The sequence below is a fragment of the Macrotis lagotis genome, chromosome 1 (assembly GCF_037893015.1).
Source record: "Macrotis lagotis isolate mMagLag1 chromosome 1, bilby.v1.9.chrom.fasta, whole genome shotgun sequence".
NCBI lineage: Eukaryota > Metazoa > Chordata > Mammalia > Peramelemorphia > Peramelidae > Macrotis > Macrotis lagotis.
The window spans coordinates 23,808,958-23,881,046 of record NC_133658.1 but is presented as its reverse complement, the minus strand read 5'-3'; the positions used below and the strand labels follow the sequence as shown (position 1 = coordinate 23,881,046).

General features: G+C 37.9%; 1 protein-coding gene and 1 pseudogene across 2 annotated transcripts; one reads left to right on the top strand and one right to left on the bottom strand.

Annotated features, from left to right (window-relative positions):
* The first annotated feature begins 22,033 nt into the window (after positions 1-22,033).
* On the top strand, positions 22,034-62,624 carry LOC141512859 (zinc-alpha-2-glycoprotein-like). 2 transcript variants are annotated; one of them, XM_074222190.1, is made up of 6 exons: positions 22,034-22,152; positions 55,000-55,260; positions 55,940-56,212; positions 57,253-57,531; positions 57,660-57,776; positions 62,229-62,624. In XM_074222190.1, exons 1-6 carry the CDS (start codon positions 22,134-22,136, stop codon positions 62,288-62,290), a joined length of 1,011 nt encoding a protein of 336 aa, XP_074078291.1. In that variant the 5' UTR covers positions 22,034-22,133; the 3' UTR covers positions 62,291-62,624. The 2 variants fall into 2 exon arrangements, with proteins under 2 accessions (XP_074078291.1, XP_074078284.1); XM_074222183.1 differs by lacking the exon at positions 22,034-22,152 and adding an exon at positions 52,667-52,846.
* On the bottom strand, positions 28,314-28,877 carry LOC141493048 (stromal cell-derived factor 2 pseudogene; annotated as a pseudogene).
* Positions 62,625-72,089: the final 9,465 nt, after the last annotated feature.

The following is a 72,089-nucleotide window of genomic DNA, read 5'->3' as shown; positions in this document are numbered from 1 at the left end:
CCTCTGAACTGCTGAAAGAAGCTGTTTCCATCAGGGTTGATCATCTCACAATGCTGTTGATGTGAACAATATTCTCTTGGTTCTGCTTGAACAGGGTGTTTTCAAAGCAGGTCTAAGTTTAATTTTCAGGCCTAAATCTTTTTCTGTATTAAAAGAGGCAGAAAGATGAGCCTAGAGTCAGGAAGACCTGATTTCAAATCCCTCCTTAGACACTTTCTAGCTTTTCAATCCTCAGCAAATTGCTTACACTCCATGGGTCTCAATTTCCTCATCTGCAAAATTGAGAAAATAACAATACTTACATTCCAAAGTTGCTGTGAGAATTAAATGACCTACTATTTGTTAAAGTACTTAACACAGCAGGTATTTAATTATTTATAATTAATGTATATCATATATTTATAATTTAATGTCTGTTACTATCTTTACATCCCCAAAAAATAATTTTAATAGAGATAAATGTCAAAGTGTAAGACCCTGAGTTTTGAAACCTGTGAATTTTTGCCTGAATGCCTGTAAGATCCTGAGTGTTGAAACCTATGAACTTTAGCCTGAATGCCTGTAAGACCCTGAATGTCGAAACCTATGAACTTTTGCCTAAATTCTGCTCCTAAGTCTCTGCCTGGTCAGCTCTCTGAGTTCTGCCTGGTCAGCTCCTGGAATTTCTGCCTGGTCAGCTCTTGGACCATGCAACAGGGGGGCTTCCCCGAGGACCTGCATCCAATAAGAACACGCTGCACCATCTCAAGACAATCAGCAGGCAGATGCTTGAAACTCCCTTACTGAACCATATATAAGGACTCTCTTCACTTTACTCGGGGTTCCAGGATTCTAGCCCTATCCTAGGATGGAACCCTAGCTCAAGCTAGTTTAATAAAGCCTTGCTATTGCATCTCCATCGTGTCAAGTGCCTCTGTTCTGTAATTGGGGACTTTTCTCAGACCCTAACAAAGGTTTACAGTTGTTTCGGGCAATGTGTAGTTGGAGAATCACTTAAATAACAATCTGATGATTTCCATGGGGTGTCAGCTCCTTATGAGTCAACATTATGACAAGACTAGGGGGCTTATTGGACATGAAGTTAGAAAGAACTTAGTTCAAATCCAGTTTCAGACACTTACTAGAGATGATATTTGTAATTGCAAATATTATCTCATTAATATAATAATTCTGAGAGATTTGTGCTTTTTTAACCTTCATTTTAAACTGACATAGATGGAAGGTATTTGACTTCCTCAAGATCACATAGAAAATTTCTGAAACTGGATTTGAACTCAAGTCTTTCTGACTTCCCACCCAGAGTTAAATAAATATTTATTAAATATCTACCATAGTCAAACAGTACTTGTCTAATTTCCCCTCTCCCTAACAACATTGAAGAGCAAGGGCCAGAATGAAAGTGGTGAAAGATATAGTGAACTCTGCCATGGGCAAAAAAATATCAGGCTCATTTCTGTCACCATATCTTTGAGCTGAGGTTGTATTATCATTTGTTTGGGATTCTTAAGTAGTAGAATTCTCCTTTTCTATTTCTACTAAAACTCTGTCAATCTCTTCCATCCCTAAGAAATCGATGTTTCTGGAATTCTTTTTAGAAAGTGTAGTATTGTAAACATCAGCTCCCAAGTGGAAGCTTAGTCTGTCCTTTGGTCATCTCTCCTTTTCACCCCTTTTCTTCTCTCCATATATTTACCTGTCTTCTTCCATGTGATAAAGACTTTTGCATAGTTCAGCCCCACCATAAAAGACTCCTAGGATGCTTACAATCACGCCCAAGGGCTCCTCTTAAGGGGCATTACAGGAACTGCAGGAGAAGATCCTACAAATTAATAGGGATAATTTTGTAGGAAGAATGGGAATTGTCTGGGCAGGTTGTCTGCCCTTGGGTCATTTCCTAGTAGGGAAGGACATGGGCAGGCAATTGCTCAGTTTCACAGCTTGACTCCCTAGAATTTGTCCCACCTAGCTTGGCTGAAAGATTCACTAGGGAACATAGCTAGCTTCTCTACTTTAGAAGTGTACTTGCTCCTGAGTCTCCAGGCTGACTTGGAGTATAAGATCTCATTAGCACTGGGCAGGGTACCCCTGAAGTTGTCCTTCCCCCATGTAGCCTGTTCAGTGGTCTTCTTCCAGAATAACATAATGAATCTATGGTGAAAGCCTGTGGTGGAAGAGGAGAAGTGATTACAGATTGCCATTGAGGGAATCAGTGAAATGCAAACACCTCAGGTAGCAAAAAAGAAAGAAGGGTAGAAGGAAGGCATCATATCTAAAATTCATTAAGATCCTTTGTTCTTCTTGGCCTTACCCTCCTCAATTCCATGTCTCCTCACTGACTTGCTTTCTCTTCTCCTTGCCTTGGATTCATCAGTCTTTCAAGACAAGAGCAACATCATGGTATTATGGGTTTCTTTGTCTTCCCCTCTGGCTGCCTCAGTAACAAGGACAATTCTCTGAACACTCTAATTTTTGTTCTTAGTTACTGGAGACATCACTAAGACTATCTTCTATGTCTTCTTTATATATCTTTTACATGCTACTTAGTCATCAGAATAGGAACTGCTGAAGGTCAGGTACTATTTCACCATCTTTTAAATTCCCAATACTCAACACAGTGGTTGGTCCTATCAATAAAACAGATGAAGATTTGAGTCCAGGATTGGAGACAGACTACATATCTAATTTGCATGGGCAAGGGCCAATATAATTTTTTTATTAGATATATATTTTTTATTTAATTTTTTTTGCTTTTTTATTTACACATTACTAAAATAGTCTTGTTTGAGTAAACATAATTGCCCTTCCCCCACAAAAATATAAAGCCTCATCAGAAATAAAGTAAAAGAAAGAGAAAAAAAAATGTGCTTCAGTCTGTGTTGATACCATTAGCTCTGTCTCAGGTGGATCACTTTCTTTATCATAAGCCCATCAGAGAAGTTTTGTCCACATTGCTGTTGCTGATTATAATCCCCCCACTCCATTCCTCCCCACTACCATCTATTATATTTTCTCTCTCCTTTCACTCTGTTCCTTTTCAAAAATTTTCTGTGGGGCAACTGAGTGACACAGCCCCAAACCCACATCCCACCCCAGAGATCCAGCAACCACCTGGACCCTATGGTCCCAGACAGGCCACCCAATTGCAGCACCTTGCAAAAAAGTAAAAAAGAAAATGTGTTATATCTGACTATCCTCTCCTATGATCTACCCTTTCCTCTATTACCCACACCCCAGCTTCCCCCTTCTCTCCCTTTTCTGCTAGATATCTATATCTCATTGAGTGTGTATGCTATTTCTTCTCTGAGCCATTTCTGATGAGAATGAAGGTTCCCTCATTCCCCTCCACCTTCCCCCCTTCTATACATTGCAAAAACTACAAGAAATATCTCTTATATGAAATATCTTAGTCTATTCTACTTCTTTCTTTTACTCCCAGCACATTTCCCTTTCACCTATTGACTCCATTTTTACAATATATTATATCTTCAAATTCAGTTTTCTCCTGTGTTTCATCTATAAAAGCACCTTCTATTAAATGAGAAGGTTCATACGAATTATCAGTATCATTTTTCCATGCAGGAATACACACAGTTCATCATCATTGAGTCCCTCATATTTTCCCCTTCTCCTCCACTCTCTATGCTTCACCTGAATCCTGTACTTGAGGGTCAAAATTTCTGTTCAGCTCTGGTCATTTCAACAGGAACATTTGAAATTCCCCTGTTTCATTGAAAGTCCATCTTTTCCCCTGGAAGAGGATGTTCAGTTTTGCAGGTTAGTTGAATCTTTATTACATTCTAAGGTCTTTTGCCTTCCAGAATATTATATTTCAAGCCTTACAAGCACTTAATGTAGATGCTGCTAAGTCCTGTGTGATCCTGACTGCAGCTCCACGATATTTGAATTTTGTCCTTCTGGATGTTTGTAATATCTTCTCTTTGATGTGGGAGTTCCAGAACTTGTCTATAATATTTCTGGGGGTTGTTTTTTTTTTATCTCTTTCCAGGGGAGATCAGTGTATTCTCTCAATTTCTATTTTTCCCTCTGCTTCTAGGATATCAGGGCAATTTTCCTATAGGAATTCTTTAAAAATGAGGTCAAGGTTCTTTTCCTGATCATGACTTTCAGGTATTCCAATAATCTGTTTTCCAGGTCAGGTGTTTTTTCATTGAGATGTTTCACATTTTCTTCTAATTTTTCATTCTTTTGGTGTTGAAGTATTGTATCTTGATTTCTCACAAAGTCATCAACTTCCTTTAGCTCTATTCTACATCTGAAGGATTTGTTTTCCTCAGAGAGCTTTCTTATCTCCTTTCCCATCTGGCCAATTCTGCTTTTTAAAGCAGAATTCTTCTCCTCAATAACTTTTTGAACTATTTTATCCATTTGACCTAAGCTGGTTTTTAACATGTTATTTTCTTCAGCATTTCATTGAATTTCCTTTATTAAGCTGCTGATTTCATTTTCATGTTTTTCCTGAATCTCATTTCTTTTCCCAGTTTTTCTTCTATCTCCCTGACTTGACTTTCAAAATCTTTTTTTTTGAGCTCTGTCATAGTCTGAGCCCAACTTCCATATTTCTTGGAGTCTTTAGAGGCAGAAGCTTGAACTTTCTCATCTTCAGATTGAGTATTTTGGTCTTCCATAGGACCAAAATAACTGTCTATGGTCAAGTTCCTTTTTTTTGTTTACTCATTTCCTCAGAATGTGCCTGATTTGGGGGTGCTTCCTGAGATTTTGAGTAATTTTGGGATACCCTCACAAGGACCTCAGTGTATAAGGCTCTGACTGCTCTCCTGGTCTATGTGAATGACCACAAGCTCACCCCTCTGCCACAGGGTTGTGGGGAGGGGGACTGCTCTATAGGGGGCCTGGACTGCAACCAGGGTCTGAATGTGGCCAAAGCCCCAAAGTCCTGTTCCAGGGACAGAGGACAGACCTCAGACATCTCCCTGCACTCCCTTACCTTCAGTGAGCTGAGCACTCAGGGAGCAGCTGCCTGGAGGTTCCTGCTGGCTGACTCCATGCGTCTGCTTCCATTTTCTGGATTTGGGCCGCGCTGAGTGCCAGCCACTCTGGCAGAGGTTTCCTTGCTGAGTTTCCAAGTTGTGCTTGGTACTCCCTGGGGTGAAGGTCAGGAAACTGTTTCTGCTGCCAGGAATCCCAGGCACTCTGGGTCTGTTCCTGGGAAGTTGAAGTTTCTTCGTTCTGGTGGTTGCCCCTCTCCAACCCTGTGGAACACATTTTTCCACTATTTTCTAGGTTACCTTGGGCTGGAGAATTGCCTCACTGGATCTTTCCGTGGGCTCTGTCTCTCAAAAATTTAGTTAGAGTCATCATTTTAAAGTTTTTGAAATATTTTCAAGAGAGCACCTAAGAGAGTCTCTTCTTCCTGTTGCCATCTTGGCTCTGCCCCAAGGACCAATATAATTTAAGAAAGGCTCAGAATTGTGTTTCTCATCCCATATCCCTTGATGACTTCTTTGGGAGTGGTCTTAGGGATCCCCATCTGCAATCCAGTGATACCTGGTGAGTTATTACCTATTCCCCATTTTTAATGATTAAACATAATAAATTAAAAAATTAGACTATAGAATATATGGTCCAGTGAAAAGAATGCTGAGCTCAACTTAATGACCCTGGATAATTGAAATACTCTGCCACTTGTGTGACCTCAGGCAAGGCTTTTTATTTCTTTGGACCTCAGTTTCCTCCATAATAATATGAAGGAGTGGTACTGGATGACCTTTAAGGTCCTTTATAAGCTCTAAATATATGAACTACATAGAACTCAGAAACATTCTAGTTCAATGCTTTCATGTTACAGATGGAAAAACTAAGGCTTAGGGAAATTAAGTGAACTATATAGATTTATATAACCAATCCAGGATGAAAACCCTTGGTCTTTCCATTATAGATACTTTTCATAGACCAAAGACAACAAATTATTTTGAAATATATGTAATTCTGCATCAAAGATTAAAAAATAGTTCTGAATTTAAAGATTTTTAACATTATGAATCAAAAAATACCCACAATAAAGAATTGTGTGATAGACATACAAATGGGAAAGAAGATGACTTGGTCACATGACAGGAATGAGAGACTCACATGATTGAAGATGACCAAAGTGTTCCATTCTTTTCAGTGTTGTTAGGAGAAAAGAAACAAAGCTCCTAGTATGTTGAGGGTCCTTCAGTGTACAATTTATATAAGCAAGTACATAAATAAGAGCACTTTGTGATAAGCAATAATGGGTGAGGTGTGATCTTTATCAGTGGAGGAGACAGCTACATGAATGGTATAATCTCTTTGAGCATTTGAGTATTTTCTTTTCATTCAACAGATGTTAATAGTGCTATTACAGTCATGGGGAGGTTCATTATATTGACATTTGTCAGGGGACATTTGGGAACCACTGTCTTAGAGAATCTAAATACAATATGATAGAGCAGTGGGGTAAATTGTTCATCAACTGAACAGAGTAATAAATATATTTCTTTCCATTTCTATGGTATCTACCATTTTATTGTTAGAGGGAAATTTATTCAGGTCACCTGCTACCTGAATCCAGAGACTGAATTTCCACAAAATGGTAAAAGAGAAGTGGCTACTACCTTCTAGTAAGGAATGGAGAGTAAAGAAAATTCACAATTTTCCTTCGTTTGAATTCTGAAGGACATCCTAACTACACATCATAATATTCCTTAATGTAGATTTTTTTTAACATTTGTTCAAAAGGGGTTTTCTGCAACATATTTCAAAGTATAGACCTTAGAGTTTGGGAATGTCCAGTGTTCTTGATGATTATCTATTTCAATAACCTTCTCTCCATCTAAGTCAAATTGTACTCTGCTATTCAGGTGGATATCATCAGTTAATTCACAGTCTACAAAGTATTGCAGTATGTGACTCTGTGGACAACAGGGAGAAATATGAAAAATTCTTAGAGCAAATGGTGCAGAGGTAAGTTGAGGGAGTCACTTTCTATTGTTAGTGTCAGAACACATAGAGTTCTATTTTGTAAACTTTGTGAATCATCTTTGTATCAGGTGGATTATTTTGGTCTCCTGAGGCAGCAAATTCTCTCAGCCTAGGGAGAATTCTGGCCAAGCTAAGAAGGGAATCTTTTAAAAGAAAGAGAAGATTAGGAATGAAGTATAATTCAATTTTTTACATGCACTTCTATTTACTTTTTCTTATGGTCTTCTTTCTGAATCCATATATAGCCCTTTCTCTTGTATATAGACCCTAGAACAATTACATTCCTATGGTTTACAATGAGTAGCAGTGAGAAAAATAAAGTTCAAGTTGGAAGCCAGTATCAGGAAGTGGTGGTAGCAGCAGAAGAACAGTTACAGGGAGTCAGGAATCAAATAGGATTGATCTCTAAAATTATGGAACAAGCAAGGTTCAATAAGAAGTTCAGTATTTTAAGCTCAGGTTCAATACTTAAGAAAATATGGTAAAATTGTTAAAATGTTGTGGGTGATGGGGAAGATTTTCAGAAACATTTCCAGTAGTGGATTTGGTATGCTGGGAAAAGTGATGTGATTTGGTGAGTCCTAAGGCCCAGGAATAAATCCTTCACAGACATTTCAAATAAAGGATCAGTGGTCTGAGCCTCTTGACAGTCATTCTAATTAGATCAGGTTCTTGGGAATTGGTCCTTCAGATATGCATAAAAGGAGCTGAGTTGGGATGAGGAGAAATATGGTGGTGGGGTTGGTTAATAGGCAAACACTCTCAGGTTTGGTGTTATTAACTGTCAATAATTGGATCAAGGTGAATAAGAAAATGAAATTTTCTTGTAAATAAGTTCTCTCGAACCTGTATGAGGACGTGTCCTACTCATGAACTTACCTTCTCCCCCCGCCACATGCCATAGGTGATTTGGCTGCATTCCAAGATTACAGGAGCCAGCCACTCCTTGGAATACAGATAATACTGGGGAGAACTGACTATTCTCACAGTATTGCCTCTAATTAAAGTTAAACCTTGCAGCCCCCTATAGCATTCCTCTGAAGTCATAAAACTTGTAGACGTCCCTATATTTCTGTCAAAGAACTCGGGAATCCCACCCAACTGGATTGGCAACAAGCCTTATTTGTTCTCCACTAATAAATATCCTGAGGCTACGAGCATTTGCAGGAAGCTCACCCATGGAGAACATCTTCTGCCTGGGGCTGTCTTTCTCTCTCTCTTTCTTTCTTTCCCAGTCAGGACTCAAGGCTGAAAAGAACTCTGGGTTCCTCCAGCCAAGGATTGCTGAGTTGGTGCTCCCCCAAATTGGTGATGTTTTCTTTATCTTTTTCTTCTACTTTGATCATAGTACTAATAATCCTTTGTCTTTTATGTATTTTTGCTGCATTGGATGTTATTGTAATCAATTATTCCTTGTGTTGTGTAATTAAAATACTTTCATTTTTACTGGTGTCAGTGAGAGTGTCATTTACAGGAACAAATCCGAACTTCATTAAAATCACAATACACAAGGTTTGGGCATCCCCCTCATGGCTCTTTTTTAAAATAAAATATCTCTTGAATAAAGTTAATTCACAGGACATCAGAGGTCCAGCTGGCCTTGACTTCAACATGCTTGTTCATTTTGTAATAAGAAAGTCACTGAATATCATCAATAATGACAACACCAATGAAGTTCAAGAGAGTAGAGCGTCCCTTCTGTGATGAATTGAAATTAATTCTTATGATAAAATGACAAAGAAGAAAAAAGAGGCCAGATTTGGAGGAAGAGTCAAAAGTCCAAAGTGTTTTCTTACCCATCTACCTGCCATTATGGCTTTCTAGCATTATCAGATTAATGTGGATCAGGAATGTCTGAGGGACATTCTAGGAGGATATCATACATCCAACTGAACTTCCATTGACTGCTTATTAAAAGGGCAATTAGGGGGTACAATAGAGCACTGACTTTGGAGTCAGGAGGACTGAAGTTTGAATCTGGCTTCAGACACTTGACACTAACTAGCTGTGTGACATTGGGCAAGTCACTTAGTCCTGATTGCCTCACATTCAGGGTCATCTCCAGTCTTTCTGATTCATGTCTGGCCACTGGACCCAGATGACTGGAGGAGAATGTGAGACTGGTGAACTTAGCACAGTCCCATCACTCACATCCAATTCACGTGCTTGTCATGGCATCATCTCCCTGATGTTGCCGTCTTCTTCAAGAATGAAGGACAAACATCATCAAGAATTAAGAACAATGGAAATTGATTGAATGTCCATCAATTGGGGAATGGCTCAATAAAGTGTGGTATATGTATGTGATGGAACATTATTGTTCTGTTAGAAACCAGGAGGGATGGGAATTCAGGAAAGCCTGGAAGGATTTGCATGAACTGATGCTGAGTGAGATGAGCAGAACCAGAAGAACATTTTCGGGACAATGATCAACCTTAATGGACTTGCTCATTCCATCAGTGCAACAACCAGGGGCAATTTTGGGGTATCTGCAATGGAGAATACCATCTGTATCCAGGGAAAGAATTATGGAGTTTGAAAAAGACCAAAGATTATTACCTTTAATTAAAAAAAATCTGTTATCTTGTTATGCAATTTTGCTATCTCTTATGCTTTAATTTTCTTCCTTAAGGATATGATTTCTCTCTCATCATGTTCAACTGAGATCAAGGTATACCATGGAAACAATGTAAAGACTAACAGACTGCCTTCTGTGGGAGATAGCAGAGGGAAGAGAGATTAGGGGGAAAATTATAAAACTCAAAACAAATAAATAAATAAATAAATAAATAAATAAATAAATAAATAAATGAACAAACAAGCAATCAAAGAAAGAAAGAAAGAATTAGGAACAAACCAGGGCTCAATAAGACTTTGTGCTTAATTGGTTCATTCAGTATTATCTTTTATACTTGTAGAAAGCTTTTTTGCTGTCAGATTAACTCATCACATCTTATTTCTCAGAGTTCATAAAGGAAAAATGAGGAGTAGAGAGAACTATACTAGAGGATTAGGATTGTTAGCAGAGAGGAAGGAAAAGTAACTGAACTGTAAGAAGGAGAAAGGCTGAAAGTGTCTGTGTTGTGCCAAGAAGGGACAACAGTGTTGTCATTCTTGCTGGAGCACTAAAAGCAGCTTGTGAATAAAAGAAGAAAAGTGATTTCATTGTTTCTGGGATTTTAGGGACTGATCCCTTACAGGGGTGCAGAGAATGAAACAGTGTGAACCCACAGTAGTAAAGAATCAGGGAGGACCCTAAAAGTAAGAAAATAAATAAATTGTAGATTGTTATAAGATGTTTTTTTCCTCTATTTTTGTGCTTTGCTGAATTTTTTAAAACTTTGTGGAAAGGAAAATCACAAGAGTGTGTGCTAGTGGTGAGATATTAATACATCTAGTTTTTTCTAAGGATTTTGCAAGGCAATTGGGTAAGGGGCTTGACCAAGGCCACACAGCTAGGTAATTATTAAATGTCTGAGGTCAGATTTGAACTCAGGTCCTCCTGACTCCAGGGCAGGTGCTTTATCCACTGCACCACCTAGCCACCCTGATGCTAATACATCTAGCTGGTTAGTCATATAAGTGCTAAATGCTTTTGAGATGTGAGAATGTGCTAGGTAGATGCTTATTCTTCCAGTTGGGAAGGGACTACCACAACCATGTGTTTGATGCCAAACACTTTAAGGGGAGGAAAGATATTACTCAGATGTTTAAGGATGGGACCCAAGACTGGAAGCTAACAATGGAAAGACTCACATTAATTAACAAGAAAAGATTTGATAGAACATTGAATATGGTAGCACTATATATCTAGAACATACTCCTAGGTGAAAATCTAGAAAGTGAGGATAGCAGAGAACACGGTGGAAGACATTTGTCAAGGATTAATGCTTGGCAAAATTAGAAGTAGCATCATGATAGTAATTTATTAGCAAAAGGATCAACTGGTTAAAGAGCAAACTATTAAGCTGACTGTAATTCAAGAGAGAGAGGTGGACATAGTATAAAGTGAATATTGGCTTGTGTCAATTACTCAGAGAAAAGCAAAGTAGTTGTGAAATTTTTGACTTGTTTGCCTTCAGCATTCAGAAGGTGAGAAACTGATGAATTAAATTGGTTTTCTGGTTCTTATTTTGACCAATGAAAAAGGAATGATTATTGATATAGATGATGGAAATCTTGTAAGAAAATGATTATTTTATCTTACAGATGCAAATAGAGAGGGAGACATCAAGTATAGTTAGAGAGGAAAAGAGGTTTCTCCAGCTAATAAGATGAATAACATTTAATGAACTGGAGTTGAGGTTTAAGAATTGAGCCAGCTTACTAATTAATGAAAAAGAGGGTGAATTGTATTAATTAACAAGAAAAAATTATATATATATATATATATATATATATAATTACATATAAAAATTATAATGCTCCTTTGGAGTTCTGGATGATAAAAATTACATATAACATATAAAAGGAGTCAAATATCAGAAAGAAAAATAGGATGGGAACCAGTTGATCACATGTATCTATCTAGCTAGCTAGCTATCTAGCTATCTAGCTATCTGTCTGTCTATCTATCTATATATAAAGAGAGATAAACACATACACATATATAAACATATATATTTATTAATAATTTATATACATGCTCTATAGTACTAATATTTTGAACAAATTATAAATTTTTAAAAGATGAAAAATAATATTTTACTTGATTGATTAATAGTAAACATTATTACCATTGTAATTAAGATAATTCGAGGTACTTTATTACTTTGTAAAATCTTATTTAATATTTTTGTGATACAGGAATTCAAAGGTAGTTCTAGTTTTCAGTTCATTGTTGAGAAATCTGAGTTTCATGGAAATAACCTCTCAGTCAATAAGGAATAAATACTTCTGTCTTAGGATATTGGTAACATTTCATATTCCCAGCATTTAGCTATATTCTTTTCAAATTAAATTTTTTGTTACATTTTATGTTCCAAACTCCCTCTCTCTCATCCCCCACCCCCAGAGAAGATAAAGATTTGAAAAGATAAAATATGTGTATGTATATATGTGCATGTGTACATGTATATGACACATATATAGTTGATCTTAATGAGTTTGACCTTAATAATCAATTAAACTAATGTGTGTTAACCATCAGAATTTGTCCTAATAAGGAAGAAACAGAATTAGGAAGATATGTTTTAGCTTCCAGAGTTTGTTCTTAAGATACAACGAAGACAACTAGGAATATATGCATTTGTTAGGTTCTGTAAGCTTGAGAGCTTTACATGCTTAGGACTGGGTTAGGAACTAGGCCCAAAGTGAAATTTTGGAGAAGTACATTTAATAGATTCGTCCATCTGATTAAATTTTTCCATCAAGGGAGTGGCCCTCAACTCAGGATGTGCTTCATTCACATCACATCATTAGAGGCAGAGAGTTGGAGAGAGGCACTATCAGGAATTCCATTAGATCAGGTGGAATGCCTCCTTCTAACTTGGGATCTTTGAGCATTATCAATTATACTAAAGAACTCCATAAAGCATGAACATCTTCCTCCTCCAGAATATCAGCATCATCCTATAATTATGGATAAATGGGAGATTCACATTTGTTATAAGGAAACAAAATTCATATTTGTTTTTAAATGACATTGTCTTTACATCTATCTTCTATTATCTATCGATCTATCTATCATCTACCTACACACACACACACACACACACACACACACACACACACACACACACACAAACACACACACACACACGTGAGGGCCATCTTCAGTCATCCTGATTCATATCTGGCCACTGGACCCAGATGACTTCTGGAGGAGAAAGTGAAGCTGGTGACTTAGCAAAGCACCCTCTCACTTAAATCTAACTCATTTGCATGTCGTGACAACACCTCCCTGATGTCATGATCATCTTCAAGAACAAAGTACAAGCAACACTAACAACCATAACAGCAATAGCATGTATATGAATACATGTGTGTGCAAATTTAAAATCATGTCATGTATATTTCTATTTATTAGTCCTTTCTCTAGAGGTGAATGATATCTTCCTTCATAGGTCCTTTAGTTGATTTGAGTATTTCAAATATTCAGAATAACATAATTACTCAAAATTATACTTCAGTAGTTTTCTTTTCATTGTATGCAATATTCTATTTGTTCTTTTTGTTTTAATCTTCATCATTTCATGCAAATATTTTCATGTTTTTGCTAAAATTAATCAACTCAACATTTCTTATAGTGCAATAGTTTTCCATCACAGTCATATGCCACAGCATGCTTAGCCATTCCTCAATTGATGGTCATCCCTCAATTTCCAGTTCTTTGCTAACACAAATAGAGCTACTATAAACATTTTAAATTTATATATATATATATATATATATATATATATATAATATATAATATAATAATTTAAAATAGATTTTTTCCCTTTCCCCCCTGATAATCTTAGGAAAGAAACCTAATGATGATAGTGATGGGTCAAAGAGTATACACATCTATAATTCTTTGGACCTATAATTCACATAAGTTATTTGGAGTTATAACATAATTCCAAAATGGCTGGATCAGTTCACACTTCCAAAAACACTATATTAGTGTCCCAAGCTATTTTTCTCATTGTTTATCTTGGTTTTGTCTTCATACTTTAAAAAACATTTCCTCACACTGACTACGTGGCTCATGAAAGATTGACTCCTTCCCTGACTTCTTTTCTGAATATACTACAAGAGGACATGGACTGACTAACTCCAACAATAATTTGCATTGAATAAATGCAATTATTATAGATAACCCTTCCCTCTTGGCCTCTACTCCTAGAGGAGCATGGCACACAAGTAGGATAGTGTAGTACATAGAGCAGAGTAAGTTATAAGACTAGAAAGCTAAGAAAGGGACAGTTTGAGAAGAGTTTCAAAGACCAGTGCCAATATTTACTTCTGAATATAATGGGGAACTACTGAATAGAGAAGCAATGTGATCAAATTTGCACTTTAAAAAAATCATTTTGACATCTGAGTGAAAGATGGATTGGTATAGAAAGAGACTTGAAGCAAAGTGACCAAAAAAGAAGATTATAATAATGTCCAAAGATTCACATGATTAAATTGGCAGCTTCAAGTGGTGAAAAGGGGCTCTATATGAAATATTTCCTAAAGGTAAAAATACAAGATTTAGCAATGGATTGGGGGGGGAGTGTGACAAATTAAGAATGGCACTCACTTCAGACCCAGCATGACTTAAACATCTGGAAAGTTAGGAGTGAATTAACAAGCTCAATAAACATTATGTTTTCTCTTGTCTTAGATGAGTTGTTCCTCCTCCTTTGGATTTCTGGTTTCATTTCAACTCCCAATTTGGGATCTAAATCCCCCCTCCCCAGAAATCCCCAGAGAAGTGGTTTTCTTTTCTTTCCTGACTATGACTGACAGTTGACAGACCACAACTCAGTCTTGCAACTAGTTTTTCTGGCCAAAGAGGTGGTCAGGTTCCAGAGACTATTGGATTATAAATGAAAGACAGGACCACAAATGTCTGGACATAGTCTTCTCTCCATTTTGCTGGTTTTCAGGTATTTTATGCTTAGGAAATTTCCATGTTCCCTCTTCTTGTAGCTCAGAAAACTTTTCCATTATAATATAACGTTCTCCAGACTTCAGACATTTGCTATCTCATCTCAGTCTCTAATGCTTTGAGCTATCAACATTTCAAACTGTGTTTACCAAGGGGGAAAAGATTTGTCTAAAGACCTCAATAGTCACTAACAGAAAACACCCTGGGTAGTTTATATAGAACAGCTCACTTTCACTGGTTCACACTGTCCAGGATGAATGATCATACTGGGATCCAATGTCTAAAAGACAAAGGACAGCATGAGGTGTAATTCTAGGGGAGACAAATTCAGGAACCCATTGAAAGACATTAAAATGGACAATTTTATTCAAAGAGTTAATCTCATTAATAGGGGAGTATAAGCTAAAAATGCTTGAAATTTCATTCTAAGAGAATTCCACAGCCAGTATGGCTGTTTGTCATGACCAAGAGTAGGAGAACATGGACTGAATAGGGGGTTCAAGATGCCCCAAAGCAGAAGCTTGGTGGTCTAAAGATCTTCATATATTTACCATTGTAAGCTTTGTCCCATTTCCTGTTTATGATCCCTCTGGGTCAGGCCAACCTTGACTTTTTCCTATTGACAATATCTCCTTTACTCTTCTCTACAATCCCTTCTTTACTATAAATATTGCCTGAGGTTTCCTTAGCATCTGATTTCTCATCTCCCCAGTTCATACTTCATAGCTGCCAAAGTAATAGCTCTAAAATTCAGCTCTAATTATTTCATTCTACTATTCAAGAGGTTTATGAATTCTGTACTGATTCTAAGATAACATACTACTCCGACATTCAAATCCCTCCCAACTGACTTCTCTATTCTTTTATAGACTTATAACAGATTTAACTTCTAACAAGTTTAAAAAAAATGAGATCAAAATCAGAAACACTGGAAGACAGTAGGAGTTGAAATTCACAATCAATTCTATCCAGAAATAGGAGCCAATGATAGAAACTCAGGACTGAAAAGCCTCTCAGTCAGAGTCAAATAATAGGGAGCAAACAGTAGGCCCTTGATCACCCAAGGACTCCAAAGAACTTTCCTCAAGCTACTGGTGATAGCAGTAACACAATGTGCTATCATTTTTTAGCCTATAAAAGATAGGTGAAGAATAGTAGAGAAGGTGCTGGTGGCATCTGCATTTGAATCCTAGATCTGATATTTTCTAGTTACATTATCACTGGCAAGTTACTTAACTTTTCTCTTAGTTTCTTCATCTGTTAAATGGAGATAATGTAAAGGAAGGAGTTTCCTTCCCCTCTCAACTGTTAAAGTGACAGAAGACCCACAATACAGTCCCAAGGTATTAAGTTTTTAAACTGACCAAAGACATCTACTTACATCCTAGTACATTTATCTTGTGCCAACACTTCTTTGATTGGGTTGAGAAGGAAATCTGGTTAATCAAACAGGTTAACCACACCTCTGAGAGCATTTTTAAATATCTAAGCCCTTGATGAGTTTTAGATCTCAAGAGAGGGGGACGCTAAAATCCAGGAGTGGAAACTTACTTTGCCAATAGTAATAAATTCTAGCCACTGGACTCAGATGGCTCTGGAGGAGAATGTGAGGCTGGTGACATAACACAACCCTCCTCACTCAAATCCAATTCATGTGCTTGTCATGGTATATGACTTAATATCATGGTCTTCTTTGAGAATGAAGCACAAACATCATCATATTGCTAACTCTAAGTCTAGCACTCTAGAAATATATCATCTGGACTTGTTTTTTCAATTAGGTGAAAGGGAGAGAGGAGAGATACATTTGCATTCATGGTTATATTTTGCTTTATCTTCTACAACATTAAACTTCATTTCCCATGGAATGAGGAGCATGATATATAAATCCAAAAACTTAACTTTTACTAATTTATAAAGTCAATTAACCATAAACATATGACAGTTGATTACATATATAACTCTAACAATGCTTCAGTTTATATTTCTTCTGGAATATATGCCTCTGGAGCAAGTCACTTAATCTCTCTCTAGGTCTCAGTTCTTTAACTATATGTAAAGTTTGGTAACTAACAGAGACAAACAAAACCCAACAGTGACATGAGGAAAAGTAATAGAAAACATTTGTGAAAAAACATAGTCTTTCAAAATATTATGGAGACTGTTTTTGAGTACCAGAAAGAGACCTCCCCCTCAGATAAATGCAATGTAAGCACTATGCAATGACTATGGGGAGAATGGCTTCAAAGTATCATATTCTATCAGTTCTTTTGCTAATTTTTAGGGTTTTAAAAATTATAAATTAAAATTTTAAATTACAAATCAAATAACTACTTGGGAATTGTGAGGGAGGGATTACTTAAAGGCTGTTGAATTCATATATTTGAATTTCTTGGTTTTTATCTCATAAGGTAGAGCTGAGTCATTGAGCTCCAAGAAGAATGAATTTGAGGACATAAGAAGCCAGTAGGAGAAGAAATCAAGAGAAAGAGAGAGAGAGAGAAAGAGAGAGAGAGAGAGAGAGAGAGAGAGAGAGAGAGAACCCCAGAAAAGTAAACTGAGTTCTGAAAAAGTGATAAGAATCCTGTGAGTGAATTTTAGAAACTGGCAGGAGCCAAGTCAACTGAAAATCTTTTTAGTTCCATTTTAGGGAATTTGATGATTACAAGAGAGGCATTGCTTTGTGATTAGCTGAAGTAAGGTTGGATCAGCTGAGAGAGTTCAACTGGTTGGTTTTATGAAGCCATCTACAGCCTGAGAGAAGGGAAAATTCTTAGGGGTGCCTGGCTACTCTTTTTTACCTTCTCTGGTTTGAGAAGCAAAAACATATGAGAAAACACAGACTTTTCATCTGTTTTGTTCTAAAAAGAGGACTGACTTTTCTGAGAGCCCATTAGATAAAGAAAATTTCTATTGCCATTTGTAGATCTGAAAAATTTAGCTCTCTGGTTTATAGGAGTTGCCTATCATGGAAACAGAGCAAAACATCTTTTTTTTTTTTAACTTCTTCTTAAGGAATGGCTGTGAGCCAAAAGAACCTGACACTGCTTCATGAGCTCCAGAATAGAACTCTCTAGAGTAAAGTTTATTCAGCAGCAAAGAAGTGAAGACCAGAAGGGTCCATACTTGCAGAGAAATAGCTTCATGTACAATAAATTATTCCTGAGGGGACCAAAGACTTCAAAGTCTACTTTTCAGACATATGAGTTTACCCAAGGTATATGGGTTTCTTTATTCATCTATAAATGCAGTCCCCTGATTCCCATAGCCACCAGATACATTAGTAGAAAAATGTAATCAAGGTTTATGGGTCAACTGTGATGTGTCAAATATTGCTGTTACTTATCATATAAGTAAAATTTAAGATTATTATGTTAGAAATAAAGCTTAAAGGAAAAACAATGACTTCAGGGTGAATGAAGTAACTTAAAATTTCAATAACATTCCTGCAGGAAGGGTGTGTCATCAAAGACAGACACACACACACAGAAGCAAAGTCCAAAGAACTATTGTCTCTGCCCCTGAAACTTCAGTCCCTCTCCCAGGCCTTCATTGATTTGGGGTTACAAAGGTTCAAGGTCTATCTGAAGGGCCTAATTCCCTCCCCCTATGGATCCACATTCCTTAGCAAACTTCCCCACAATTTGATGAACAGACCCTTAGGCTATTCTGCCTTTATTTGAATGTATAATAAAGACATGTGGATCTGACACCTAGATTCATGTTAGTTTATTCATTAATTCATCCAGCATTCTAATTTTATAGTTTCTTGCTTTCCTGTGTAATTTAACTTCTCCTTAAGAGTAGAAGCATATTTTAAAGCATCAGTCATCAAAACTGTTTGGTATTGGCTAAGAAATAGAGTGGTGGACCAGTGGAATAAACTAGGTGTAAAAGCAGGAGATGATTATAGCAATCTGCTGTTTGATAAACCCAAAGAGTCCAGCCATTGGGATAAAAACTCCCTCTTTGATAAAAATTGCTGGAATAATTGGAAGTTAGTATGGAAGAAACTTAGATTAGACCAACACCTCACACCCTTTACTAAGATAAGATCCAAATGGTTACAGGACATAGACATAAAAAAACAATACTATAAGCAAATGAGAAGATCAAGGACTAGTCTACCTGTCAGATCTATGGAAAGGGGAGCAGTTTATGACTAAGGAAGAGTTGGAGAATATCACCTAAAACCAATTAGACGATTTTGATTACATTAAATTAAAAAGCTTTTGCATAGATAAAACCAATGTAACCAACATCAAAAGAAATGTAGTAAATTGGGAAACAATCTTTACAACTAATGATTCTGACAAAGGACTCATTCTAAAATATACAGAGAACTGAATCTTATTTTGAAAACAAAAAGCCATTCCCCAATCGACATATGGTGAAAGGATATGCAAAGACAATTTACAGATGAGGAGATCAAAGCAATCCATCCATATAAAAAATGCTCTAAATCATTAATTATTAGAGAAATGCAAATTAAAGCTTCTCTGAGGTACTACCTCACACCTCTCAGATTGGCCAATATGACCAGGAAAGATAGTGATCATTGTTGGAAGGGTTGTGGGAAATCTGGGACACTACTACACTGTTGGTGGAGCTGTGATCTCATCCAACCCTTCTGGAGAGCTATTTGGAACTATGCCCAAAGGGCAACAAAAATGTGCATACCCTTTGACCCAGCAATACCACTACTGGGTCTATACCCTGAAGAGATGATGAAAAAGGGTAAAAACATTACTTGTACAAAAATATTTATAGCAGCCCTGTTTATGGTGGCAAAGAGTTGGAAATCAAGTAAATGTCCTTCAATTGGGGAATGGCTTAGCAAACTGGGGTATATGTATGTCATAGAACACTATTGTTCTATTAGAAACCAGGAGGGATGGGATTTCAGGGAAGTCTGGAGGGATTTGCATGAACTGATGCTGAGTGAGATGAGCAGAACCAGAAAAACACTGTACACCCTAACAGCAACATGTGAGTGATGTTCAACCTTGAAGGACTTGCTCATTCCATCAGTGCAACAATTGGGAACAATTTTGGGCTGTCTGCAAAGGAGAGTGCCATCTGTATCCAGATAAGGAGCTATGGAGTTTGAACAAAGTTCAAGGACTATTCCCTTTAATTTAGAAAAAATCAGATATCTTATTGTCTGATCTTGTTAGCTCTTAGACTTCTCTTCTTTAAGGATATGATTTCTCTTTTATCACACCCAGTTTGGATCAATGTACAACAAGGAAACAAAGTAAAGACTGACAAGAGTGCTTTCCATGGGGGTGGGCTGGGGGGAGGGAAGCAAGATTGGGGGGAAAATTGTAAAACTCAAATAGTATCTTTAATAAAAATAAATTTTAAAAAAGAAGAAATCAAAAATAAATTAGAAGCAGATTACTTATCCTATGGCTTTTCCCATCCTTCCTGTTATATATCAATTTATTTTATAGTTTTCTCCATCCTCCGTTGTTTATTGGTATGACATAAACTCCTTTACCCAGTTTCTCATACCTAATGTAGAAATGAAAAACAGTCTCTTATTACATTACTCACATTTTCTTCTGAATAAATATTGACTATTATAAAAGAAAGCATCAAACAACTGCCTTCTACAAGAAATACTAAACAAACTCTTAAGAATGTGTTTCAGGTGAAAGAAAAAATACTTCAAATAATAGGAAAGAAAGAGTGACAAGGAACACATCCAAGCTCACACAAGAGTTAACAGCTATCACTGTGGAAGAAGAAAGAGCATAGAATAAGATATTCTAAAAGTCAAAAGACGTAAGTTTAGCACCAAGAACAACCACCAGCATTATTCTAGAAGGGGGAATGGACCTTAACATAATAGAGGATTCCAAGAATTACTGATGAATGACTGGAGTTGAATAAAACTTGAACTAGAATTAAGGTACTAAAGAGAAACAAAAAGGTAAATAGAAGTGAACCACTGGAAAATGGTGAAGTTTACCATTGTAATAAGGAGAAGTGGAAATTATAAAAACACCATGGAAAAACCATAACATCATTGGGAGTCAGAGAGGGTGTCAAATAAATTGGAAGAATTACGACACATTATTGTTATGCTTTTATTATCTTAGAAGAAGAAAGGAAAATCAGGGTAGGAAAAGTATACAATCTTCATATTGCTTTTGTCTCCCAATCTGATATTCTTTCCCAATATGTTTGCCACTGAGACTCCTAAAGGACTGAAAGAACTCTCATTGACCAACAAGGGGAGCTACCAGAGAGTAGTGGGAAAGTCAACAGACCTACAGACAGAAGAGATCTGCCTCAGCGCCATAACTAACTACCTGATCTTGTACAAGAATCTTTACCTTTCTCTGCCTCATAATCTTCCTCTTAAAAATAGAATACTAGATAGCACCATGGAGAGAATGCTGATCTTGGGGGTCAAAACAAATTTCTTTCAAATTCTCCTTCAGATGCTTTGTTAACCATGTGACAAGTTATTTATCTGTTGGGAGCCAGGGTCTCTAAGCTGTTTGACACAGTCGCGGCAAGAAGACTCAGGGCAGTCACATTGCCTGATGGAACAACATTTCCTTCTTCAATATATATAGGGATTCCATGTATACCCATATTTATAGGTCTATTATTGATTGCAAAACTTACTCATCCTAATAGTGGAATGACTATAAAGGAAGGATTTCAAAGAAATTCCTTGAATAAAACAGATTGTGAACTCTGTCCAAATTTAACAGGACTGCCTCTCCCTGAGACATACAAAAGGCTTCAGCATTATGAAATCTTTGGAAAACACAGCACTGGGAGTTCCAGGGAGATGTCAGAATATATATAGGGAAACCAGATACAAGATAGGTCAGATAGAATTCCAGGGAAATTAACAGTTTTGCCCCCCTTATCATACACAGGAATATATGATAAAGATGGTGAGAGAATAGTTAGTATAGGTAACCAATATGTGAACTCTAACAGCCTTAGTTTATTGGCAAAGAATAAAAAGTCATAGAAACCGTAGTGTCTACCAACAAGGGCTGAAAGGAAAATTAGTTATTGAAGGAGTTAACGGACAGGTGGACAAACATAGCTACCCTCACTATAGGTTGTCAAGGGAGCATATCGAAAACATTACATATGCGGTACAAAAACATAGAAGCATTCCATTAAACAAAATATATCAAAGATTATTCTACGGAAAGTTCTGTTTAATCAATAACTTTACTATGCAGCAACAAACTAGGCAACAGGCAGGTTGAGGTCATCACGGTCTGAGCAGGAACAAGAAAATTAATTACATGATTGATAATCACACTCGTAACCACTACATGATCAAACTTGTAACCATATGAACTATGTGATTAATGATGAAAATTGTATACTTTTGTAACCAAGGAAATGATTTTAGTTTGCTTGTTTCATATGATTCTGAGACTATAAAAATAAACCTAAGCAGCTGACAGTCAGTCAACCTGCTCCTGCCTTTACCCACTTGTTGACTCAACTCATTTCGCCGACTCTATCCCTCCTGTCAAGTTCCAAGGACCCCGCGGAGGCTGGACCCCCACAGACTAGCAGCATGAACAGGGACTTGACAGGTAATATACCCTCCCTTTTTTATTTTCCTAGCGGGATAGATAGGTTTCTGCTCGGGGAATCTGCAGGCCCCCTGATGAGAGTTCTATCAGGCAAGAAAGGGCAGTAATCTTAAGAACATCATGGGTAATAATAAAAGTCGGCAGAGAGTTCTTTTTATTGAAATTCTGACTCATTTATTACATAAAAGAGGAATCAAGGTTTTTAAGGTCCAAGTCACTCGATTCATCTCATTTGTGCATAATTGCTGTCCTTGGTTTCCTGAAAGTGGGTCTATAGATCTTGAAATTTGGCAAAAAGTAGGAGAAGACATCAGAAAATATTATATAGAACAAGGACCAGAGAAAGTTCCTACAGATGTATTCAGTTTATGGAGCCTGGTCAAGGACATTCTTGATCCTGACCATGAAATTACGAAAATAAATACTAAGTTATCATCTGCAGTTTGTGCTGCAACTGAGGAAACTCCTTTATTAATAAAATCTAGAAAGAACTCAAGGGCATCTCTTAAAGATGAGCCTGAGGAAGATCCTCCTCCTGATGAATTAACTCCTGAGGAAGAGGAGGATCTGGAAGAAGAATCAACTAGATATAATAATGATTGGGGTGCATTTACTGTAGAAAAGAAAAAAAGAAGGACAGAAAAACAAGAAAATAGTGACTCCACCTCCATTATCAGGTGTGGGATTTTATGGGGCTATTAAAGAAGCTCTAAAAAATGGAGATACCACCTTTGGGTGTTATCCTGTCATTTTTGATGAAGGAGAATTTGAGGATGATGAGCCCCCCCCCCCCCATGGGAACCACTGCCATATAAATTATTAAAAGAAATAAAACAAGCCTGTGCCTCTTATGGCCCATCCTCCCCTTATACTTTAACATTATAATGTAAAGGCTTTGGGAGGACGATGGATGGCCCCACATGATTGGAAGCAGACAGCGAAAGCTTGTCTAGAAGGGGGTCAGTATCTTTTGTGGAAAGCTGAATATGAGGATTTAGCTAAAGTTGAAGCAAAGACACCTCCTTTTAAAAGGCTTGGTACCACAGCTGATATGTTATTAGGAGAGAATCTGTGGGCTACAGCCCGAGATCAGATGACTCTGCCAAAAGAGGTGTTGCATGTTGTTAGCTCCATAGCATCAGGAGCTTGGAAAAAACTTCCCAATAAACCAGGACAAACTTCAGCATTGTCTGATATTAGATAGAAATCAGATGAAAGATATGAGGACTATTTGAATCAGCTTATGGATACTGCTAAACGATTGATAAACAATGAGGAGACAGCTGAGTTAATCATAAAACAATTGGCTTTTGACAATGCTAATACCGCCTGTCAAAATATGATGAGGCATCTTAAGAAAACAGGAAGCCTCTCAGATTATGTTAAGGCTTGTGAGGATTTTAACCCTTCCTTCCTGCAAGTTATGACACTAGCTGCAGCCTTGCAAGGACAAACTTATTCATCTTTTGTTAAACAAGCCATACAGAACCAAAGGCAATCAGGTGAAAGAGGAGAAACCTGTTTTTCCTGTGGGCAATTAGGTCATTATAGTAGAAACTGCCCAAAGAACCAACAGCAGCGTGTGCCCAGGAGAAATAACCAGACTTGGCGAGGGAACACTACTGACCCACAGGGTAACATGCAAAAAACATTCTGCCCAAGATGTATGAAAGGTTATCATTGGTTTAAGGATTGTATCATAAGGATGGGCGCTTGCTTGCTACAGGTCAGGGAAACTTCAGGAGGGACCAGCCCTTGGCCCCTCAACAAATAAAGGGCCCTCGAGGATCAGTATTCACGACCTTCTCAGAGCCACCCCAGGAAGTGCAGGATTGGATCTATCAGCAGCAACCTCAGTCATACTAACCACTGATTCTTTCCCTATGAAAATTAGAACAGGAGTGTATGGTCCTCTCCCTGATAATACAGTAGGATTAATTTTAGGGAGATCATCAACATCCTTACAGGGGATATCAGTAATCCCAGGAGTGATAGATTCTGATTATACAGGAGAGATTCAAATCATGCTTACTCCACCAATAGGAAAAACTGTTCAAATGCATTCAGGGCAGAGAATTGCACAACTCCTTCTAATACCTTTACTTAAGGTTGGGAGCCCAGCCACAAAACATAATAGAGGAAATTGTGCCTTTGGTTCATCTGATTTTGCTTTTTGGATTCAAGCAGTAGCAAAACACAGACCATTAAAAACTCTGAGGATTAATGGAAAATATATACAAGGCATTTTAGACACTAGTGCAGATGTTTCTTGTATAGCTGGAAAAAATTGGCCTTCTTTATGGCCAGTACAACCTACCCCCAATAAATTGATTGGAATTGGACAAGCCACGGGGGTAGGGCAAAGTTCACAAATGCTTAATTGGTTTTCTGATAATGACTCAGGGAAGTTTCTGCCTTATGTTATTCTAACTTCATTACCCACCTCTCTATGCTTGATTGGTGATGGTCTGTTAACACTATGGAAATGTTCACCCATCTCTGTAGGATAATGTTTCTATTGTTAATCAAATTCTATCAGCACTGAGTAGTTGAAATGCACCATAGGTCTTTGGCCCGTAAATAGCTTTCAGGGTATCATAAAAGCAATTTGGTTTGTTACTTCTGATGAAATTAAATGCTGCCTTCTTAGAAAAGGAGGAACTATCCTGCTGGTAAACCTTCATTTCACATATAGCAGCTTCTGTAACTCCCCATCATTTCCATCAAACCAGTCTTCATGTTTGCAAGTGTTCTGGTCCAGATGAGCAAATGCAGTGCTGTACACCAGATCTCTGAAAGCTGCTCACTCCTTTTCTGCTCCACTGTTGCCAACTGTGTTGACTCAGTTTTCCCTCCAAACTAGCAAAAATTTGTTCTGGTCAGAGACATTCTAATTTCTTGACATTAATTCTTAAGGTATTCATTTTGCCTTGGGGCCCCTGGTTTGTTTGAATATGAATATTTAGCTTAGAGAGGATGAGTCTGTGATTAGTCCAGCACTCTGCATCACACATTACTTTTGTCACTCTCACATCCTGTCTGTCTCTTCTTATAATCACATAGTCTAATAGATACCAATGTTTGCTACAAGGGTACATCCAGAAAGCTTTATTGTGTTTAGGTAAATGATAGTGTTTGTGATGAGAAAGTCATGAAATGCACAAGTCTTTAGTAGAAGGTGACCATCGCTGTTGCTGTTTCCAATTCCATTCCTCCCAAGGACTCCCTGCCACAGCTGATAATCTGAGCCTACACTAGCATTCAAGTCACCCAGAATTATAAGTTTATCATCTTTTGTTACATTAATGATAAGGGTCTCCAGGTCTTCATAAAATTTTTATCAGTGTTCATCATGGTTGGAGCATAGACACTGCTGATGGTGGCATGGTGTTTTCTTGGAAATGGCAATCTCATTGTCATGAACTGGTTGTTCACTCATTTTGGTAGACATTCAAGAATATTGAAAAGATTAGTTTTGATTGCAATTGCAAAATCTACCCTGGCTTCATGGCATTCCCTTTCACTGGGACCACTCCAGGAAAAAGTCTATCCAGAACCAAATTCAGTAAGCTGTTCTTCATTTTTCCAACCTTGTTTCACTCAGGACTGCTTTTGGATACCATACCTGCAGAGTTCTTTCACAACAAGAGTTATTTATCTTTTAGGTCTATTGGATCTTGTGTTATCTATGAGGGTACACATGTTCTTTGCACTGATGGTAAATGGAATCTTCTTTGGAGATGTTTTTGTATATTTTTTTTGTGTTCAACTGCACTGTGCAATTCCCTGCCTGCTGTGGTAATCATGTCAGGGTTGGGTAAGCAGACAATTTTTAGACCACATTTTCTAGCTCCTTCCCCACATCAGGAGGGTTAGCAGTACAATCCTTAAAAGGGTTGCTCAGTCACCCTAGAAGTTGCCAAATCCCACTGCTGCTTTCAATGGAGAAATAACTATATGGTCTGGGCCACCTGTGTGTAGGGTTGTTACTACAGATCCCAGTGTACTTGTACCTGCTACTTCATCACTTGCCTATTGCCTCAGGACTCTGAGGAATGGTTAAGAGTGGTATCTTCTTTTTAAATGAGATAGAGCTGTATGAAATCAAACACCTCACTCTCTCTTCATGGTCTGGTATAGCAAGCCAGAGTCCAAACAACTGGTGATGACTTTAGATACAGTGGATGACCTTTGTGTCTTCCATGTCTAACCAAGCTTTAAGTTCTCTATAGCATCTGCTTCAGCTGGCTTCATGGCCCTTAGAATGTAGCATTCTCCTTAGCCCATTCCACCAGTAAAAGTCTTCACATGCTTGGGGTATATACCCACCCCCCCACTACTCACCAATGAGGTTACCCTCATTTACTCTTGGTTACTTTCAACCTGCCTGCTGAAATGGTTTACCAGGGTGTGGTCACTGTGCATGCTATGGCTTCCTGGACTCACAAGAGAGAGTTAGGTGGACATCAAAGGTGGAAAGCACCTGAAGAGGGCTCAACATCCTCACACCAAGGTACTAGTCTTCCTCAAGTACATCCTATACCCATTTCTTGGTGGATAAGTCAGAAGTAACTTTTCAGATCCTGCCTTCTGATAGTCAAATTGCATAAACCCCTTTCCAAGACTCCGTTTTTGGCAGTTTGGTTCTCTAGCTGGACACATATTCCTATATAATTAGCAAACTTAAAAATATTAATAAATGTGTATGATAACTGAATTCTGTTTGGTTCTTTCCTGAGATTAAACTCTGAAGGTTAATATTTGTCCTTTATTAAGACAAACTCTGAAGATTAACATTTATTTGATTTAATTATTATTTTTAGGCAAAACTCATAAAGATCATATGTATATGTGCATACACACACACACACACACACACACACACACACACACACACACACTGAACTTTAATTCATTCTTAGTTGCTTTATTTTACTTCAAATCCTATGTGTGTCTTTTTAAAATATTAAGATTTCAGTATTTTCCATGGTCTCTTTAGAGCACCATCAACATCTGTTCTTCCTCACTGGAATCATTCGTATTTGGGTCATGAGAATTTCATTGTTCAAAGCAATCTGTCCCTTCTAAGTCAATTTCCTTAATGGAATTATTTACCAAAGGACTGAATTCTTTGGAATCCATACTTTCAAGATCTAAGATGTATGCCATGCTATACCAGAGGTTTTCCTTTTTAGCTATCCAAGTAATGGTTAACATTTATATTATGTTTAAGGTCTGAAAAGCATTTGGCATTCATTCTCATTTCATCATAACAACAACTCTGAGATGGGAGTACTATAGACATAAAAGTACCATTTTTGGTGTTGTTCAGTTGTTTTCAGTATGTTTTCTGTGTGTCCTTCAATTCTATGACCATCTATTGCCATTTTATCTTCTACTGGAAAGGAATGACCTTATTGTTTTGTCTTTCAATTGGGTCCAAATTTTCATGATCCCATTTAGAATACTGGAGTGATTTACCATTTCCTTCTCCAAATCACTTTAGATATGAGAAACTAAGGCAAATAGAAATAAGTGACTTCACCCTAACAGCAACATGGGAGTGATGTTCAACCTTGAAGGAGTTGCTCATTCCATCAGTGCAACAACTGGGAACAATTTTGGGCTGTCTGCAAAGGAGAGTGCCATCTGTATCCAGATAAGGAGCTGTGGAGTTTGAACAAAGTGCAAGGACTATTCCCTTTAATTTAGAAAAAAAACAGATATCTTATTGTCTGATCTTGTTACCTCTTAGAATTCTCTTCTCTTTTGAGAATCAAATTCTTTTTATTACTCCTGAGTAAAAGCATTATGTTGGAAACTGTACTCCACTTATTAACGGATTATTATGCCAAAGCATCCAAATGAGGGGAATTTCCATCTTCAAGAGATATTATTTCTTCCACCTCCATTTCTTCTAAATGGATGAAAAGATCAGTCCCACCACTGGTAGTAACTCCCACATTTAAAAGGTGAAACCAAGTCCAGAATAAGGATAGATTACATATTGGCAGGAAGGGAGCTGCTGCTCTTAAGAACCTGAAAATTTCCCACGCTGGATCCTCACCCGGGGGATGATAAGGCTGCTGCTGCTCCAGTGTGGAAAGCAGTGGGTGCAACTCAGACACTGTGTGGTGAGGTGGAGAGGACCTGAAGGGATCTCACAGCTCAACATGATGGGCTTCGGTGCGAAGCAGCTCACTGGGTTTCACGGCTCTCCGATAGTTGTTTTGGCACCTCTGTTTGGCCACTGCTCTCCTGTGACAGAGAGCAGCACCGAACCTCATGGGCTCTGACCCAGTGTGAGCCACTGCAGAGGACTGTCCAGTCATCCAGATAGTCCCCTTCGCCCTCTTCCCCAAGTGCACTCGCTCCCTGCTTGCCAGAGACGGGTGAAGAGAAGTGGTGACCGTGAAGGCTGCGCCCAGTATTGACCTGAGTCAGCCGCATGGCCTGGCCACACTTCACAGGGGTTCCTCTCTCACAGACTGTAGAGGTTTTTCCTCGGATCCTCCAGTAACTGTTGCTGTCATCCACATCTAATATCCCTGTAAGTGACCGCTGCCCACGGACCCGTAGTGCCCGTCCTCCGAGTGCAGCCGGACGTTGTGCCGCGTGTGGAGGAGCTTCACGACGGAGCCGCAGGTGACGAGGGGCGGGTCGGAGGCCCCGACTTAGGTCCAGCAGCGCCCGGGGCGGCAGGAGCAGGGGTGCCGCCGCCCCATCGTCCCGCCCGAAGCACCCTCTTCTCTTTAAGGATGTGATTTCTCTCTCATCACACCTAATTTGGATCAAGGTACAACATGGAAACAAAGTAAAGACTGACAGACTGCATTCTGGGGGGGGGGGGGGGGGGGAAGCAAGATGGGGGGGGAATTGTAAAACTCAAATAATATCTTTAATAAAAATAAATTAAAAAAAAAGAAATAAGTGACTTTCCTAGGATCGCATAGTATAAATGTCTCAGGCCAGATCTGAACACAGAAAAGAGTGTCTTCCTGACTGACTCCAGGATCCATCACTCTATTCACTGCACCACCTGGCTGCCTCAATTTTACCACCTATTCACAAAACAAACATATATATGTATATTTGTATATATATTCACATATATATGAATATACACATGTATAGGCACTGAGGATACGAAATAAAAAGTCAAAAAACAGTCCTTGCCTTAAAGAAAGTCAAAATCAAATTGGGAGATAATAAGCAAACAAATGATGTATAGACAAGCTACATACAGGAGGAAAAAGGAAATAATTAAGCCTGAGAAGGCATTATAATTAATTTGAGTTGGGAAGGCTTTGTGTAGACTATGATGTTTTCATTGAGATTTAAACCAGGGAAATCAGTGAGTGCACATGAGGAGGGAGATTATTCTAGACATGGAGGATAGTCAGAGAAACTGGCCACAGTCAACAGAATCTTGTTCATGGAAAAGCCAAGAAATCAAGGCAGTGGGGAATACAGTGTAAGAAGACTGCAAAGGTTGGAAGGAATAAGGTTATGGAGGGCTTTGAATGCCAAACAGAAAATTGAGGCTGTCATATGCTTTTCATCCTTTCCCTTCTTCCTAATTATTTTAGTATTAATTAAAAGAAAGGGGATGGTGCTTCCCAACTCTGGGAGCAGGTCTATACTCAATTTTGTGGCTGCTGCTAATAATTTTTGCTTGCTAACCCTGGAGACTGCTAGGGTCCCACAGCCTCACATTGATGGGAACATCCTCTCACTATTCTTAGGCTACAGCTATGGGAACTGAGTAGAAATGACTGGTAGGCAAATTTCAATTCAAAATTAAGTTTTTCTAACTAGAGGCGTATGAAATCCAAATTAATTGCCTTGTAGTGTTGCAGAAGTTAGGAGGAACCTCAGAGGCAATCAAATAAAATTCATGCCTGAAAAGAATTCGAATTCTATTGTGTAACCATAAACTTATGCATAAAGTTCTGGAAGGAAAGCAGTCAAGTCTTCTTTTGGACAAAGCCCAGTGTTAGGAAATTTCTTACTGACATCAAATCTAAATGTACCTTTTTGAAACTTCTACCTATTGTTTCTGGTTCTGTTTTCTGGGAATCGAGCAGAACAATTTGCATCTCCTTTCCACCAGACAGTTTTTCAAAAGTTTAAAGATAATTATCATATGATACCACTTCCTTTTCTATTCCCCAAGTCTCCTATTCTCTGTCCTGAATATCCCCAAGTCTTTTAAGAATACAGTAAGCTCGCCATCCCTATAGGTCTTCAACCAAAAGCTGAAAGAGAACTTGGCAGAAGATTTTGAGGATAGTGACAATTATTGCTCAGATATGAATTTTACTTACTGGAACCAGATTAAAAAAAATTTTTAGGGAAATGCTTAACAAATAAATAAAAATATAATATGATCTAGACAATGTAAATTGATGATTTTCTAAGTTATTATGTTGACACCAGGATACACTTTGGTTTTGACACCATCAGATTAGATAATCATCAGGAACTCATATAAATTCTGAGTCTCTAAGGTTGTTTCCAAGGACAATGGGATGGCACAATAGATAGGGTGCCAAACCTGGAATCAGAAAGATGGGAGGTCAAATCTAGCCTCAGACATTTACTAATTATGTGATCCTGGGCAAGTCATTTAACTCTATGTACCTCAGTTCCTCATGTGTAGAATGAGCTGGAGAAGGAAATGACAAATCACTCTAGGATATTTGCCAAGAAAATCTCAATTGGGGTCATGAAGAGTTGGAAAAAACTGAAAACGACAAAACAACAGTAAGGTCATTCTCTTCCACTGAAGGTGTTAGTAGGAGCATATAAAATGGTAATTTATGGTTATAGAATTAAAGGAATATTCTCTTTACCCTTCACAAAGGTAAGAGGAAGCACCTTGCTAGAGAAAAATGCAAATCTTCAGTTCTAGTTTTTAATTAGCTTTAGAATTCTAATAAACACTTGACTAAGAAATAATCTCATTCCCCAGAGACAAGAGGTGAAAGAAAGGAATGAGAAGGAGACTGAAAAGAGGTACTTTGAGGTACATTGTCCAGTCAAGGTCAAAGCAGATGAAAAAGAATCAGGTAATGTGACCCCATCAATTGTGTCAACCCATTCATTCAACTTTTCGACACTGATGAGGTTAAGGGGGTGGGGGGGAAGCTTTTCTTCTATCAGTTTATTTGTCATAAAGCCTATATTTCCTTTGCCTCCACATAAAGTGTTTTTTAAAAATTCCAAATATGCCTCTTCTTACTAAAAGAGGAAAGGGGATATTTTGAATGTGTCTCACAGTAAATAAAGAACCATCCTGCCACTGGGTGACCTGCCATGGTCTTGAGTGTAGGAAGCTTCCTCCTCTAAGCTCCAGGGTGAATTGGTAGTACCAGGGACTCATTTTTTTTCTTGAACTGGAGCTATGATTTCATCAATGTAAGGAAACTTCTAGCATGGACTCTCCCTCTATTGATTTTTTTTTGTTTTTGCAAGGCAAACAGGGCTAAGTGACTTGCCCAAGGCCACACAGCTAGGTAATTATTAAGTGTCTGAGACCAGATTTGAACCCAGGTACTCCTGACTCCAGGGCCGGTGCTTTATCCACTGTGACACCTAGCTGTCCCTCCCTCTATTGATTTAGGTGAGGGACTAAGCTATAACATTTAATTCTGGGAAGTTACCCGGAAGACTGAGAAGCTAAAAAAAAAACCCAGCTATCTGGATCCAAGGTAAGGATTGAACTTAGATCATTCTAGCTCTAAGGTTGACCAGCTTTCCTCTTAGTCATGCTGCTTAAGTAAATAGAGAAATGAAAGGAACTGTCCAGATACTGAGCCCTTACTGCCAGTTATTTGCCATGAGGGTAGGTAGGCTATCTGAATCCTGGTTTCATCTACCTGTGGTCATTCTTATCACCATTTACTCTCTGGATTTGATGTTGGAATGAACTCTGAACTCACAAAGAGGTAGACCAAGAACAATTGTTTTCTGTCTTTTGACCTTAGGAAAGAAAATGGAATCAAGATGGTGAAGTGGGTGGTGAAAATTTAGCCAAACTTCCTCAACAATCCTCTCTACAATGATCTAAACAAGTCAACTGAATTCTAATAAAACAAACTAAAGAGAAATTAAAGTGAGTTTTTTTCTGACCCTAGAAGTTTTAAAAGAGTAGAGAAGTCTATGTAACTTGGGGTAGGGGTTGGCCAGGAGCCAGCCAGTAACAGTGCCATAGCAGGTTGTGGTAGTGGCAACCAGTGTTAGGGATGAGGCCAGTGTTCAGAGACAATAAGAGAACTTAACACTGAAGCAGAAAGAGGTTCCAAGGTACCCTTATACCAGCACTGAGAGCAATAAGCATCATCTTTCTTTATAGCATCCCGGTCTCTCTTTATGCAGCCACCAATTTGTCAATCGCTTGTTCAAGACCCAGAGGAAGCATTTCCTTCATTCACTTTCATCTTGACCATCATCATCATCAACATCTCAATCATCTCAACTTTTTCAATGAGATTCAGATAGAAAACTTCTTAGGACAAGTCCCTAACTGATTCACAAGCCTGTGTTTTTAACATGCTGGAAATAATTTCACATATGAATAAAATAATATTTTATATTAATAAAATTATTATGGGATAAACTCATCCAGGGTAGGTTCCCTGAAAACAAGTTCAGTATAGTGCCAGTAGCAAATGTCAAGCATTTGGTCCTGTTGTTGCTATATCAGCAGGTGCAGAAGTGATAGCAGTCATTATAATACTAATAGAGGCAGTATGATATTGTGGAGAGTCAAATTTGGAGTCAGGAGGATCTGGTTCACGTTGTCACTGGCAATCTGGTTAGGTTATATACTAAGTCATTGAACCTTTCAGTGACCAAGACAGCAACTTTGGGAGACTCAGTTTCAGAAAAGCTGCTGATTTGAATTGAGAGTGAAATATTTCTCCTCAGGAGTTCAAGAGTAATGAAATCGCAAGTCTATAACAGTAATAACAGCTGTCACTGACATTTGTATAGTGCTTTAAATATTGAAAAAAAATGCTTTACTTGAATTCTCTTCTTCGCACCTCTCCCACAAACCTTTGGAGTAGGTTCTAATTGAACACTGGATTTGCCTGTGGTTCAAAAAGGAATGATCGACTGAACACAAAGTGAACAAAACAAAAATAAAATAAAATCAATTATTTTCTATGGAACTTCAAGCCAATATCCAGTGAAGTATGGTCCCTACCTATGAGATATCACTCCTGTATCTTTTCCGGTTTCTCCTTCTCCCTCTTTTTAAATCCTCTCAAAGTTGATTAATTCTCCTTCTTCATCCTTCTTGTCATTATTTTGGCAGCCTGGGAGCTCCTTTCTTGCCTTCTGCTCTAAATAATGACTTAGGACTCATTCTTTGGGCCCTAGAGGTTCCAGTACCTTAAATGACACTGTTCATTCTCAGCCTTTCTTCTTTATATTACCCTTATAGCCTATACCTCTAGCTAAATCTAAATTCTTTCAATTCTTACTGGGAAATAGACATAAAAACAGAGGCATATTCATTTTCTGAGATGAACCTTATTTTCTCCTAGAAGATTTCCAAGAAACTTGGTTAAGTAGAAGAGAAGTGTCCTATCAGAATCATCTTCTATCTCTATGGTTCTAGTCATAATACCTTTGTAGGTTGCCTCCTTAAGTGTCTTCTGTCAACTTCAGGATTCTTCCACTAGGATAGGGAGTCTCTCTTTAGATCCAGATCACAATGTCTTCTATCCTTCCTCTCACTTGATTCCCTAGACTTACCTGCCTGAATCCCCATTAGAGAAAATGTCTCCAGAATGAGCAGCAAGGATGAGAAAGACTCTCTTCTCTTCTTACTGGTCATCCCATTCCACAAATAATTGCTTGGCATATGCAACCACATTCTAGTTGGTTAAGACTCCACTCTCCAAATTCTGTACCCAGTAGTATCCACAAAGAGAAATATGGTCTCTATATAAATATTTGTTCCCTTCCCTTCATCCACACCCTTTCTTGGATTGGCCTTGCCCTGCATAACCCTCCTATCATTGCTGATTGTTATATCTGTTACTAGGCAGAACATGAGCATGTCTGGTTACCTTGAACACAAAAATAAAATAGAATCTGTGGTGAGGGCTAGAGCCAAGTCACCATAATATGTTTCTGGGAAGTATAGGGAGAGGGGGTAGTGCTGCAGAGCCATGGACACATAAGGTATTCGTAACTTGTTTGGACTTAGTGCTAGATATTATAATGCAACACTAGATTATCCAAGAGGACTTTCACTATGAAAACATGAACTCCTTTAGGGTGTTTGTGTGTGTGTGTGTGTGTGTGTGTGTGTGTGTGTGTGTGTGTGTGTGTGACAGTTTAAGCATTTACAACCAAGGCTTACTCCTTTATATTTCTCTTGCAGGCAGAGTAGCTCAGCATTGAGAGGGAACTCTGTAGTGAACCAATTCTACCTGGTCCTGATCAAGAATTCCTTCTAGACCATCCTCAATGAGTTCTCACCCAAACTTATCTTAAGATATCTAATGATATGTTCTGATACCCCTTTTCTTCAGGGGCATCCAATTTCATTGAAAGATTACTCTAGTTATTAATAATTTTTCCCCCTTTGAAGTGAAATCTCTGCAATTCTCAACCACTGATCCTAGCCCTTTATTGGACTAACCCTAAGGCTCATTCCTCTGATCAAATCCCCTCACTTTCTAGGATGCATAATGAATCATTGAAGCAAAACCCCCTCTTCATCTTACCCCTTGAAGCTTTTTCCAGGGTAAAGTAAAATTAGGGAGTGAGTTCTCTCAATTAGAACTCTTATTTAGTGTAATCAATCAGTCAACACCAGCTGGTCCCTCATGTCCATCATGGACATCTTTAAAGTTAAATAGTTAAAGTTTAAATAGTTAAATGACTATGTGCCAGAGTTATTGTAGAAGACTTTCTTGTTCAAAAAGACTAGATGCCCTCTGAGAATCTTTCCAACTCAGTAAGTCCATGGTTCAGTAAAGTTTTTCTTCCTCTCAATGCCTTACATTTTGGCCTCTATGATCACTTCATTCTTTTTCCATCTTCTCCATCAAAAAGAGCCCCATTGCTTGGAAATGCCCCCACAACTCAGCAGTATGCTGTTTAATGACCTCATTAAGGGAAATGAGCAAAGTCAAATGTCAAAGTGGTGTCTGAGGCAGAGACAAGTCACAGACTGGTAAAGAGTGAAAAGAAGAATCGCTCATTTCAGTATTATTTGGAATTATAAATAAGATCCTAGATTTATGTCAAAGGTATCTTAGAGACCACCTAGTCCAAGCCTCACTCTTTAAGATCGAGGGAGAGGAAGCTTATCCATGGAGATAATTTACCTTTGTCAAAGGGAATAAAGTATAACCCTAATTTATTTGCCAGATTTTAAGGTAACATAGAGTGTCAGTATAGCTATGATTAACGTAAGTCAGGCTTTCTCAACCAATGATATGATAAGATATATTTGGAGAGCAAGTTCCATTGTGTCTTTTGAATTCTTTTGAATAAAAATAGAGAATTTGTTCTGTCCACTGCTATATCTTGCTCCTTTTGAAAGAGAGCACATCAAACACATCTAAGATGACTTTTATATCACTTCTGCTCAAGGCTTCATTTGCAATTTTGTTCAGGCGGGTCATATCTGCCAAAAACTGCTCCATTGCCCCCTTGGTGATATTATCAGTGCTTCAAACATTCTAATTTCATGTTTCAAGGTCATATAACATGATCAAAATTATATTGGCACTAAAAGATGAAGGACATTTTTCCAAGGAAAAGTTGGGGGGGAGGCCAAAGAATTTTGGAATTTCACAAAAGCCAATTGATCTAGACTTCTCCTGTTGAATTTGAGTCAGACTCAAATATATATCATCAATCTCTCCAGAGACTGAAGACTACACAACCAGAGAAGAATGCTTGAGCATATGTTCCCCTTTCTCTAATTAGAGAAAGTGAGGTCTTCCCAGAGCCTTCATTCAGGAAAAGTGCCTAAGTGGCACCATCTCTCAAACTTGTGTACTTTTCATGTTCTTTTGTGCTGTCTTACCACAAGTTCTATGATGACAAGGACTGGGGTTTTTTTGCTTATATTTTCATCAGTGCTTAATACAGTAATTTGATATGGAGTAAGAACCTAATGCTTGTTGATTGATGGGCTTAAGATATTTAAAAAGTTTGAGAAACATAGTTTCTGAGTATTTAATAATTATATTAATAATGCAAGCATTTTTATTAATAAAATAGGGTCATTTGGCAGTATTTCTTAGACCAAAGACCCCTCCAAGTGGTGGACTCATAGCTTATATGTCCTTGAAAGAGAAGTTCCTAAGGGCTCAATCAACTTTGAAAGTTGAAATAAGATCATAGAGTCATTTACCCACTGAAAGAGGTAGTGAGATTTGGCAGCTCCCAGGTGAATGGGCAGCCCTTTTAAGGATCGTACTACTCACCTCCTGATGTGAGAAAGGGGTTAGAAAAGGTTCCCTAAAAATTGTCTGCTTACCCAACCCTGGCCTGATTACCATCTTAATGTGGTCAAGACACAAAAAATTTACAAAAACTTCTTCAAAGAAGATTCCACTCACCATCAGTACAGAACATGCACACAATCTTGGACCACACAAGATCCAATAGACCTAAAATCAGAACAGTTACTGTTGCAAAAGAGTTCAGCAGGTATGGTATCCTAATAGCAGCCCTGAGTGAAAAAGGGCTTACTGAAGTTGAAACTGGGCATATGTTTTTTTCTGGAGTGGCTGCAGTGAAAAGGAACACCATGAAGCTGGCATAGTTTTTGCATTCAAAAATTAATCTAGTCAACATTCTTTTTTTTTAGATTTTTTTCAAGGCAATGGGGTTAAGTGGCTTGCCCAAGGCCACACAGCTAGTTAATTATTAAGTGTCTGAGGCTGGATTTGAACTCAGGTACTCCTGGACTCCAAGGCCAGTGCTCCATCCACTGTGCCACCTAGCGCCCCTAGTCAACATTCTTGAATGCCTAACAAAAGGAATGAATGACATGCTTGTGACAATGGGATTTCCACTTCCTTGAAAATACCATGCCACCATTGTCAGTGCCTGTGATCACACCATGATGAACACTGATGAAATTAAAGAAAAATTTTATGAAGACCTGGAGACCCTTATCATCACAGTACCAAAAGAGGACAAGCTTATAATTCTGGTTGACTTAAATGATAGAGTAAGCTTAAATTATCATACATGGCAGGGAGTCCTGGGAAAGAATGGAATTGGAAACAGCAACAGCAATGGTCACCTTCTACTGAAGACTTGTGAATTTCATGACCTTTTCATCACAAACATTGTCTTCCATATACCTAACCATAACAAAACTTCCTGGGTGCACCCTTGTAGCAAACATGGGTATCTATGAGAATATGTGATCGTAAGGAGGATGTGAGAGTAACAAAGGCAATATGTGGTACAGAGTGTTGGACTGATCACAGACTCATCCTCTCTAAGCTAAATATTCATATTCAACCACAGCAGCAGCCCCAAAACAAAATGAATACTAGAAGAATTAATGTCAAGAGATTAGAGTGTCTACTAGGTTTATACCCTGAAGAGATTAAGGGTAAAAAAGGGTAAAAACATCACCTGTACAAAAATGTTCATAGCAGTTCTGTTTGTGGCAAAGAAATAGAAACTGAGGGAATGTCCATCAGTTGGGGAATAGCTTAAAAAACTGTGGTACATGTATGTGATGGAACACTATTGCTCCATTAGAAACCAGGAGGAATGGGAATTCAGGGAAGCCTGGAAGGATTTGCATGAAATAATGCTGAGTGAGATGAGCAGAACCACAAGAACATTGTACATCATAACAACAACATGGGAGTGATGATCAGCTTTAATGGACTTGCTCATCCCAACAGGGCAAAAATCAGGCATAATTTTGTGGTATCTGTGACTGAGAATATCATCATGAGAAAGAATTGTGGAGTTTGAACAAAGACCAAGGACTATTACCTTTAATTTAAAAAAAAAGTTGTCTTCTTATTCTGCTATATCTCATACTATGTTTCTTCCTTAAGGATATGATTTCTCTCTCGTCACATTCAACTTAGATCAGTGCACACTATGGGAATGAGGCAAAGACTAGCAAACTGCCTTCTGTGGGGGCTGGGGGGAGAGAAGTGAGATGGGGGGAAAATTGCAAAACTCAAAATAAATAAAACATTTCTAAAATTAAAAAAAAATCAGTTACGATACTGAGAGGATACTCCAGGATCAAAATGATTGCTAAACTTAAAAAAAAAAAGAAATTAGAGTGTCTCTCAGAGCAGGAACAAATTTTTGCTAACTTGGAGGGACAAGTGAGCCAACACACTTGCCTACAGTGGAGCAGAAAAGGAGTTGGGCTGCTTTCAGAGATCTGGTGTACAGCACTGCATTTGCTCATCTGGGCCAGAACACTTGCAAACACCAAGACTAGTTTGATAGAAATGATGGGTAGATACAGAAGCTGCTAAATGAAAAATGAGAACTCTACAGGGGTTTACTAGTAGGATAGTTCATCCCTTTCTAAGAAGGCAGCATTTAATTCCATCAAAAGTGGTTCTTGTCCTGTGCTAACGAAGAAGACCAAAATTGTATCACTATGTTTAAGGCAAATTGCAGTATGTCCAACTGTAACTGAAGTGGTCCATATGAACAACTTACTTATGTCACATTTCCTTTGAGCTGTTTCTATTCTGCCCTCTTCATAGAGTGTAGCCCCCCTCTCTGATGAGGACACACCATGCTAGGTGGTCCTGTGCCAGTGTCTGCAATGATTAACAATCAATCTTAAAGTTTTTCAATGAGAATTTCAGGGTGCCTCAGTATTGATTCTTCTAACCCCCCCTTGTGAGCACTTGCTCTGTCTGTGTTCTCCATAAAAAATTTTTTTTGTTTGCAAGCGTATGTCTGACATTCAAGCAATGTGTCCAGCCCATCATAGTTGAACTCTCTGTAGTAATGTTGGAATGCTAGGCAGTTCAGCTCGAGAAAGAACCACAGTGTTTGGTTCTTCTCCTGCCAAGTGATCTTCATAATTTTCATAAGACAATTTAAATGGAAGTGAATTCACTTTCCTGACATAGCTCTGGTAGATTGTCCAGGTTTCACAGGAATAGAACAATGAAGTCTACACAACAGGTCTGTAGACCTTCAGTTTGGTAGTCAGTCTAATACCTCTTCTCTCCCAGACTTTCTTTCAGAGACTCTCAAATAACTGATAGGGAGAGAGAAAAAAGATAAAAGAACAGTCAAGCAGATCCAAGAAGCCGGCTGCCCTGAGCAGGAATCCACTCCAGGTTTTTATGTCTTTCCTCTCATCCAGAGGACAAAAGGCAAACTCAGAATTAGGTAGAAGATGAAACCCTTTAAGGAGATCAGTACACAAATTTTATATTAAACAATGAATCAATGGGACGTCAAGAAAGGGAATCTCCATCCAACAAGATTAGCAGCCTTTAAGATTACAGATTTAGTTTCTGCTAGATTCATAATTCTCTATGTCTTTTCCAATTTATATCTCCACCCAATTTCTTTCTGTTACATTTACAATTCTCTTCATCTTTCCCCTGCATCATCCCCCCCCTCAAAATTATTCGGGACCCAGATTCTTCTGGATCTTTCAGAGTCCATTTGGAGATGAATGCATTACAGCTAGGACTTCATTGAGGCAGGTTCCAGAGAATGATCAGCTGGCAAAGCTGGTTGACATCCTGCAGAGGCTGGTCTCAGAGATAGACAGCTAGAGAAACAAAATTCAAGGGGAAAAAAATGAGCAAGCAAAAATCAGAGATAATAACAGAGTACCAATAATCAGGAAAAAACTAGAAGGTCTATAAGGGGCAAGAATTATACTTGATAATCCTAAGACAATATCAAAACACCTTTTTATAAGAACATGGGTTCCAATATAACACAGATTCATTGATGGATGTCACATAAGTTGTAAACAAAAGCTCAAAAATAGTATAAACAAATGTACTGAAAAAGGCATTTTAAAACTGTATGTGTCCAAAAGGAAATCTTCAACAAAATTTTCTATTTTAGCTTTGGCCAAGTTTAGAATGAACAAAAATTATCATTAAAGAATGGATCTCTCCTTTAAAGCAGTTAAAACCAGGCATTATCCTGATCTACTACTTCACTCTCTTACTTAATTATGATACACCTGGAGTGATCATGGCAATTTGCTATTACAGAGGAGAGAGGGACACGAGGACATGTTCCATTATGAAGTCATACAGATAATCCTTTTCAATGAGCCAGGTGAGGGATTCCTTTAAGAGCATCCTACCCCAGTTGAGGCTAGGGTCATTCTTTCAAAGGTCACTCACTCCATCTTTCCCTTGCATATTAGTCAATCTGAGAAGTATGAGGTGATACCTCAGAATTGTTTTAAATTGTATTCCTTTAATCAATAATGATTTAGAGCAATTTTTCATATGACTATAGATAGCTTTTATTTCTTCATCTGAAAATTGCCTTTCCATATCCTTCGACCATTTATCAATTTGGGAGTGATTTGTTTTCTAATAAATTTGACTTACTTTTTTATGCTTTTGAGGAATGAGTTGGTTTTTTTTTATCAGTGACACTTGCTGAAACGATTGTTTCTCATGTTTCTGTTTTCCTGGGTAAGTCTTTTAGAAAGATTTCTCATATTGGTTGGTTTCTGAATAAGGAAATAGAAAATAAGGAAAATCTTGGTCTCAATACAATAACAACTTATTAACACAAGAGAGAAAATATCATTTTTCTAAAACTAATTGTGTTCAACCCTTGGCCAAGCTAAAGTTGTAAGGGATCAAGAGAAATAAGCTGTGTTCAGTTCATATCCTTAAGAGGCTTGTGATCTAGTTAGGGAGGAAAGAGCCATAGTTTTGAAACAATAATTGATACGTTGATGGATGGATGATTTCAGCCATGTGGGTAATTCTTCCCATGGAACAAATTGCAATGTATCCATTCTTATTCACCTTATGGTATTTCTGGTCATGTCCTCTGGTAGACCCTCTATCAGTAGCCTTCTTCTTTCAGCAAAAACAACTTTTTAAAGCTAAATTCATCAAGAATTTTTTTCCTGTTTCTTTTCTATATCCACCTATTATTTCTGGTTCTCTCCTCTGAGGCCAAGCAGAATAAATCTAATTCATCTTCAATTGACAGGGACCCTATGACCCTAGCCCAAAGGCCCTCCCTATTTCTAGAGGGACTCAGTGTTCCTTTGAATACCTCTATCCAAGACCATTTCATTCTTTATGATGACAATCTTCCTTCCATGCTTTTGTAAAATTCTTAATCTTGCCTCTGATTGAAAGCTCCTGCAGAATACTGAAAGAAAGTAGGGGCAGTGGACACAGTGGGTTCTCTCAGACCTGGCCTGGAGTTTGACCCCTCACCTGGGAGAATCATCTCCAGTCTCTGGCCTCTTCAGAAAATTTTGTGAGTGTATCATAATCTAATTTGTTTCTCAATTCCTTGTGCCCATGACTCAGCTCCCTCCCTGGAGTATAAGCCCTTTAAGAGCAGAAAACAAAGCTTCCTTCATCTTCACAACCTTTAGTCCCAGTGCCAACTTAGCAGGCATTATTTGTGGGATGAAACATTTCTTCCTCAAAGTCCCACTTAACAAGGACCTTCCCTAGAGATGGAGAAAGTTCAGGCCTCGGGTTGCTTCAGATTTGGGCTTAAAATATTTGCCATGATGAAATGCATTTCCACACATCCCCCCCCCAACATATTCCAATTCCTATCCAGAGGCTATGGTCCATATTCTCTCCAGGAGTAAAAATTCACCATCTCTAGCTACCTATTCTGCCATACTCCAGCCATCACTTTCTCATGGAAAGTAAGACACCAGTCCCTGCCCTCATTCCACCTCTTGGCTGGGAATAGTAATCAAATTAACACTATTCATTCCCCAACAACTACATTCCTTGGACAGGATTCCACTAAGCCTCCAGGAACCTCAATACTCTTAGAGATTACATCAGCTTTGATAGTCACACCTCATTGGTACCCTCCATACCTTCTATACCTCTGACTGTGAAGTGGCAAGTAGAATAAAGAATTCTTCCCAAAGTCTCCATTTAAGCATTTATTCCACTTGGAATAGCCATGTTTTCATTTCCCATCAGCTCCATTCCTTTGGCCTGCACTTTATGATGGCCCCTGACTGATACCTAACCCCAACCCTAACCCTAAACCCTAACCCTAACCCTTGCAGCTTCCTTTGTATATTGTCTTCCCTTATTAGGTTGTAAGCTACTTGAGGAAAAGGGCTGTCTTTTTTTCATATTTGTAACCCCAGAATTTAGCTCAGTCCCTGGTTGACTCTCATTTTTATCAATTGGTTTTCCTGTGATCAATTCCCCATCCCTGAGACTATACAGATCAAAGCCTCCATCCCCACTGTAAAGTAAGCTCCTTGAGGGAAAGAAACATATTCTTTCAGCATTTGTATCCCCAAGGGGTTAATAACATCTGAGCCATAATAAATACTTTGAAAATTTTATTCATTCATTTGATTACTTGTCAAGAGCACTAGAGTGTATTGCCTGAGGCTGTTTTTATTCCTGGGGAGAATAATGGCAGTGTTGCCTTGCCCCAAAGTGTCTGTCACCTGCTTCCCAATAGACTTGGGCATCTCATTTACCTCCTTTACCCAGTCTCCCTACCTTTAAAATGAGGGATTCTACTAGATGATCTCTAAGACCTCTTCCAGCTCTCTATTACAGACCCTAAAATCTATAATGTCAAAGGGAAATATTTTCAAATTTGTCCTATGGGAAGAGTCAGACAGAGAACTGATCTAAAGTCAACTGATCTAAGTAAGGCACTCTTCTTCAAAAGACCAGAATTCAGAGTGGGGAAAGGATCTGGGTTAAGTCTATTTAGAAAATCAAGCAGTCTACTTTGGCCCAAGGCCTCCCAGTCCTTCTTTCTCTTAATCAGGTAAGAAGTGACTGATATTGGAAAATAAGGGAAGTGGGAAGTGCATGGAGCAGGGAAGGAGGGGAATTCCAAAACCAACAGCTTTCTCTAGAATTAATAGGTTTTTATTCAGAAAGCCAACAATGACAGAGGCAGAGAAATAAGATCATCCTCTCTCCCCAATCTTCCTTCACAACCCTCAAAACTCCTCCTCTCTCGATTTGAGAGAATTCAAATTCTCTCCCTCCTTCTAACCCCAAATTACTTTTTAATTGGAAACTCCTTCCTCCCCAACCTTCCCAATTCTTTATAATTCTCAAGAAGCCTGGACTGCTCTTTCCTTGCAATCAGTCTATAAATTCCCTTCTTCAAAATCACCAGTTGCTTTCCCCATTGCTCCTAAATTCACAAAAATATTCCTCTTTTATAAATTTTCCTTAAAATTAAAGACTTGAGTCATCTCTATTGTTCCTGTCATGTCCATATATACATATATATATATATATATATATATGTATATATATGTATATATATTTGCCTCAGATGATGCCTTGGAATACAAGCTCCCTTCTCTGAGGTTGTGGATTCAGCTTCTATAAAACCTGTCAAATCTATTATTATCCTCTAAAATACTTGATGATCCTAAATTTATGAATCCAGGCAAGTCACAATTCAATTTGCCTTGGTTCCTCATCCTATAAAATGAGCTAGAAAAGGAAATCGAAAACAACTCCAGTATCTCTGCCAAGAAAATTTAAAAGGGGTCATGAAGAGTTAAAAATGATTGAACAACCACTATACATTTAAATTTATATTTATATTAATATGAAACTATTAAAATACACTAAATTCTAACCATAGCTATTTATTTTATATTTTTAAAAAAGCATTATCCTGAGAAAGGGTCTGTAGGTTTTGCCAGAATGTTGCAAGTAAAGAAACCCTTCCTAGAAGATGTTGGGCCCCTAGAAAAAGAATATATCCCTACTATTTGCTGCCCATAGAGAAACTAGCTGAAGTTAAGTGAAAAGAGGTCAGAAACACAGGAAAACCAAAGAATTAGGTCCCCAAAACACTGATTTTTCAGTTGTAGCCAGAAAATTAGCAGTAGGTCATACAAGGAGAAGTTAGGTCAATTGAGTTGGGGATACATTTTTCATTGGAAAAGCTTGTCAAGGGGTTAAATACTAATTATTCCCCTCAGCTAAGTAAACCAAGATGCCTCTAAGGTTCCTGCTTCTCTTCCCCTTCTGTCCCTGTAGCTTTTCATTAGAGATGAAGTTGTTTAAGGCATCTTCCAAAGTAGTCCTGGTGCTTGTAACATTGGCTTGGTCCATTTCTCTTTCTCAAGAAGTCAGATGACTATGAATCGGATAGAATCTGGACTTCCAGGAACACTGGTCAGGGGCTTCTATTTTTCTCTCTCTTGGATTAAGTAGCTGTTCTTGCCTGTGCTTTTCTGCTTTAGGACTTGAAGCAGAGAATTGGGGCTTCTGTATCAGAGTTGGGGGATAGGAGACCTGATGTGCTTTTGTGGCTTACCCAAGCAAGTCAGGATGTGGCCTGGCCTTTTCAGGTCACTGGGAGAATGAAGCATCCTGTGAGATGAAACAATTCATGTCTCTACTAACATGAACTAAATGCCTGCTTAAAACTGTCTGAGAATTTATATTCTATAAGAGGAAGCATTAAGATTGTGACCTACAACATTCTGTGAACACACAAAAAAACCTTCTGAAAACTAGCAACCCCAAGAGTCTTCTCTTTCACCTGCCTGGAGCAGCTAAAACTAGATGACTTATCTGTGTGTGAGATTGACACCAAAAAAATGGGTATAAATCAGGGCTTGATTTATTCTTTTATTGATTGCCTGGAATTATAAAAAGAAAATGGCAATAATTCAGATAAAATTTAAAGGTGCATCCAACTCACATCTTGTCTTTTTCTAGAATGTCAATTGTTAATAACCCTCTTCTTTTTCTGCTAATTACCCAGTACACCCCTACTTGGGACCCATAGTTCCTCTTGCTCAGCTGACTAATTCAATTATTCTCGTTCTCCATTCAATTTGCATGCTAAGGGATGTATCTGAGGAACCAAGACCTAGCTTAAAGGGGTTGTCAAAGTCACTTAGTCCCTGGAACATTCTCTTTCCTTTGCTACACCTACTGATCTCCTTGACCTGCTTTAAGTCCTAACTAAAATCTAATCTTCTACAGAAAGCATTCTACAAGTCTTCTTCATTCCACTGCTTTTAATTTTTTAATTTTATCCTACTCATTCTCTCTCTCTCTCTCTCTCTCTCTCTCTATATATATATATATATATATATATATATATATATATATATATATATTATATATATAATATATATATATACTTGTTTACATTCTGTCTCTCTCCTATTTGATTGTAAACCCCTTGAGGGTAAGAACTGCATTTTGTCTTTTTGTGTATCCTCATCTCTTAGAAGAGTGTCTGACACATAGGAGATATTTAATAAATGTTTATTGAATTGAACCGCCTCATTTTACAATTAAGGAAACTGAAGCAAAGGAAGGTAAAATTACTTCCCCAAGGCCATTCAGGCAGCAAGCATCAGAAGTAGGATTTGAACCTACACCCTCTGAGGCCAAAGCAGGTGTTCTTTTCTTTGTTTATACAAAAATATTTTATTTGTTTTCCATTTACATATAATGTTAGTTTCTACCAATCATTTTTTGCAAGGTTTTGAGTTTTACATTTTTTTCTTCCTCCCTCCCTTCCCTCGCTCCTCCCCCCAATCTGATATAGGTTTTACATTTGCATCCATGATAAGCATAGATGGAAACGGAACATGCGGAGAGAGAAGAATTAGCTCCAATGAAAGAAAGAAAACATTAGAAATAGAAAAATGACATAATACATAAAACAACTTTTAAAAATTGAAGATAATAAGTTTTGGTCTTTGGTCATTCTCTGGGTGTAGATGGTATTCTCTATCATAAATCCCATTAAATCATCTCTGATTATTGCCCTGATGAAATGAGCAAACCATCATAGTTGATCATCACCCCATGTAGTTGTTAGTATATATAATGTTCTTCTGGTTCTGCTCATCTCACTCAGCATCAATTCATGCAAGGCTTTCCAGGCGTTTCTGAAATTCTATCCCTCATGATTTCTTATAGAACAATAGTGTTCCATCAAATACATATACCACAATTTGTTCAGTCATTCCCCAACTGGTGCACATCCCTTTAATTTCCAATTCTTTGCCACTACAAACAGAGTTGTATGAGTATTTTTGTACATGTGGAATTTTTACCCTTTTCATGATCTATTCTGGATACAGACCCAGTAGTGGCTCTGCTGGATCAAAGGGTATGCACATTTTAATTGCTCTTTAGGCATAATTCCACATTGCTCTCTAGAAAGGTTGGACCAGAACCTGCCAACAATGCATTAGTGTCCCAGATTTCCCACATCCCCTCCAACACTGATCATTACCCTTTCTGTTTATATTGGATGATCTGAGAGGTATGAGATGATCAAGTATTCTTTTCTTCTGATAAGCTTAATGGTATTGCTTTTGCTAGAATATTCTCCTCAAAACCTCCCTATAGATGACAAACACAGAATGAAATTCTACCTCACCTACATATTGAGAGAGAGAGAGAGAGAGAGAGAGAGAGAGAGAGAGATATGAATGAATGGATGGATGGATGATAGATAGATAGATAGATAGATAGATAGATAGATAGATAGATAGATAGATGAATAGGTGGGAAAATGGGAACTTACCTACCTATCCATCTGTCCACAGTAGTCAAAACTTATCCATTTTCTATAACTGATGGTTACACATTTGGATAGTCTGATGCTGGTTGATGGAGCATTTGTGCTTTCTTGTTGCTAAATATTAGGCTAAAATTGACCCATAATGTATTGCATCTCAACTTCAGAGGCTGTATTGAGTGCACAATCACCTATGAACAAAAAATCATGCATCAACACTCTCCCCACTTTGGTTTTGATAGATAATAATGTTTGTCCTTCATTCTCGAAAAAGACCACAACAGGGGGTGGCTAAGTGGTGCAGTGGATAGAGCACTGGGCCTGCTGTCAGAAGGGCCTGAGTTCAAATGCTGCCTCAGACACTTAATAATGACCTAGCTATGTGACCTTGGGCAAGCCACTTAACCCCATTTGCCTTGCAAAAACCTAAAAAAGAAGAAGGAGGAGGAGGAGGAGGAGGAGGAGGAGGAGGAGGAGGAGGAGGAGGAGGAGGAGGAGGGGGAGGAGGAGGAGGAGGAGAACTATAGAAGGACAAGGACAAGAACAAGAAGAAGGAGAAAGAGAAGCAGAAGAATAACAACAACAAACTAGTAAGAAAGAGAAGGAGGAGGAAGAACAAGAAGAAGAAGAAGAAGGACAAGAAGAAGAAGAAAGAAGAAAGGCCTAATAAGCCACTGGTTCCCTTTTAAAAAAAAAGGCCATGACATCAAGGAGGTGATGTCTTAATGTGATAGATAGCTAGAAAGGAATGTAAGTAGACAGCTAGATAGAGGAATAGATAGAAAGTTTGGTAGATAAATATATGAAGTAGATATACATATTCATATGTGTGATACATATTTTGTACATACATATGAGATTATATATCATGCGTATATTACATTATGCGTATCTGTGTATCTTTATGTGTATGTATGTAGCATCACTTCATGCTAACAATTCTAATCACCACATGAAGGAAACCAGAGCAGTTGAGCAGCAGGGGTGGTAAGCAGCAGCTGCATTCAATAACTCTAGAGTCTGGGCCAATTGCTTTCTGTCTTTTTCTCGCTGCCTCAGTCTGTCTCTGTCTCCCTGACTCTTTTTCTCTCTATCTTTATCTCTTTCTGTCTCAGTCTGTGTCTTTCTGACTCTCTGTCTCTCTGTGTCACTGTCTGTCTGTCTCTGTCTCTCTCTGTCACTCTGTGTCTCTTTGACTCTGTCTCTTTCTGTCTCTGTTTCTCTGTCTTTGGCTCTCTTTGTCACTGTTTGTTTCTGTCTCTGTTTCTCTCTCTGACAAAATGATGAAACAGAAGCCCTGGGTTGGTGTTTGAAATTGATGCATCACCCAGTGACTTGAACTTGAAGAAGTACAGTGAAGACAGTGAAAAAACTTGATGCATTCAAGTCTGGTCCAGTTGTATTCCATCTTCTAGAACAGAAAGAAATGGCAGACTCTAAAGGAAATGATTCACAGTGATCTTCAAACATCACATTCTGTGGGATTGTAGATAGTGAAGTGTTGTCCCACTTTCTAAAAAAGGTGAAGAATAGAGTCTTTATGTAATAGGTCAATGAGCTTGACTTCTGTTGAATCAAAGGATTGGAGGGCAACTCACATTCCCTTGAGATTAGTGTGGGAGATTATGTATGTGTGAGAATATATAAATATAAATATATATGTATATATATATACATATGTACAAATCTGTATATAGAGAGAGATCAAAGAAGTATACATACATATACATTTAGAAGGTTGCCTTGCATGCATAGGCACTCACTAAATATTTGTTGATGAAATAAATCAGGAGAGCCTATTCATTTTGAAGCACTGCTTCTGCAATTTAGTGTTTATTCCCTTATTAGGTAATAAAAGTGACCAATGAATGTATTGCATGTATTAAATCCTTACAAAGTACCAGAAAATACAAAGATAAATAATAAAACAATCTCTGCTATCAGGCAGTTTATATTCTATATGTGGTAGTAAGACAAATACATTTAGAATCAGACTTTTTAAAATGGGAAAAAAATCTCAGTAAAGTACAAGTTCAATGCCCTCATTTTACAGATGACAAAACTGAGGTCCAAGGAGTTTGGATAATTTGCCCAGGTCATGAATATGTGGAATTTGAAGTCAGGTACTCTGGCTTGTGGGTGACTTGATGGCATAGTGGATAGAGTGCTAGGCTTAGGATCAAAAAACCACCCAAAACCTGAGTTCTAATCTGGTTTCAGACACTTGGTAGCTATGTGACCCTGTACAAAGTGACCTCAGTTTTCTCATCTGTAAAATGGACTGTAGAAGAAAAGGGTGAACCACTCTAGTATCTCTGCCAAGAAAACCCCAAGTGGGTTCATAAAGAAACAAACACAGATGAAATCAACTGAACAGCAACAAAATCTTCTGAAACGAGCTAAGCAGTAAATAAAGGACTGGGTCAATAGTACGTCAGGCCTGAACTCAAAGTCTAACATCAAACACTTAGTAGCTATGTGACCCTAGATAAGTTAACTTCTGCTTGCCTTAGCTTCCTCAATGGTAAAATGGGGTTAACAGCTCCTATTTCCCAGGGTTGCTATGGGGATCAAATGAGATAATATTTGTAACATATTTAGTTACAGTGCCTGACACACGGTAAGTTCTTCATAAAGGTTAACTATCTTTATGTTTCTTCTTATTATTATCATATCCTGCTAGGTTTATCTAAAACATATACAAAATGGGTTCTGTGTGTGTATGTGTGTGTGTGTGTGTGTGTGTGTGTGTGTGTGTGTGTGTGTGGGAAGGAGTCCAAGAAAGACCCAATGTCGAAGGGTGATGTTGGAACCAAACATTATGGGAAATTGACTACCCTAAGAACTGGTTCAACAAAAAATCTTGTACTGAGAGACTGAAAGACTCCATATCGCCGAAAGGGGTGGAAAATAAGGTAGGGAAACTGGGAATGTTTTCTTCATGGATTTGATGAACTAACTCTTCCCCCTCCTTGACATTCCTTAATCCCACAATGACCTTTATTCTGTGACCAGGTTCTCTGCTGAACTCCTCCTTGACATAGGACTTTGTTTACTGATGATGACAGTAGTCACCAGTTGACTCTCAAACCTTGTGACCAGCTCTGGGGACATCTATCTTCTGAGGCAGATGACCAGGATTATAGGATTAGAGAGACCAGGAAGTGACCAATAAGTGAAAAGGACCCCAAATGTCAGGAGAATGACTTCTGAGATGGAGGCCCTTGAGGGAAAATATGAAGGAACAAAGTCTTTTCTTTGGTAATCATGGGGACTTTTCTATGTGTCCTAACAGGGGGAGGTTATAGGAGTAGAAAGAAAACATAATCTGATATACTTCCTCCCTTCTCACCAACCATCTCTCCCTCTTCCCCCACTTTGCATGAAGTGTCCATCACTCAAACCATGATGAGTTTGTGACTTGAGATGAGGAAACTTCAGTTTTACGAATTAGGAAAACCCCATGGACTCTAACTCTCCCTGATCATACATACACTTAGCCAATATTTCTTGAACCTCCATTGTGCACCCAGAGCTAATTACTGTGAAGAATATAAGAGAAGGAGAAGAGCTGATCGATCTTTGCCCTTGAGGAGTTATAGGGGAAGAAATAATTCATAAATTTTTAAATAGTTAAAATAATTTCATAATAAACTGTGATATTCCCTATGAAAGTCCAAAGAATAAATGCTGGGCAATTTCTTTAGCACTCAAAGAGATTACGTACTCTGATATCAGAATGGGAAAAATCCTGTGATCTCTGTCAGACAAAGACCTGCTTCACATAATATACAGGGAAGCAACTCAAAGATTCTATTAAAACTTTCACTTTAATTAAACATCAGATTTATTCTCTCTTTTCTAGGCCATCAGATGGTGTTATCTGAGGAACTCAGACAGATTGCAGCATGTACTGACTCAGGAGGCTTTATTAGGAATTTACAAAAAATAAAGAATCCCAAGAATAGACTCAGGGGGGAAAATAACAAGGTATATCCGCGTAAACCAAATTTCCCACAGCTGTACTGCTCTTCTATAAATAAAATCCATAAGCTCCCTTTTCCCTTTATAGAATCATAAACATTCAGATTAAAAAGGAGTCTCAATTATCACCTTTGTCTAATCAAAACTTGAAGAAGAATCCCAGCTTCAATACACTGACAGGTGATCATTATCCCCTGTTCCTAGCTACTAAGAAGTGAGTGGATAGAACTTCTATGAAAGATGGAGTACACATTGAAAATACTCGAGGCAGAGGAGTCAATGAGAAGCTTACTCCAATGAGCTAGGTGAGAAATGATAAACTGTGAAGTGTGATGGCTGTACAGAGAGATGAGGATTAATAGGAGATGTAGAAATGGGTAGTACTGGGTAGAAATGGGTAGTGCTGACCATAGATTGGAGGTGTGGGGTGAATGCCAGTGAGGAGACTGCCAGCTTGGGAGCCTTGGAGGATGAAAGTGCCTTCAGCAGGAAAAATGACAGTAGGAACAGGGGAGGCATAGAGAGGAATATAATTAGTTTGTCCTTGGACTTTGAAAAGTTGGTAGGTGACTTTTTGACTGCATGCCCATAAGCCATCTGCAGTGACCCAACTGATTTTACAATGTATATGTTCACTCAATCAAGCATTATTAAATGTATATGCTATGGGATAAGTGACATGTTGCATGCTGGTGATGCAAATCAGGAAAGGGTCAAGGTGGCACAGCATTCTGTCACAATAAAGGAAGTCAGAAACCCCGGTGAGTCTATAAAACTTGGAAGAAGCCATCTCAGATTCAGAACCCAAATGTTGAAAGATAACCCAAAAGTCCACAGGCCACATAGAGAGGAGATGATAGTTATTCAGCACTGAAAGGCTATTAGAAAGATTAGAACCAGAGTCCTTTGGCCCAGTCCCTTTACCTCTGCAGTATACCTTAAATTCCATCTCAGTCACTTAACCACTCTGGGAAATTATATTTTTAGATCTCTTTCCCTGTTTGTTGTGGCAATCAAATGAGATGATCTGTATGTGATTTTGTGATCATAAAATGCTATGTGATGTATGTTCCATATTACAATGTTTTAATAGAATGAAAAAAAGAGAATGTGGAGCAGTGTGAAGAATATGGGTCACTCTGGGGAAGTTATCTAATGTCTCTCAATCTCATTTTCCTCATCTGAGAAATGAAGATAATAACAATACATACTTCACAATTTTTTATGAGATTCAAATGGGATCGTAATATATATGAAGTCTTTTGTCAACCTTAAAGGGTAATATTCACTATTATTGCAGTTAATACCACTTTCAGACTGGGTAGTTTCATCAAAATTTTCTCCATAAATTCAAGGGCTCCCTGAGAGCAAGAATTCTATCTTTTCATTACACTAGGGGCTCAAATAGGAAAGTGTCAGGAAAGGAGAAATGATATCTCTTCCTTGTATTTATTCCTCCAGAATGAAGTCTTGCTGGTGATCCCTTTCATACCAAAAAATTTCTAGATTCAAGGCACTTTTAGGATAGATAGTTGGATGTTTGGCATTAAACCAGACCATCTCTGGGACTCAAAGACAATACCTAAAGATGCTTGTGCTCTGAGTTGTCCTACCCTCAACCCAAGCTCTGTTTCACTTCCTTCCCTTCTAGACAGGGAAAGTTTTGATCTCAAAACTGATATTTTATGTGACGATGAGAGGGTGGCAGGGCCTCAGCAGAGCCAACCCCAGTCTGGGTGGAGATAGAGGTAGAGAGACATAATATATATTATACATAAGAGACCTCAGATCTCATATAGATAGTACCTGGGACACAGGACCTGGGGCCTGAAGCCTCCCCCAACTGGGTTGTGGTTGACAAGGAAGCCAGGTGGCCATCTTCTGAAGAACATGGAACATCAGAGGAGAAGGTTCTCTTTAGCCTGGCTTCTCATACTGGGACTATTTCTTTTGAGAGAGACCCAGGCAGGTAAGTCTAGGTGGAAAGAGTCAGTTAGAGAGGTAAGAGAACATGTATCATTGGGTCTCATGGAGAAAACTCACTGTTGAACAATTTGTATACTCCAGTTAACATTCTAAGTACTAGGGATAACAAAAAATAAATCAAATAAATCTTGGTCCCTGCCTTCAAGGAGCCTATGCTCTAATGGGAGAGACAAGATATAAATAAAAATGTTCTATAAGATGCATATAGAGTAGATGAAAGGTAACTTTGGAGGGGAAAGCTCTGGCAGTTGTGGAACCCAGAAAAACCTTCCAGGAGATGACATTGTATCTGAGATGCAAAGGAATTCAGGGAAGTGAAGAGGCAGAGATAAAGATGTAGAATATTCCAGGCATGGGAAAGAGTCAGGAAAAAAGTGGGGAGGAGACAGAGTGTGGGGAACAGCAAGTAAGCCACTGTTGGGGAATTGAATGAGTAGAGGGGAGTAAATTGTATGACTTTCAATTAGAAAGGCTGAAATATCCATGTTCTGAAAAGATTTTGGTACATAGCAAAGAACTTTATCCTGGAAGTAGGAGAGAAATCTTAGAGTTCATTAACTAGAATAATGAGATATTAAGAGTAAAATATTAAAGAAATCATATTGGCAGCTGAGGGTAGGATGGATGGAAGAGGAAAGAGATTTAAGGTAGGGAGACCAGTAAAGAGGTTCTCATAGGTGAAAAATGAAACGGATCAAACAAAGACTGTGGGAGTGGAGAGGAGAATAGGAGGAGACCTGAAATGCCAGAAGCTCCAATTTTGCCATTTTACAAATTTGGAAACAGGCCCAGAGAGGCTATATGACTTTCCTGAAGCCACATAATTAGTATTAGAAATGGGATTCAAATTGAATTCTTCTGATTCCAAAGCCAATGCTTTTTCCCCATTCCACATAAATTTCCTACTATGTGCCAGGCATTATGGTAAGCCCTCCCTTCTCCCAAAAGATTGGATATGATTAGACATAAACAAGCCTTAAGGAAATACAAATTAATTTCTGATGGGGCAGGCCTTAAGCACATGCAGAAATCAGGGAAAATCTTGAGGTGGACCTGAAACTGTAGTTTAGAGAAAACTGGGAATACTCTGGAAGTCATGAGGGATCAGCAAAGACTTTCAGGATGAAATGCTAGCAGTGAAGAATGGTTAAGTGGACCAGTTTGGCTGAAATTTTGAATTCATGAAGGGAAAACTATAATATAAGCCTCCTAAGGTAAAGGGAACCCAGGTTATGAGTAGAGTTTAAATGTCATTAGCTGGAAAAGTTTATATTTTATTTAAGTCACATTATGGGACCACTAGAGATGTCTAGAAAAAAGAAAGTGATGAACTTTAGCAATATTAAATGGGAAGAATGAGGAGTACTCATTGTAGAGGGAAGAGATGTGAAGAAGGGAAATCAATAAGAAGGAAATTACAAAAATCTAGGTGAAGAAGGATGAGAATTAGAACTGGGATGGGGGGATGTAAGTGGAAAGAAAAGTTTGTAGGGGTGAAATATGTAGGAACAGAACACTGGTCAGATTTTGGAGGGAGAGGGAAGATTAAAGGATGAATGTGAAATTGAAAACTGAGTCATGGAAATATCAGTGGTATTCTTGAAATGAGTTCTGTTTTTGACATGTTGAGTTTCATTTACTTATAATCTAATTGGAGATGTTGAAAGGAGTTTTTTTTCAAGTAAGCATTTATTAATCTCCTATTATGTGATTGGCATTGTGGTACGTTCTTTAGAAACATTTAATTTGATTGACATAAGAATTCTAAGAGGTAGGCATTATCTTGCCAGTCCTAAGGAAAAAGAAACTGAAGTTTAAAGCACTTAATTGACCTTTACTCAGGGTCAGTCACACTGTATAAGAGACTGAAACTGGATTTGAACTCAGATATTTCAGAATACAATCACAGCTTTCTATCCACTGCACAACCTTGATAGCGATGTTTGGAGTACAAGAGAGAGAGAAAAAGACTAAGAGTTGGTTTTTTTAGATTTTTTTGGCCTCATTTTGTATAGTTGCCCTCACTGATGGTGAAGGGAAGAGGAAGGACAAAGCAATGGATGAGAGAAAACTCTGGTCCCCTTCTAATGATAAACATGAAACACTTTACTCTCTTCTTCCCTCCCTATAATTCAGCACACCACAGGCATGTGGGTCAGTTCACTGCCGTGGGCACAGTCCATTCTCTCTTGGAACTAACTGCAATTAGCTTCATGGATGATGTTGAGCTGGGATCCTATAACAATGTGCATCGACAAATTATTGTCAAGATACCCTGGATCTCTGAAGTACTGGGAGTTGGCTATATTACCCATAACCGAAATTTATTGGTGGATCATGAGAAACATTTCCAATGGATGCTGCAAAATTTATCAAAGAATGAGACTAAACTTAACAGTAAGTAAGACCCACTAATCTCCTTTCATCCCTCTATTCATAGTGCTTTGGCCTATTACTCTTCCAAAGCCAATAGATTAATTCCCCAGCAAATCATATTACTGAAAAGGGCAGCTAGGTGATACAGTGGTTAGAGCACTGGCTTTGGATTCAGGAGAACAGGAGTTCAAATCGTCTCAGACACTTGTCACTTACTAGCTGTGTGACCTTGGGCATGTCACTTAACCCTGATTGTCCCACATCCAGGACCATCTCCAGTTCTAATTCATATTTGGCCATAGCTCTGGAGGAGAAAGTGAGTTAGCACCCCCTCACTCAAATCCAATTATTGAGTTTGTCAAGGCATCACCTCCCTGATGTCATGGTCTTCTTCGAAAATGAAGGACAAGCATTCTTATATTACTGAAATGAATATCTTTGGCCTGGAGGAAGAAGTTTACAGTACATAATCTTGAGCCTTAGGCTTCAACATTCTGGGTCACCAACTCTTTCTAAAATCCGTTCTAAAAATCCTTCTAAAACCCCTCTTCTTTCAACACAAGAACTCTCACTGCTTTCCAAACTTCCTTAATCAATAAACTTGAACTCAAAGGACAGGGCTCTATGCCCTTGCTTAGGCCCTTAGTTTGGGGATGGACTAACAGTTGACCCTAGTTTCTGATCTCCCTGTCTTTACCAGACCCAGGAAATCATACAATTCAGCTCCTTGCAGACTGTGAAATTGACAATGACATCAAGATAAAGAGCCGCATCCATTTGATTTGGGATGGAGAGGAATATTGCAGGATGGATGAAGAGGTTGGACACTGGGAGAATGTACATCCTGAATTCAAGAAATACCTGCCCATTGCGGAAAGTACCCTGTGGACTAATTTAAGAAAACACTATATGGATCAATACTGTGTTGACTTCTTGAGGAAAGTTGTTGGGTACAGAAATTTAAGGGATAATGGTAAGTGTTTGCTTTTTCTTATCTGCTCCTATCTGCTCCCAGGGGATCCAGATTAATCAAGTGTGTTATAGGCAGGATTCATGGTTTCTGACTATACTTCCAATTTTCCAGTGTGAAAATCAGAGAAATTTGAGAAAAGTTGAGATTCCTATTTTTTTATCCTTTCCCCTTCTCATTTCCTTCTTTCTTTCTTTTTCTTTTTGACTAGTTTCTCCTTTCTTTCCTTCTTTTTCTCTTTTTTATTTTTTCTTCTTTCTTTACATCTTTCCTTTTTCTTTCTCTTCTATCTGTTCTTTTTCTTCCTCCTTCCTCATTTTCCTCCTTTCTTTCTTTTTCTTTTCTTCCTTCTTTTTTTGCTCCTTCCAACTTTCTTTATTCCTTATGCTTAATCTAAACCTCTATCTGCCTCATTTAAGCATGGGAGTGGCCTGGGAACTCAAAAGATATGACAATTGAATATAATATACTCTGTCATGTCCAACCAAGTTTGAAAAAAATATATACAGCCACAAGAATGATGGTCTTTCTAGCTGCTGCCTAGTGAACAGTTAGAGCATTATCACCAGAATTCTGATCACCAGGGAATGTTTTGCTTTTATTTTCTTGGGTTCCAGGAGGAGTATGAAGGATATCATGGCTAGTATAGTGGGTCTTCATTCTTCATTAGAAGGATCTGCACTGCTAAAATAGTGAATCAGATGAAATAGTGACCTATTGAAGAAGATTCTGTTCCAAATCCATCATAGTAAGCCAAACAAGTTGAAGATGGCTTAGAAAGTTGCTGGTAATGTAGTAATAAACACCAACAGATGCTGACTCTGTAACTAGTGTTTACCTAGCACTCTTCTAGATCTCCAAGGAGAGAAAAAGAGTTATAAGTTATACTACTCTCAAAGATCTGATGGTTCCACTGGGTTCAGTAAGAAAAGGAATGTTGCATTAAGGAGACTGATAATCTCAATGAGGGAAGAGACAAGGCAGGTATCAAACATTCACTGAGATAATGACATGAGGTCTTCTTTCCTGATTTCTGCTCCCAGTGGCCCCTGAGATGATCGTATCTCAGCGTGTCAACCCAGAAGGCAGAATCATTCTCTCCTGCACAGCCACAGGTTTCTACCCTCACTCCATCCTGCTGCATTGGGAGAAGAATGGGGAGCTTGGTGTATGGGGAAAGGAGACTTCTAGTGGCATCCTGCCCAATGTGGATTCTACCTTCTTCCTCCAAATTACTTTAGAGCTCCCTCCAGAGGACTCAGAGATGAGTTATACCTGTGTGGTAGAACACAGTGAACTGAAGAACCCTGTTGTGTATCCAGGTTAGTTTTTCAGCCACTCATTCTCATCACATCCCTTGGAGATCAGATCCCAGAGTGTACTTCCTTTCCCTTCCCCACTTCTTTCATTGAATGTACACCCACTTACACTCTACCCTTTCTCCCTATAGTACCTGGAAATCCCAAAAAGATAAAGCCTTGGGTGCTGACACTGGGGATTGTATTGTCTGTCATCCTACTGCTCAGTTGTATTGGGACCCTCATTGTATGGAGAAAGAGGAAATCAGGTATGTATGAAATAAGACAGAGGTAATAAGAAGGTATGAGATGGGGAGCTCCCAAGGACACAGAAGATGTTGCTATAACAGTAACTTCAGTAACTCATGGAAAATATTTAGAGAAAAAATCTCAGAATCTTAATGTGAGAGGAGGACAAAGAGGCAATGAAATCTAAATTATGCCTGCTCGAAAAACTCCTCATTAACATCCTGAGCAAGTCAACTTATCTAATTCTCAGCCTGTTCATCTATAAAAGAAGGGTATAATATCACTTACCTCACAGTATTGTGATGCATATAAAGTACCAGTTAAACCTTGAAATGCTATTTAAATGTCAATGATTATTATTAATTATATTACTACTATTAATAATCATTAATTAGCTGTTAGTATAGTTGGATTAGGCCTTTTTCTGTTCCACCAAGGCCAAATCACATCGCTGACTTATATTAAGTCTTAAGAGCAGGAAAATCCCAATGTCTTTTTTTTTCACAGAAAACATTGTGTGTATATATGTATGTATATATATTATATATGTAATAATATCATACTTACTGCTATTTTCAATCCAACTGTGGGACTAAGCATTTATTTATATTCCAATCATCTGATCCACTTTGTCTAAAAAGCATTTGACAAGGCCTGTTTAGGGTATTACTAGACTCATAGCACACAGACAAAAGAAAAAATAGTCACTGCTCTCACAGAGCTTTTAATTTTATTGAAGTGATATATATATATGTAAAACTCTTAAGAAATTTCATCTTATTATATTCTAGCTAACTTCCCTTTAAAGGTTCTGTGGATCTGATTTGGCCATTGATTTTATTTATAGACATTTAATAGGGATAGCCATCCTTCCCGGCATTAAGTCACCTCCATTTGATGTACATGCTGTCCATGACTTCGTCCAAGTCATCACAAACCATGGTGGCTCTTAGTCATCAAGTGTCCTTGCTATGTGTTCACATTTATCTTCTATTGCAGATATGAACCACATCCCTTCAAGACTCAGTGACATCATCATATTTATATGATTTAGAATTAATGGAGATTTTCTAAATAATCCAGGACATCCTCATCTTAAATTCTGAATAAATTGAGGTATTAAAAAAGTCAGCGACTTACTCAGGGTAAAAATGGAAATAAATAACAGATTTAACATTAGAATAATTTTTTACTCAAAATTTAAAGTTTTCTACTCTAAAATGTTGATAAGTTCTAATTTGCCTCCTTATAAATATATGGCTTTCCTGACATGAGAAATTCCAGAACTCTTAGCTCCTTTGTCTACATGTTTCCCATGAGCATGATGAAAAGCTAGGTTGAACATGGAAGATAGTAAAAAATGTTTCTTTATAATCTTTTCCCCAAGGTTTAACAGGTCATTTAGAAGTATCTTCTCTTTCTCATATTTTTCATACTACTTCACAAGGGAGGAATTATATTTCCCAATACAATTAACATCTCTAATTGTTAATAACATATATTTAATACACTTAAATATACTCATATAAAAACATTGATCTTATTATTTCTTCTCTTCTTAAATATTGCCTCCTATAAAATTCTGGATATTGTCCTTATTGGATCATATCTGCTGTTCTATGCAGTTTCTGAATGTTTGGGGCAATATACATTGGCATTTTTTTCCCTTTACACTCCAATTTCCACTTAAAGTCCCCTTGATCTGATCTTCTAAATTCTAAGCAAGTAGATTTCATCTCATTAGATGTAATCCATTCTTAGTGAAGAGTCCATTATTTCTATAGCTAAAGCTGTGGTCCAGAAAAAACAATCTTGTTCTGCTTAATTTAAAAATGCTAAAGATTGTGTCATAAAGAATAATCAGAGATATTTATCATAAAGAAAGAAAGCTTATTAGGATATATTTGTTTATATACATGACCTAAAAAGAGAGATGCTTTGTTCTTGTCTTCAGAAAATTGAGAGAAATAAGAGCAATGTGTAAAAGTTAGAGATGTACATTTAGGGTTCTGATAAGGAAACCTTCCTAAATTGAGCTGTTCAAAAGACAAAAAGGCTAGCTCAGGAGATAATGAGTTCTGAATTGTTGAATCAATGCTATTTCTAGCTACTTTTATACTAAATGGAATGAGGAACTATGAAAACATAGACAGTAGAGGAGATGGAACTTTAATGGGAACAGAATAAATTGCCTGTCATTTCTCTCATGTTATTTGTTATTGGAATGTTTCCCTTTGTTCTCAAAGAAGACCTTAAAATCAGGGATGTGATACTATGACAAGCACACAAATTGGATTTGATTGAGGGGAGCTGTGTCAGGTCACCAGTCTCACTTTCTCCTCCAGAGTCATTTGGGTCCAGTGGCCAGATAGGAATCAGGATGACTGGAGATGGCCCTGGATGTGAGACAGTCAGGGTTATATGACTTGCCAAAGGTCGCACAGCTAGTGACTGGGACTGGACTCAAACTCACATCCTCTGACTGAAAGACCAGTGCTCTATCCACTGCTCCATCTGGTTTCCCATGAATTGTTAGAGGTTTCCTAGAATAGGTTGTATGACAGCAGGAATTTGGTAGAAAGAAATCAAGTTCAGGTAATTAGTTGATCCCTATGTCTTTCTACTTCTAAGATTTCATGACCTCATAAACCAGGAGTAGGAAACGTTTTTTCTAGCAAGGGCAATTAGGATATTTATACCATCATTCATAGGCTATATTTAGTCAAACATTTAATTAATTCACCCCTAAGAAGCTCTGAGTCCTCCTTGAAGTTACCTTGTGATCACCAGATCAATATGAACTGTGGGTCAAATGTTCCCCATCCTTGACACAGACCCATTGAGTCTTCAGGTTCTGGATTAATAATTCTTGGTCTTAATAAAGCGTCCTATCTAAAGCTCAAATCTCTAACCATGGTGTGATTGACATCATGCACCAACTGAGCCTTAGGTAGAATGTTCGACTGTACAAAAAGTGAGTGAACTATCATTGTTTCTCCACTGAAGTCCTAAGCCTTATTGTAGTTATATGGCACCAGAACTGGCAGCAGAACAGCTCTTCATAAAATGAGTTATTATTCTTCTTCCATGAAAATCCTGAGTCTCACTCAAATCTGGAGATAACCTAGAGTCCCTAGAGGCTAATTCAAGGAAGGGGAAAGTTCTGACAGATTCTGCCTAGTTGGCAAGGTCCCACAGATGGCCCCAATGGCATTCTTTACTTCGGTTCCTTGAGTTGCATTCTAGATAAAGATAGTGCCCAGGTGATGATTTCCTTTGACCTCAGCAATTCATGAAAAATCGAGACTGTCCTCTACATCAGGAAGAACCTTTTATTCTTGAGGTATTGTTATGGTTATTTTTCTCATCCTCTTCAATGAAGCTTTTATAGAAATAATTAGTAACAGTTTATTATTCATTTATTATTAATACTCCTTGAAATACTATTCAAGAGACTAAGTACATTTTAGAGTAGAATGAAGGCATTATAATGTCATTTGATTCCCCTGAGATTCCCTGAGTGAATATTTAGCATCATTCCAATAACAAACAATATGAGAAAATTACAAGCATTTTATCCTGTTCCCATATAATTTCCATCTCCTCCGCTGTCTCTATATTTTCAGTTCCTCATTCCATTAAGTATAAACGTTGTGATGTAGCATAATGACATCGCTTAAATATATTTTTTAAAGTTTTTATGAATCAATGCTATTTCTGGGTACTTATAGATAATTATGTAATCGATCTGTTGATCATGCTCTGATCATTCTATTACCATTTGCTGGTTGATTTCTCAAGGATATTTTCAGGTCTGTATTTACAGCATGTGACTTTATCATTTGTCGGTATATGAAAAATAGAAAGCTGATGCTCCCATTTTGGGAGTCGTCTTTTTTAATTCTCATTTATACTAGTGGGGCTCAAGTCGCAATGGTATTGAAACAAGTCGCTATCTTGATATTGTTATTATTATTTTTATGATTGTTCTTATCATCATCATTAGAGAAATTTGGGGGCAAAGGACACTTTTAGTAAAGGAAGAATTTATTGGGTGTTGCCCACAGTGACAGGAAAAGCATATAGGTCAAAGAAGTTTTTAAAACTGAAAAATTCTAGTGAGATTTAGAAGCTCAGTTTCTGAGATCAGGAATGGAGATAGGAAGTCAATGAAATGTCTTCTCGAGTGCTTCAATAGAGTGTGCATTCTCTGAAAATTTCTCTATCAGTTTGGAAGAATGTATGAACTACATTGGAATACAGGGAATAGTGGTAAATTGTATCAGATGGAATGGGAAGGAATAAAATCAATGAAAATAAACTTCTTTGAGAAGCAACAAGAATATATTATTTTATCTAAGTCTAAGAAATGTCAGAAATATGGTCTCTTCCACCACTTCTATTGACATATTGGATGGCTAGGTTGACATGAGGCAATGAGGGAATAACAACCTTGAGACATTTCTTCACAGGTTCTATGGATCAGGTAGAAGGATCTTTTCCTTCTGCTTCTCCAACTCCTTCACCACAATAGAGAAATGTAATATATATCAAGGCAAGACTCCAGGCAAGTCAATTATTGTCTTCTTTGGGATTTCCTAAACATTAATCTCAATGCTGTCCCTAACTGATCTCTCTCTACCAGAAAGATTTCCGTTCTTTCATGTGGGGTCCAAGGAAGAATTCTTTGAAAAATAATACCTTATGATTATCTAATTTTCAAATATGGCTATGGACTTTATTTTAAATAGTAAACCAGTGCAAACTTGGATTTATAACCCTTTACAGAATAATAAATTCATATATGTAATATGACCATAGCAATGTATTAGTTTGTTGCTTTATTCATTTCAATTCAACAAGCATTTTAAAGGTCCCTATATGGAACAATTGGCAGAGAATTAGGTGTGGAGTCAAGAACATTAAAATTCAAATCCAGCCTCTGACACTTTTGCCTCATTTTCTTTCACAGTAAAATGGAGATGATAATACCACCTACCTCTCAAGTTATTGTGAGAACCAAATGAGATCATATTTCTAAAGTGTTTTTAAAGTACTTTATAAATACTAGTTATCATTATCATTATTGTCATTTATTATATGCCCACTGTGTACTAGATATCTGGAAAATAAATACAAAAAAGTAAAGTCCCCCCTCAAGATTCTTATTTTCTATTGGGGGTAGGGGGGAGCAAACTCTTCATGCAAGATTAAATGAAAAATTTATCTGAATATACACTTCTCATCTTTGTTATCTAGGTTTGTATGTTTTTCTTTCATACTGTTGCCCTCCTTCACTAATGTCCTCTGCTGATGCCTCATCATAACTTTGATGATCCAGGCCTCTCTAAGCTCTGCCAGTAGGGAACAAGCCCTGGAAAGTCCTACTGACCTCAAGAAGTCCCTTAACTGTTATTCCAACACCAGCCTCCTTCAATTCAAAAAAATTTACTACCAGTAGTCCACCAACACAAGCAAAATTTTACTCATAAGAATGGAGAAGATTGCCTACTAATTCAAAGAGAAGTTGTGAACTGTGTCAGTGAAGGAAGAAACCACCTTACCAAGCAAATCACAAACCCTTTTAATCAATATTTCCCGCTATCATTACTTTGAATCATTGTTTGAAAATCATTCATATATTCTAGCGTTTTTCAATGGTAATTAGACATTGAATTCTAATATTCCTATGTTCCTTATAAATTTCATATACTAAACATTTGCCTTTTATATTTGATGCACATGTTTCAAACCTGATCTTGATAATCACTGTGATTTTTATGCAATTAAACTCACCAGTCTTTATCTGTACTAATGTTTAATAATTTACAAAGGATCAGTTTTACACAATTTAGGTAATATGCTGTTCTATTCTCTTCTAACCTGCTCAAGATTGATTGACATTTTAAATTCAAGATTAAATGGAATTTGTTGCAACTTTATGGTGTAAGGATCAAAATGTATATTTCATTATGCTGTTTTCCCAACAACATTAATGAACTCAAAAATCTTTCTCCTAATTTTCACTTATCTATATTTTTATTAAACACTAATATTTTGAGTGCATTTGGTTCTATCACTGGGACTCCACATTAGTAAAGACAGCAGTATCTACTGATATGTATAAAAAGATAAAAACTGAACTTATAGTTTCATTAATTTAAGTAATTCTCTCTAATATATATCAGTACTCACTGGGCAATTTGGTCCTGGAGAGCTGACTTAGAGAAGTGAAAAGTTAAGTTACCTGTCTAAAGGATCTAAAAATTATTTGTTGGATTTGCACACAGGTCTGCTTAGTTTTGAGGCTAACTTGCTAAGCATTATGTCACAATGCATTAGTACATAGAGGAATTTCTTCCAAACCTACTTTGAATCAGTAATGGATCATGTCTGGTGCCACTCAAGTTATGTATAGATAGGCTCATCACAAATTAGATGAAGAGGATTAATATTTTAGGTCATCCAAACTCTGAAAGGCTACTGATAAGACATTGTAAGATTAGATTCTGTGCCTCATTTTTTTCTTAACTTCCTACAATGTGACTTCTGACTTCATCTGTTCTCTCTCTCCAAAGTTGCCAGACCTAATGACCCATCTCAGTTTTCTTTCTTTATATCTCTCTATAGCCTTTGAAACTAGGTGGCACAGTGGATAGAGCACCGGCCCTGGAGTCAGGAGTACCTGGGTTCAAATCCGGCCCCAGACACTTAATAATTACCCAGCTGGGTGGCCTTCGGCAAGCCACTTAACCCCATTTGCCTTGCAAAAAAACCTAAAAAAAAGATTCACATTTCTAAACTGCCTATTGGACCTCTTGAATTGAATGTCTTACAGAAATCTTAAACCCAGCATGTTTAAAAAATGAACTCATTATCTTTCCCCAAATCTTCATTTCCTTCAACATTCCCTTACTACCAAGGGTACCACCATCCTCCCAGTAACTTTAGTTGTCATCATCTATTGTTCATTCTCTTTTGCCTCCTCACATATACAATCTGTTGACAAGTCCTATTGTTTCTTCCATCAAAACATCTCTCATATATACCCCCTTCCCTTCTCTGACATTATAATCATCCCAGTATAGGCCATCATCACCTCATGCCAAGATTATTGTAATACCATTTGTTCTTCATGCTTTCTCCACTCCTAGCCATCCTCAATTCAGCTGTCAAACAGATCATTCTAAAATGTGGATTTGATCTTAGCACTTCCCTCCTACTCAGTATTCTTCTTATACCTTACTCACTCTCATAAAATCTGTAGTCCAGTGTCCCAGGTCTCCTGATCCTGAAATGAGACATTCCATCTTCTGTGTATTTTCATATGACTATTCCCCATGCCTAGACTGCTCTCCATCTCCATCTTCATCTCCTGGCTACCTTCAAATCCCACTTTCTACAAGAAATCATTTATAATACCCCTCAACATGATTGCCTTTCCTCTATTGTTCATTTAATATCATGTCATTCATATGTCTTGTTTTGACATAGTTTTTATCTGCCCCTGCCCTCAATAGACTATGACCTTCTTGAAAGCAGGCACCATTATTTTGTCTTTTTTTGTATCCCCAGACACTTAGGCACTGTGTTGCTTAGCAAGGTTCTTTTTTGTGTCTGTGGCTTTTTCCAGGCAAGGTGATCCATGGTCACATAGCTAGTAAGTATTAAGTGTCTGAGGTGGGCTATGAACTTAGGTCATCCTGACTCCAGGGCTGGTGTTCTGTCCTCTAGTTTTATCCAACTAGTAATAGGTTCTTAATAAATATTTTCTGCCTAGTCGACAGACATGTCATCAATATCTTTCTCTAGATCAATGAAAAAATGTTTTTTTTTTACGTTACTGTACAGATGAAAGATTTAGAATTGAAAGGAACCTGTAAAATTATTTAGTCCAATCTTCCCCTTTTTCATATGTGGAAAAGTTGGGTGCCATGGAGCTTAAGTAACTTGCCCAGATACTTTAGCTAGAGTCTGAGTTTGAACCAAGGACATCCTGATTGCAAGGTCAGAAAAAACCAGAGCTCCAAAGAGCTTCCATATACAAATGAGGAGCAGTTCTCATCCTTCTGGAACCTCAATTCTCAGTAGATACACTATTCTTGCATTCTAATTGGGGAAATACATAGTGGGCCTGGAAAAACCCTCAGTCTTAGATCAGATGTATTTCCAACCCAAGTTGGGTATAAATTTCTTTTTTTTTTGTCTTTTAGGTCAGAGGATCCATGAGCATGCTGCAGTGGATGGTAGGGGGTTCCTATACAGGGATTTGGGACAAATTAGAGGAGGGAGGAAAGCTATCACTTGTGGAGAACTCCTAGAAGGGTCAGCATGGGGTTATGGAAATTCTGATGTTGATGATGATGATGAAGTTTGTCCTTTGTTCTTGAAGAAGACCATGGCATCAAGAGAGGTGGAGCTATGACAAGTACATGAAATGGATTTTAAGTCACCAGTCTCACTTTGTCCTCCAGAGTCATCTGGATCCAGTGACCAGATATGGATCAGAATGACTGGAGGTGGCCCTGGATATAAATTCTAATAGCCTAATCTCATTCTCAATCTTTAATCAGGATGACTGCCTAGGCAAGGTTAGTGCAGAAATCTGCCCCAAGGCAAATAGGTGGCAATTGATACAAAGTTGTATCCTGGAGTCAGGAAGGGCAGAGTTCAAATCCCACCTCAAATACTAACTGAGTGTTCTTAGAACAAGTCACTTAACATAGGTTTGCCAGTTACTTCAACTGTAAAATGGGCTTAATGATATTATCTGCCTTCCAGATCTGTTGTGATGCTCCAATGAGATGTTTGTAAAATGCTTAGCAGTATCTGGCACATTTTCTTGTTAAATTGCTCAACTGGGTTCAACTCTCAGTAATCTAAGGACTTTGTCCATGTGGTTTATACATATATACATTTATATATAAATGGTTTATTATTATTATCTTAATGTTGGAGAATGTAAATGTCTACCATCCAATATACATGGATGCACCTGAAATACAAATAGCAGGCTATCAGAGTAGTCCTAACTTTCTTTTAAAGAAAGATTTTATTTTGAGTTTCACAATTTTCCCTCTATTTTTGCTTCCCTCCCCCCACCCCCCACAGAAGGCAGTCTGTTAGTTTTTATGTTGTTTCCATGGTATACATTGATCTAAGTTGAATGTGATGGGAGAGAAATCATATCCTTAAGGAAGAAAAATAAAGTATAAGAGATAGCAAAATTACATAATAAGATAATGGTTTTTTCCCCTAAATTGAGGTAATAGTCTGCTCTTTGTTCAAACTCCGCACTTCTTTCTCTGGATAGAGATACTATTCTCCATCTTAGATAGCCAAAAATGGTCCCTTATTGTTGCACTGATGGAATGAGCAAGTCCATCAAGGTTGATCATCACCCCCATGTTGCTGTTCGGGTGTACAATGTTTTTCTGGTTCTGTTCATCTTGCTCAGCATCAGTTCATGCAAATCCCTCCAGGCTTCCCTGAATTCCCATCCCTCCTGGTTTCTAATAGACCAGTAGTGTTCCATGATATATACATATATATATATGTATATTTATATATGTATATGTATATATAGTTCTCCTTTGAGAGATTGGGAGTGAGATTAGGCTATATATATATATATATATAATATATATATATATATATATAATATATATATATCACAATTTGTTAAGCCATTTCCCCATTGAAGGATATTCACTTAATTTCCAATTCTTTGCCACCACAAACAGGACTGCTTTGAATATTTTTGTATAAGTGATGTTTTTACTCTTTATCATAATCTCTTCGGGGAATAGACCCAGTAGTGGTATTGCTGGATCAAATGATATGCACAATTTTGTTGCCCTTTGTGCATAATTCCAAATTGCTCTCCAGAAAGGTTGGATGAGTTCACAGCTCCACCAACAATGCATTAGTGTCCCAGATTTCCCACATCCCTTCCAACATTGATCATTGTGCTTTCTGGTCATATTGGCTAGTATGAGAGGTGTGAGGTAGTATCTCAGAAATGCTTTAATTTGCTTTTCTCTAATAAGTAATGATTTAGAATAATTTTTCATATGACTATTGAGTGCTTTGATTTCCTCATCTGTAAATTAACTCTGCATATCCTTTGACCATTTGTCAATTGGGGAATGGCTTGGTTTTTTTTGAAATTTTGACTCAGTTCTCTGCATATTTTAGAAATGAGTCCTTTGTCAGAAATACTAGTTGTTAAAAGTATTTCCCAATTTACTACATTTCTTTTGATCTTGGTTACAGTGGTTTTGTCTGTGCAAAAGCTTTTTAATGTAATGTAATCAAAATTATCTAGTTTGTTTTCAGTGATATGCTCCATCTCTTCCTTGGTCATAAACTGCTTCCCTTTCCTTCTAGCTGATTATACCTACATACATACATACATATATATATGTGTGTGTGTGTGTGTGTGTGTTCCTTGATATTCTAGTTTGCTTATAATATTGTGTTTTTTTGTCTAAATCTTGTAACCATTTTGATCTTATCTTGGTATAGGGTATGAGGTATTGGTCTAATCCAAGTTTCTTCCATACTCACTTCCAATTTTCCCAACAGTTTTTATCAAAGAGAGGGTTTTTAATCCCAATAGTTGGACTCTTTGAGTTTATCAAACAGCAGATTACAATAATCATGTGGTTTTTCTTGACAAAATTCTGGGTTGGTTTGGCATTCCCTTCTCCAGTCTGTCTTCATTTTACAGATGATGAACTGAAATAAATAATGGTTAAGTGACTACCTCCAAGTCACCCAGTTTGTAAATTTCTGAAGTGAGATTTGAACTTAGATCTTCTTGACTTCAGACCTGGTACTCCACTGATTATACCACCCACCTGCTTACCTGGCACTCAGCTAGTATAATAGAAATGTAACTGAGTTTATTACTATTAACACTATCATTACTATTAGCTTTTCTCTGGGCAGAGGTTATGAGGACAACAAGGAAAAAAACTTTTTTTTAGGTATTCAGCTAGACATTCATGCACATTGAAATATGTGACATGATACTTTCAGAAACCCAAAGATGTCAATGGATCTGCTATTTATCAAAGTAAAAGGAAATTCTGCCTAAAAATAAGAGACATCCTGTTCATCAATTAGACTGCATTACCACTGTCAAGAAAAAGGTTGTCAACTCAGAGTCAATCCCAGCTTTTTTCCTTTCTTGGGTAACCTTTCCTGCCTCAATCACTCATTCAAATGTGTGGAGAAAGTATAGTTTAGTGGGAAAAGAACCAAATTCTAAGACAAGGTACCCAGGTCTAAATCCTAGATCTGAGACGTTTTAATCATTTGACATGTACAACTCCCTTGCCCTTTCTGAGTCGTTTCTTCTTTATGAAATGGTGAAAATAATTTGGTGACTCTAATTATCTCACATGATTCTGGTGAGCACAATGTTCCACAGTCCTCAGAGCATGGCATAAGAGTGAGTTGTGATTATATTTAAAGATATAGTATAGTGTAATGGATAGAGAGGTGAGTTCAGTGCCAAGAAGACCTGGATTCACGTGTTACTTCTGAAACAAACAGACTATGTGATCCTGGGCAAGTCACTTTCACTCTCAGTGTTCTGGATGATACTCTTAAAACTGTAATTCTGTGAATAAATATATCTTAAAGGAAAAGTTCCAAACTGCATTGGTAGAGACAATTTACTTACACCGGAGTTCTCTCTCATATAAATACAGGTCAGTGCCTGTCTCTATCCTTAACGAAGCTCTGTTCAAGGACACCTCCTTTTGGCAGCAACAACAACAATGATCATAATATTTTAACTCTCTAATACAAGATAGGTAGATATGATCCAATTGTGCAGGTCACAACCCAGTTAAACACAACCCTGCTGTATAATTCCTTTCTGTAGATTTTCCTAAATTCTCTATTTTTGTTCTTCAGTCATTTCAGTCATGTTTGATTCTTTGTAACCTCCCATTTGGATTTTCATTGTCAGAAATATTGAGGTAATTTGCCAATACAGATGAGGAAACTGAATCAAAAAAGTTAAGTGACTTGGCCAGGATCACACCCTTAGTAAATGTCTGAAGCCAGATTTTCAACTCAGGTCTCCATAACGCCAGACCTAGCACTCTATTCCCTGAGTTGCTCCAATATTCTTTATAAAGGTTCCATATTAACATTCTAATTAGGAAAACAATTCATAGTTAATATCCTTTGGTCTCAGTTTCTTTGTCTATAAAATGAGAGGGATGGAATAGATGCCTCTGAAGTTCTTTTCCAGGTAAGATTTAAAATGTTAGAGTCTTAAGACTGGTACCTGAATTTCTTAGGTCAGTGTTCTTTTTACTACTGCACATTAGATCTCCTATGTAGAGAAAACATACTGAGCACAGGAATTGGTCAGGGGACATAAAGATCAGCCTAAAATAGTGGGACAGCTACTAGGAAGAATTAGAAAACCTGATCTGAGTCCTATCTGTGTCCTCTGACTAGTAGCATAATCTCAAGAAAGTCTCATCATCCTTGTCTGGGTGTCCAGTTAACTCATTTAAAAGGGATAAAAGCCTACTATCAAAATTAAAAGGTTTTTAAAAAGAAAGTACTTTGCAAATTTCCAAGTTTTATATAAATATAAATTATTATCATAATAAAAAACAATACATTATGTTGTTTGGGGTTACTCAGGGAAGTAATAGAAACAGAATATGGATTGAGTCTCTTTAAATTCAGAGTAAGTCTGCTTTAATTCTGGCTTTCTGGTGATTGGTTAGCTACATGACCTTGAGGAGGTCATTTCTATCTTCTGCTGCTCAATTTCCTTACCTGTCAAATGAGGGAATGGGACTAGATAATCTTTAAAGTTCATTCAAAAATTTCTGGTTAATAATAGCTGACATCCATAAAACACTTTACCTTTTGTCAAATGGTTTCTTTTAAGCAGAGTGATAGAGTGCATAGAAAAATGGCTTCAGAGCCAGGAAGACTGAACTCAAGTGCATGTTGTTAATCATAATTTTATTAGACTAAAACTGAAATAGCAAAAAATTAGTTTTATTCTCTAGGATCTTGCTGAATCCATGATTGGATAGAATCATTAAAGAAATCAACCAAGACTAAGGGGCTTCTGGCCAAGATGGCAGAGATGTGTTAAGTGCTCCTCTTCCCCTCAAAAATGACATGAAAGAGATTAAAACTCCTCTGACTCCCACAGCTCACATCCTATCTTTAAGCTTTCCTTCCCTCCCAGGAAAACCTGTTAAATTAGAAGGGAAAATAAAAGTGAAGAAAGATTTTGTGCTGTGAAGTCCAGCCAAAGTTTATATGAAAAGTTTTTAGGAGAGTCAAGATGGTGACAGGAGAAGCCTCTCCTAGGTGTTCTCTCCATTTTATTTCAAAAATCATAAAATTATGACTCTTAACTAAATTTTCAAGAGACATAACTCACAGAGGGATCAAGTGAGGCAATTCTCCAGACCAAAGTAACCTGGAAAATAGTGGAAAGGCTCCACTCTACAGGGTTAGAGGGGTGGCCTGCCAGAAGCAACTTCAGCCTCCCAGAAGCAGCCCCAGGGTGCCTGAGAGCTGCAGCTCACTGGAGTGGGAGCAGTTTCCTGATCTACACCCTGGGGAACACCGGGCACAACTTGGAAGATCAGCCAAGTGACCTCTGCCAGAGCTATCACATGAAGCACAACCCTCAGGGCACTCAGCGAGCATTGGTGGCCATGGCAGCCCAGATCCAGAAAACAGAATCAGATGGAACAGGTAAGCAGGAGCCCCCAGGCAACTGAGCCTTGAGTGCTCAGCCTACCAAAAGTAGGGGAGTAGAAAGAGACTTCTGAGGTCTGTCCTCTGTCCCTGGAGCAGGTCTCTGAGGATATGACCACATTCAGATCCTGGTTGCAGTTTAGCCCCCCCCCCCCAATAGAACAGGGATGCCCCCTCAGCTCCATGGCAAAGGGGTGTGCTTGTGGTCATTCACAGACCAGGAGAGCAGTCAGAGCCTCACTCACTGAGGACCTTGTGGGGGTGTCCCAATAATACTCAAATGCTCAGGAAGCACCCCCAAACCAGGCACAGGCTGGGGAAATGAGCAGAGAAAAAAGAGAAACTGGACCATTGACAAATACTCAGTATGAAGATGAGGAAGTACAAGCTTCTGCATCTAAAGACTCCAAGAGAAACAGAAGTTGGGCTCAGGCTATGACAGAGCTCAAAAAAGATTTTGAAAATCAAGTAAGGGAGATAGAAGAAAAATTGGGAAAATAAATGAGAGAGATGCAGGAAAACATGAAAATGAAGTCAGCAGCTTAGTCAAGAAGATCCAAAAATTGCTGAAGAAA

What these genes read in the sequence shown, in the direction of transcription:
- LOC141512859 (XM_074222183.1), top strand. Translation starts at nt 52,768, where the DNA reads ATGGAACATCAGAGGAGAAGGTTCTCTTTAGCCTGGCTTCTCATACTG. An exon ending in CAGAAATTTAAGGGATAATG is followed by an intron (nt 56,213 to 57,252) that starts GTAAGTGTTTGC and finishes TTCTGCTCCCAG; the next exon opens with TGGCCCCTGAGATGATCGTA. An exon ending in ATGGAGAAAGAGGAAATCAG is followed by an intron (nt 57,777 to 62,228) that starts GTATGTATGAAA and finishes ATTTCTTCACAG; the next exon opens with GTTCTATGGATCAGGTAGAA.